Source organism: Chanodichthys erythropterus, chromosome 10, assembly GCF_024489055.1.
Source record: "Chanodichthys erythropterus isolate Z2021 chromosome 10, ASM2448905v1, whole genome shotgun sequence".
Classification (NCBI taxonomy): domain Eukaryota; kingdom Metazoa; phylum Chordata; class Actinopteri; order Cypriniformes; family Xenocyprididae; genus Chanodichthys; species Chanodichthys erythropterus.
The window spans coordinates 28,241,566-28,295,363 of NC_090230.1; the positions used below are offsets into that span (position 1 = coordinate 28,241,566).

The 53,798-nt window shown below is 40.6% G+C and overlaps 2 protein-coding genes and 2 long non-coding RNA genes across 8 annotated transcripts; 1 reads left to right on the forward strand and 3 right to left on the reverse strand.

Moving 5' to 3' along the window:
* Positions 1 to 9,665: 9,665 nt before the first annotated feature.
* Positions 9,666 to 11,792, reverse strand: LOC137028249 (titin-like). The gene is made up of 6 exons (XM_067397017.1): positions 11,783 to 11,792; positions 11,389 to 11,706; positions 10,865 to 11,167; positions 10,447 to 10,701; positions 9,881 to 10,220; positions 9,666 to 9,816 (listed from the first exon to the last, which is right to left on the reverse strand). Exons 1-6 carry the CDS (start codon positions 11,790 to 11,792, stop codon positions 9,666 to 9,668), a joined length of 1,377 nt encoding a protein of 458 aa, XP_067253118.1.
* Positions 11,793 to 12,591: 799 nt separating this feature from the next.
* On the forward strand, positions 12,592 to 16,215 carry LOC137029314 (uncharacterized). Of its 5 annotated transcripts, none has more exons than XR_010896280.1 (6): positions 12,592 to 12,637; positions 12,723 to 12,826; positions 13,199 to 13,326; positions 13,654 to 13,670; positions 13,902 to 14,027; positions 14,362 to 16,215. It is a non-coding gene; the product is annotated as an uncharacterized lncRNA (long non-coding RNA). The 5 variants fall into 5 exon arrangements; XR_010896278.1 differs by having other exon boundaries at positions 12,600 to 12,637; positions 13,196 to 13,326; XR_010896281.1 differs by lacking the exon at positions 12,592 to 12,637 and having other exon boundaries at positions 12,644 to 12,826; positions 13,196 to 13,326; positions 14,362 to 15,331; positions 15,408 to 16,215.
* A 20,350-nt stretch (positions 16,216 to 36,565) lies between these two features.
* LOC137028250 (SLAM family member 5-like) lies at positions 36,566 to 39,974 on the reverse strand. The gene is made up of 6 exons (XM_067397018.1): positions 39,893 to 39,974; positions 38,362 to 38,676; positions 37,871 to 38,164; positions 36,871 to 37,161; positions 36,663 to 36,800; positions 36,566 to 36,576 (listed from the first exon to the last, which is right to left on the reverse strand). The coding sequence occupies exons 1-6, from the start codon at positions 39,972 to 39,974 to the stop codon at positions 36,566 to 36,568; spliced, it is 1,131 nt and encodes a 376-aa protein (XP_067253119.1).
* A 9,811-nt stretch (positions 39,975 to 49,785) lies between these two features.
* LOC137029315 (uncharacterized) lies at positions 49,786 to 52,056 on the reverse strand. The gene is made up of 5 exons (XR_010896282.1): positions 51,900 to 52,056; positions 51,662 to 51,751; positions 50,345 to 50,433; positions 50,013 to 50,222; positions 49,786 to 49,859 (listed from the first exon to the last, which is right to left on the reverse strand). It is a non-coding gene; the product is annotated as an uncharacterized lncRNA (long non-coding RNA).
* Between the last annotated feature and the right edge of the window lie 1,742 nt (positions 52,057 to 53,798).

The following is a 53,798-nucleotide window of genomic DNA, read 5'->3' on the forward strand; positions in this document are numbered from 1 at the left end:
AACTCCAAAAAATCCAAGGTGTGGGATTCCAGGGAGCGGTCCCTCTGCTCCAGGCACAAAAGGGCAACAGCAGGGTCCATGGTGATGGGAAAAACAAGGGGAAAAAACAAACAAAAAGAAAATCGCCGCAAAAACTGTTTTGGTCCGGTATTCTGTTACGGTTGCTGGTATACAACGCATACAACGAGGAGATAGAATGAATATAAGTCTTTACTTGAGGAGAAACAGGAATCCAATGGAACATACACCAACATAATACAAACGATACCGGACAACACAAGACTAGAAACACAGGGTATATATACAAGGGACTAACAAAGGAACTAAACTAGGTAACAGGATAATAAACAAGGCACAGGTGAATCAAATGAACTAATTAACAGAACAGGGAAACTAGGTCACAAGGGCAGACAGAGACATGACATGTAACAATTAAAGCACCCTCACTACTTTCTGATAAATTTCTGGATTCTGGAACCGGGCTGGACTTCGTCTAAACATAAACCTTTTCTTTTAATCGATGAAACACTGACTATGCTTATTTGTCTTAGAAGGGTGTTTACAGTCTGCAGCGATACGTATTTTATACAGCAGCAAGCATTACTGCAACTAAGCATAGAGGACATGGTGAACGTATTGACATTCAACCGAGGGTCACTTTATTTGCTCAACTTCAACAACACTTCAGGGCTGATGTTTAATGTACCTACATGTTGTGATGTCCTTACATTATTGTACCACTAGATGGCACTCAAGTTTCCTGAGTTATATATATACATAGGAAGTAAGTGAGAAGAGTGAGAAAGTATGCTGAGCATGTGCATGCATGTTATCCTGCTGGTTCAAATTAGTTATTAAAGTTTCCTAAGAGGAATACACAGTTTTGTGCTTCTTGTCTACATGACAAACATAACAAATTTGGCGACGAGGACGTTTTCAAGATTTCCTGAAGATGGCATCAGTAAGTGCTCCATTTCCCAGTCCCTTTTTGCCTTGTCTCGGTGAGCCTGCTATACCACTAGTAACATGGCTGAAGATGTTTCAGAACTACATGCTCGTCATCAATGCTACTGGGGATTCCTGGCCAGAAGCCAGAAAACGGGCTTTGCTCCTTCACTGCCTCGGAACTGAAGGTCAGAGGCTGTTTTATACATTGCTCAATACCGGTGACGATCTGGCAGATGCTATTAAAGCTTTGGAAGAGCACTTCATTCCAAAAAGAAATGTGGTCGTGGAAAGACATGCCTTCAGGAAACAAGTGCAGAGGACAGATGAAATGGTAGTGCAATACATTGCTGCATTGAGAGATTTGGCAACTACTTGTGAATTTGCTGAAATTCCTGATGATATGCTGCGTGACCAGCTTGTAGAAAACATTGCTAACCCTCACAATCGTGAAAGATTATTAGTGGAATCTAAATTGACACTGGAGACTGCAATTACAATTGCCACACAGCTAGAGGCCGCTGATGCCCAGGCAAAATCAATGGCTACAAGCAACCCTGCTCCAGTACAAGCCACACATGCCACTCTTACTTCTGGACGACAGCGTCCTAAGACCAAATTCAAAGCACATACCTCATCAAAACTCTCTGCTCCGTCAGCTCGGACATGCTTCCACTGTGGCTCCGCTAGTCATCTTGCAAATGCACAGAACTGCCCTGCTGCATCTGCTAAATGTAAGAATTGCAATAAGACTGGACATTTCGCACGAGTCTGCCGTTCTGCTCCTACTCGTTCAGTGCATTCAGTTGAATTACCAGTGGTCTGTATTCTCTATCTATCTGCAGCAACTGACCGTTTGATGTATGATGTGACCTTAAATGCCACACCTGCTGCCACCAGTGGACTCTGGTTCATCAGTGTCCATCCTGCCAAAACAATTGTATGAGCAGTATTTTCACACTGTACCATTACAAGCTCCTACTGCCTACTCTGATGAAGCTCAACAAAGCTTGGCTGAGGTAAAAAAGTTACTGGTAAACAGTCCTGCTCTTGCACTATTTGACCCGGGGCTGCCAGTGGTCATTTCTACTGACGCGTCTGCTTACGGACTAGGTGCCGTCTTCGCAAAAATATGCACTGATGGTCAAGAACGTACTGTTGCTTTCGCATCCAGAACATTCACCCCAGCTGAACAGAAATACTCCATTGTTGAAAAGGAGGCTCTGGCATGTGTTTGGGCAGTGGAAAGGGGGAGGACATACTTGTGAGTGGATGGCCTCCATCTTCTGTTGCTCTGGATCCTGTTCTTCGCCCGTACTACAAACTCAGACATGAGTTCAGTGTGCAAGCTGATTTTGTGTTTACAGGGTCTCGACTGGTGGTACCCAGGGAACTGCGTGAGCCATTGGTCCGCATTGCACATGAGGGCCATCAGGGGATTGTGAAAACAAAGCAACGCCTGCGTGAAATGTATTGGTGGCCTAAAATTGACACACTTGTGGCAGAGAAAATTACTGCCTGTCAGTTATGCCTTTCTCTGGATAAAACTGCGAAAGCCTCTGCTGTTCCACTCCAGCCTGTTCCTTTACCTTCTGCACCTTGGGAAAAACTGCCAATAGACATTGTGGGCCCTTTCGAGACTGCTGTCTGGGCCTGTCGATATGCTCTGACACTCACTGACTATTATAGTAAATGACCCGAGGTAGCCTTTACTGCGTCTGTTGCAACAAAACGGGTGACTGCATTTCTTACCTCTTGCCTCAGTAGACACGGCAACCCGACCAGTCTGGTCAGTGATAATGGACCTCACTTCACTTCCCCAGAGTTCACTGCTTTCCTGAAAGAGAGAGACATTAAGCACATTCGCACATCAGAGTATCATCCTGCTGCAAATGGAGCTATTGAACGCTTCCACAGAGTTCTTAAAAGTACAATTCAATCAGTAATCCTACAATCAGCACCATGGAAAACAACAGTGACTGACTTCCTGCAGATCTATCATGCTACAGCTCATGCTGTGACAGGGGTTTCCCCCTTTGAATGACTTCATGGAAGGAAAATGCGTACAATGTCCTGACACTCTCACCTTCTGGTCATGAGCCTAAACAGCTGCAGAAGCGTGTATCTTCATGTCAGGATGTCATGAAATCTCGCTTTGGCCACAAGCATCGTGTGCACCATTTTTCTTTCCAAAAAGGGGAAAAAAATGCGCATTAAAAAGTCAGTACATGTACCAAAAGCCCATCCAAAATTCAAGTTGGCCCTTACACCTACCTCTTGGATGATGGAAAGAAGTTGCATGCATCGTGTCTTGCACCCGTGCCGACTAAAGTGCTGGATAATGGACTGACCATCAATGCTGAAAACTTGATTCCCGCTCATGTTCCATTGTCTGAAAATTCAGTGTCTTCTGATGCTGGTCCACGGGAGAGACATCAAAGACGTGAGCCAGGTTGGCTAAAGGACTATGCCCATTAGTCACAGAAACTGACATGGACTTTTGCAACATACATTACACATAATAACATGAAAATTCAAGTACTGAATAGTAGTTGAGTAGTTTTGTTCATACTTTTGTTCAGCACTCTTTTGCATTCATTTAATGTGTTGCTTAGTGTATAATTCATATACATGTGGAATTGTTGATACATTTCTGATTTTATGTTCTTTATTTCTATTTCATGCCAATCGGCTAAAGAAAGAATTCATTTAACTAAGAGGGGAATATGTGATGTCCTTACATTAATGCACCACTAGATGGCACTCGAGTTTCCTGAGTTATATATATATATATATATATATATATATATATATATATATATACATACATAGGAAGTAAGTGAGAAGAGTGAGAAAGTATGCTGAGCATGTGCATGCATGTTATCCTGCTGGTTCAAATTAGTTATTAAAGTTTCCTAAGAGAAATACACAGTTTTGTGCTTCTTGTCTACATGACAAACATAACAAATGTGTTTTGGTCAGCTGATGTATGTTAGAGTCTTGCTCATTAATTTTACGTTAATCTGAATGAGTTTACTTTTATAGGAGTATACAGGGTTTAAAATAAACATTATCAATCGATGCTACATCATTATACTATTATTTGCTCAGGTGGTCGTAGAGGGTTTCTTACCTCTGTTAGCCTGCAACATTTTACCATTTGTTTGTCACATTTCCACACATAATGCACATTCTAATTGATATGTTTGAGCCTTTTGGCTCAGACACACATAGACATAGGCCACTAGAGTTAAGCCATTCGGCGTGGTAGCCCAGGCACACATAGGCCCCATCCACACGGAGATGCGTTTTTGTGAATACGCACAAATTTTGTATCGGAGAGGCGTTTTGTCCACACGGATCTGGTGTTTTCGAAAGGTGATGTTACATGTAATTCATGAAAGTAAAGCTAGAAATTCCCCTTGTGTGGTTTTATCCTTAAATGCAGATAAAGCTTTTCATACATTTCATTGGGATTATTTATGGATGGTGTTAGATGAATTTGGTATTGATGAGAAATGTATTAATATGGTACAATCCATCAGAAATTATAGCAACAAACGGCTTACATTCCAAACCTTTTGATATCTTTAGAGGAACCAGGCAAGGATGCCCCTCTCACCAGTGTTATTTGCATTGTCTCTTGAACCTGTAGCACAAAAAATAAGACCAAATTTGTTCTCTCTACTCCAATATCTCTCTACGCAGATGATATTTTACTGTATTTTTCAGATTTCGGCACAATCCAAAACATACTAGAAACATTTAACTGTTTTGGGAACTGTTTTCTGGATTCAGGATCAATTGGTCCAAATAATCTCTTCTACTATTAAATAAAAAAGCTCAGAGTATCTAGATGCCATCAGTTATCCCAATCATGAATCTGATAACTTACCTAGGGATATTAATACAGCATAAATTATCATCAATTATGATAAAGTTTTTCAAAATCTTAAAGGTTCAGCAGCTGGATCCAAACCCAGGATGAGTATTAACTTTAGATAAATCATTAAAATGTTACTTTATGTTACAATGTAACATTTACACTTAAAAACAATACAATTGTCTGGATGTTAAATACTTTAAAACACCAAAAAAATTACAAACTTTTGTTCAGCTGAATCACAACAGAGGCAGGAGCACGGCGCAGTTTTATGACGTATAGATATAGATATAGTTCCCTTCCGATATTTCACTCGTACTGCGTATGGGGGAAAAGTCTCCCTTTTCCCCCGCTACTGAAGCCTTTTCAATAACGCAGTGTAACTGCACCGTCATTGGTTCACTCATAGACAAGTTGTTGAACCAATGGCGGCGCGGCTCAGCTGCGCGGCCTATGGGAAGAGAGCGCGCGCACATTCCTGCCAAAAGGGGCGGGGTAATGTGTTATATAAGCGAGCGAATCGCCATAGGTCATCAGTCCTTTCTCCTTCAGCGACGACTGAACTTCTCTTCGCTGATCCTTGCCGAAGCCTGCTCGCCAGGAAAGAAGCTCGCCGCCTGAGAAGACGCTCCGATCCTGTGGGATGGAAGACGAAGAGAGCTCTCCCGTCTAAGCCCTGCAGGACGACCTCCGCCCTGGCAGGAAGGGCCTACGCCTCAGCGGGCCAAGCCGCTTCAGCACTACACTCCATGGCCATCTTCCAAGTGTTTCAGGCCAAACTCCTCCGCTCATTGGACGAGTCCGGCATTGATGCGCCTGCTTTTCGGGACCTCCGCAGCGCCACGGATTTAGCCCTGCGGGCCACGAAGGCCACGGCCCAGGCCATTGGCAGATCCATGGCCAGCCTCGTTGTGCTGGAGCGCCACTTGTGGCTTAATCTGACGGAAATAAAAGATCAGGACAAGACGGCCTTCTTGGATGCCCCCGTCTCCCCGTCAGGACTCTTTGGGCCAGCAGTGGAGGGATTCACGGAGCGTTTCACGGCTGCACAGAAGTCATCTCAGGCCATTAGACACTTCCTACCCAAACGCTCAAGCTCTGCGTCTGCTTCTAGTTGCCCCAGGCCTGCGCCGGCTCAGCAGACGAAGCCTGCTCCCTCCGCTTCTCAAGCAGCGCCGCCCAAGGAGCACCGCTAGCGCTCGCGCCCTTCTAAGCGCTCATCCTTCCCGAGACACCAGGGACCCCGGCCCAGGATTGCGCTGGACCCGGCTACTCCGAAGTCATCCTGATCTGCTAAGGAAGAGGACTGGGGCATGTACCGCCGTGGCCGGACCACCCCAGAAGCTCCTTCGTGCAAATTCCCCTCCGCCTCGTTCATTTCTGGGCGCAGGAATAACACAACCTGCTGTCACAGGACCCACAAGTATTGCGCCCTCCCCAAACGCCGTTTTCACGGCGACCCTATTTTTAAATATTTCACAAAAGAGCTAATTTCCTCTTCCATCCCTTCCGGTGTCCGGCCCGCCCACACTCGGGCCGTCACCCGACGTAATCATCCCTCTTGCCACACGGGCCGAGGCTTGGAAAGCCATCCCTGGAGTGTCAAGGATTCTAAAAGTTGCAATCCAGGGCTACTAGCTCCAGTTCGCCAGAAGACCTCCACGATTTGGAGGGGTCATCCAGACCTTGGTGCAAGCGGACGACGTTCACATCCTCCGAGCCGAGGGCTATAGAAACAGTTCCCTTTCCAGAGAGCGAGTCGGGCTTTTACAGCCGCTACTTTCTGGTACCAAAGAAAGACGGCGGTCTCAGGCCCATTTTGGACCTCAGATTGTTGAACTTTTCCCTTATGAAGTGAAAGTTCAAAGTCCTGACGCTGAAACAGATCCTTGCGCAGATTTGCCACGAGGATTGGTTTTGCTCGCTGGATCTGAAAGACGCCTACTTTCACATCCAGATAGCCCCCCATCACAGGCGATTCTTGAGATTCACATTCGAGGGTGTGGCTTATCAGTACACGGTCCTTCCCTTCGGGCTCTCCCTGGCCCCCCGCACTTTCACGAAGTGCATGAATGCGGCTCTTTCCCTTCTGAGACAGATGGGAATACGAGTTTTGAATTAGCTCGATGACTGGCTCATCCTGGCCAGCTCGCGTTCGGAACTAGAACACCACAGATCCGTGCTCCTCAGCCACTTACAGTGCCTGGGTCTCAGGGTCAACCTAGCCAAGAGCTCAACGAATTTCGTTCCTGGGTGCAGTGTTCGACTCGGCCCACATGACGGCCGTAGTCTCACCAGAGCGCACTCTGGCCATTCAGCAGCTCACGGCTTCCATCAAGAACTCTTCCAGAGGTTGCTAGGGCTCATGGCTTCCGCCTCTCCAGTGCTCCAGCTTGGCCTGCTTCGCATGCGGCCCCTGCAGTTCTGGCTGAAAACCCGGGTCCCTCCTTATGCTTGGCGTCACGGGCGCCTTCGCCTCAAGGTCAATCAGGCCTGTTTAATGGCTCTGAAACCTTGGATGAACCCTACTTGGTTCGCTCTAGGAGTACCCCTACAGGCGGTAACACGAAGGACGGTTCTCTCGACAGACGCATCCAACTCAGGTTGGGGCGCCCTGTGTGAGGGCAGCCCGGCCTTCGGCGCGTGGACACACGAGGAAAGCCACCTTCACATCAACTGCCTCGAATTATTGGCAGTGATACGAGCCTTCCGAGCCTTCCATTCCCGTCTGACGGGTCGCCATGTCCTAGTCCAATCGGACAGTATGACAGTGGTCTCATATATAAATCGCCAGGGGGGTCTTTCGTCCAGCCGCTTATGCGCTCTGGCGAAACGCCTCCTGGAATGGGCTTCCCCAAGAGTTCGTTCCCTCAAAGCGACTCATATACCTGAGAAAAGCAATTTGGGAGCAGACATGCTGTCTCGGAACAACATCCCCTCGGACGGGTGGATGCTCCACCCCATGCCTGTTCAAACAATATGGGAGTTCTTCGGGAAAGCAGAGGTGGACCTCTTTGCCTCAGGAGACAACTCTCATTGCCCAACTTATTTTTCAAAGAAGAACGACGCATTGGCCCACATCTGGCCCAATACCCTTCTATATGCCATTCCTCCGATCGCCCTGATCCCTCAGGTCGTCAGACGGATCAGAGAGGATGGACACAAAGTTCTGTTGGTGGCCCCACTTTGGAGGAGCCAAATTTGGACCTCAGAGCTATTTCGGCTTTCCACGAAAGCCCCATGGCCAATCACCCTGAGACGGGACCTCCTCTCTCAGGCGAACAGAACAATCTGGCACCCACAACCAGAGCTTTGGGCTCTACATCTGACCTCCCCAGGAACATGCTAGATACCATTTCGCAGGCAAGAGCTCCGTCCACGAGACGTCTCTACGCCCAGAAGTGGTCGGTCTTTGTTAGCTGGTGTTCTACACGCAGCATAGACCCGGAAGAATGCGAAGTATCTTCCATACTAACCTTCCTCCAAGAGCGACTGGACTCGGGACGAGCCCCTTCCACGCTCAGGGTTTACGTAGCAGCCATTGCGGCATTTCACTCGCCCATTGCTGGACAATCAGTAGGGTGGAACGACTTGATTATTAAGTTTCTGAGGGGTTCTAGGCGATTGGGCCTGGTCCAGTGGAGTCTCTATCAAAGACATTTGTGAGGCGGCCGGCTGGTCCTCGCCGTCCACTTTTGTCAGATTCTACCAGTTGGACGTTCCGGCCTTACATGCTCGGGTCCTTTCAGTGTAAATTCGCGGCCCTTAATATTCCGCTTTTTTGCACATCACAAACTCAGGAGTTTTCTCCTCTGTAGTGTAACAGGGTACGACGGCTTTGGCCTTCACTTGTCCTCGGCCCCTTCTGGTGCCTGTTAAAGTTCTGTCGTTCCCCCATACGCAGTACGAGTGAAATATCGAAAGGGAACGTACTCGGTTACTAACGTAACCTCGGTTCCCTGAGATATGGAACGAGTACTGCGTTACTTGCCGTGCCACGAGGCTGCGGCTTAGGTCGTCGCTTCAGTCGATATGGCCTGATGGCCTATGGTGATTCGCTCGCTTATATAGCACATTACCCCGCCCCTTTTGGCGGGAATGTGCGCGCGCTCTCTTCCCATAGGCCGCGCAGCTGAGCCGCGCCGCCATTGGTTCAACAACTTGTCTATGAGTGAACCAATGACGGTGCAGTTACACTGTGTTATTGAAAAGGCTTCAGTAGCGGGGGAAAATGGAGACTTTTCCCCCATACGCAGTATGAGTGAAATATTGAAAAGGAACCGAGGTTACGTTAGTAACAGAGTATGATATCTCACAGATTCTTGAGATAAGAGACAAAAAAGTTAGTCATGTTTTAAAAGTTTTTATTATTGAATAAAACATTATTATAAACTGATATATTTGTAGACAAAGGTCTCAGCTAATGAACAGGTTTTTCTGCAAATGTTTTCTTCTAAAAATGTACATTTATTCACTTCAGAACTGAATTTGTGTCAACTCCGTCAGACACATTAAAAAGAAGCTATTTTAATTTGATCCTCAACAACAGTGTAAATACACATGACAAATATACAGCAGTAGTAGTAAAGTGAGATCTGTGTGTCTCTGAGAGAAATATGAACAATAAAGCCTTACAAATAAGAGTTTTACAAATCTGACACTGAAAGAGAAGCTCAAATAATCATCAGTATTTATTATGACAAAAACACACTTGAAGAATCTTTAAAGTTCAGCGTTCTGCTTCAGATTTAAGCACTTCCTGAAAAACATGAACATGTAAAGCCATAAATGAATCAATCTCACCAATATTAATATATGCTGAATCAGTCATCATCAATCATGTACCTGATGTGTGAATATGTGCTTGATCTCCTTCAGCTCTTCTGGATCTGATGTGATAAAGCACAAGAATGACAGTAGCCACGCCCACCAGAGCAGAGAGGACCAATCGGATCACAGCTTCAGTAGGACCACAACAGTGGACTGAGGAATAAAAACATCAAAGTGAGATCAGCTCAGTCAATAAACGCTAATATCATCAGCGCTGCCGTACCTGAACATGTGTGACAGAGTTGAGTGATGTTCAGATGTTGAGTCTGGTGGCTGATGGGATTGTTCAGCACACAGCTGTAGGTGTTTTTATCCTGATATTCCACCTCCAGAGGTAGAGAGAGACTGATGCTGAGATAAGACGCACTGATGCTGGACAATGAACTGCTTCCTTTGTACCAGGAGAGAGTCACATGACTCACATTCACCACTGAACACACCAATGAACATGATGATGATGATGATGAAGAACATTGAGAAGAGTTACTGCTGATGACAGGAACAGGCAGACGAGCTGAAAACATGAGAGAATAAAGAGAAATGAGGATGAATGAAGAGATTCAAGAAACATCCAGAGGAACCAAGATGATCAAAAGTAGAGCATTTAAAACTATTGAATAGAAAGTTCAATATAAACCTGCTGTTCATGTGAAAGTGAGAGAATTAGTCATTTGAACTCATTAGTCATGATAAGATACTTCTTTAGATCTAGCTGAAATAAATAAAACATGTGAAACTGATATTTAACTCACCGTAGACAATGAGAGGAATATAAGAAGTAGTCCTGATGAAAGTGTTGGTCCATAGTTCATAATCTCCAGCATGTTTCATTGTGGTGTTTGTGATGGTCAGAGATCCAGTTTGATTGTCCAGCTTCAGTCTGTCTCTGAATCTCCCATCAAGATCATCATCATGTACAGCGATTCTGTCGGCCCGTTTATTGATTTTAGCTATTAAAGTGTCTCCAAACCTCCACTGAATCACACCATCATCCTTCATTTCAGTAAGACCAGAGTTTAGAGTGACTGAATCTCCCTCAAACACTGACACTGAAACAGGGTTTGTCACAGATAAACAGATTATAATGGTTTATTAAATTAAATAATTTAAAATTTTAATTTGAAATAGACAATATCATAAAACAGCAAAAAGAAACAAAATGGGGTATGAAGTAATTTAAATTTTGTTATTAAAAACAAGTGAAACTGATATTTAACTCACCAATGACAGAAAGAAGGAAATAATCACTCATATAGTTGGTCTGTAGTTCATAACGTCCAGCGTGTTTCATTGTGATGTTTGTGATGGTCAGAGATCCAGTTTGATTGTCCAGCTTCAGTCTGTCTCTGAATCTCCCATCAAGAACATCATCATTTACAGTGAATCTGTTGACCGTTACATTGATTTCAGCTATTACAGTACTTCTAAACATCCACTTCATCCAATCATCATTCTTTATTTCAGTAAGAGTAGAGTCGAGAGTGACTGAATCTCCCTCCGTAACTGACACTGAATCAAACACACACATGGAGAACAAACAGAAACAGGTTCAACACAGATTAAGACACTCGTTTATGAAAGTAAATAGTTTGAAACTTAATTTTGAAATGAATATCATCATTAAACAGAAGCAAATTTGACTTTGGATTATTAATTGTATCTTTGTGATTATCAAAATATAAAAAAACGGACATTTAACTCACCAGTGACAATGAGAAAGAACATATCACTGAAATAGTTGTTATAGAAATCATCTCTCCTGATGTTGATCTCTAGTTCATAATCTCCAGCGTGTTTCATTGTGGTGTTTGTGATGGTCAGAGATCCAGTTTGATTGTCCAGCTTCAGTCTGTCTCTGAATCTCCCATCAAGAACATCATCATATACAGTGATTCTGTCGTCCGTCAGATTGATTTCAGCTATTAAAGTGTTTTTATATCCAAACCTCCACTGAATCACACCATCATCCTTCATTTCAGTAAGACGAGAGTCGAGAGTGACTGAATCTCCCTCCAACACTTTCTTCTCTTCATAAACACCAAACACTCCTGAAGAACAGAGTTTTTCACAGATTAAAGCTTTAAAATCACTTGATGTTGGTTTGATGAAGCTTCACTGAAATACTTTGAATCATTTAAATGTGACGTGAATAATATTCTGCAGCAGCACAAAGACAAAAGATGATGAATGAAAAGAGAAATAGATTTATATATGGATCAATACCCTAGTGAAAAAAGTATACTTTATTGTATTTTAAATATATTCCCTTTTTCTATAGTACACTGCAAATATACTAACAAAAATGTACTATCTTTAAATATATAAAAAGTATATTAGTATCATATTTTCACAATACAACTTTTAACACACTTTAAAATAATTGTACTTTAGTATATTTTCTAAAAAATATATTTTAGAAAAATATACTTGAAGTGTAAGTTCAGTTTATTTTTTAAGTGTATTTATTTGCACTTTATAAAAATATATTTGAGGTATATTTTAACAGTGTGCTGAAAATGATCATTGTAACAATGCACTGAAAGTATATTTAAAAAATACATTATTTAATATCCTGAAGTTGTAGTGTATCTAATGTTAAATTTGAGTACATTTTTTTAAGTTTACTTCTTCATCCTTGGAATTCATTATATTACTTGTGCTTATTTATTTCAGTATGAATGCATTACAAGCCCATTTAGTATATGCAGTGTAGTCTATACAATTTCCAAATATGTGTAAATGTTTATTAAGTTTACACTGGCAGAATCATTTTACAATCGTACACACAAATCTATATTAAACAACACACCAGCAGCACAAGTAATGCGAAAAAATATGTCGAGTGGTTAAACTTATCGGAAATCAAATGTCTCTTCAACTTGGTCTGTGACCAATCAGATTTTGTTGCTCACTGCCTTCAGCCAATCAGAGCTGCTGACGTCACGGTCGTCGTCTGAATCCCCTCACTCAGTCACTCAGGTGAAGTATAATGTCGCAATGTATAATTTATTTAATAAAACACTGAAAGCGCAATACATCGCTCAATCTTGGGGATTTTGACCAGTTCAATCAAGTGACATCGCAGCCTGACAGATGGCGACAACAACCGGCTAATCTAATGGCCTACGCGATCCTGAAAGAACCGGAGAAAAGTGCTGCTATTGGGAGGTGAGTTGTAGTCAGTTAACAAACTTTATTTTGTTTTCTTTAACAAACGGAGAGCGATATTTCGGCTTGATATCTCCTTTCTGAGTTTTTGTGTGGTGGTTTATGGCACATGTTTGTATGTAGCACCAAAACATTCATATGATTGGTCAAATCAGCCTGTATTCTGTACGATATTAATTCATAAAGTGTTTTATGCTTGACTATGTACCGAAAACAACATCGACATGCCATTCTGATACAGTTCCCTGCTGCTAATCCTCATTTACTGTTCAAAAATAGTATTGGTTCAATGTAGGATTTAGACAGACTATTGTAAACGTGAATAAAGAGTTGAACATGCTGTCTTATATCTTCGGTATATTCTGTCAGCAGATGCTGTTCTTCACGCCATCAGACACAATGAGAAGCTCATCAGAAAATGGATTATAATGTGTAATTTGTATTTGTGTATAGAGGCTCACCATGGTCCAATTTTTTTTTTTCTTTAATGAAAAAACATGGTAAGTTATGCTGAATCTAAGTTTAAATAAAAACTATTGGATTTGTCACTGAAATATGTCTCTTCATTAGTGATGTTCTTACATTTTATTTATTTTAATGGCCTTGAAAACAAATGCATTCAACTTTGGGAAAATGTGTTAAACTGTATTTAAATAGTAGCACTACTGTATTGTGTGAGATTATGTAAATTCAGAGTACAGTAGTCAACATTTGAAGTGGATCAAAAAAGTTAGGACAACTTTGATTAAAGGTTCATCCATACAGAGCAATATTTACCCCAATATTAATTCTTGTTTCTTTTTCTCCTTTTCATTGTGTGTAATCAGATCATTGGTTCTGCTCTGTAAGTATTCGACTCACTGTCTGACACATTCTCAGTTTTTGTATTGTTGATTGCACCATATGTACTTTCATAAACATTCTGCTTGTTATCTGTTAATCTTTTGGGTATCACTGTATCTGACAGTACAGTGGTACCATGTGTCACATTCTCAGATGTCATTGTACATATTCATGAATAAAAGATTTAAACTGGCTTCATACCATTGAAATGTTGTTTGTCCTCTCTTTTCAGTATTCTTTGCCATCTAGTCCTGATTCCTGACTTACAGGTCTTCAGGATAACCAGGAATTACAGGATGGTTTGAGCTACACTCTGCAGGACGTTGGTCCTCCATGACTAGGACTGGACACCACTGTCGTAAGTGATCGATCTAGCAGTCATTCTGGATCTCTGAATTGTCATGTTCAGAACATATTGCAGATGATATCAGCTCTGGCCCTCGAGGACCAACCCTGGTCCAACACACCTGAACAAGCCAATCGAGCTCTTTTGGTTTACAGACTAGAAAGTCACATGTGGTGAGATTGTTCAGGTGTGGACATAAACTGTGCAAGACCAGAGCTAAGAACTCCTGACATGATGATTAGTCAGTAATCACTGATGAAAAATGAATACAGTACATTTTAATTTGTATAGATTTATTCAATATTTCTTTCTCTCTTTTTCTCCTTTGTGATTTTGTTAACCACAGCTAAATAAACCTAAGGAGAGCCGCTCAGGCACAGGTCACTGCATCTTTTGCTGTGTAAGTACATTTTTGACTGTCAGACACATTCTCAGTATTTGCATTTATTTGAATAAAAATTACATATTCATGCTGAAAGTTAAAGTCATCAATGATTTCTTACATTAAAGGTATAGTTCTTCATGTTGTTCCAAACTTGTATTACTGTGTGTTCACACCGCCGGCGGCGAGAGTGTCAAAGTGACAGGAAGTCATTAATTTTCAATGAGAGCTGGCGGCAAGAGCGTCGAGGAGAGTTGAAATCAAGTCAACTTTATGGTAATGAGCTATGACGCGGTTCGGCGGCAACCAATCGGAATGTAGAAGTCCTCGCTTGAGAGGATTCCAATTGGTTGCCGCAACTTGTCGTTTACTTTGACCCTCCCGTCGGCGGCGGTTTGAACGAACAGTACAGCGTTGTTGGCAGGGCGGCCGAGGCGAATGTTGACGCTCTTGCCAGCGGCGGTGTGAACGCACGGTTACTTACTTTTTTCTGTCGAATGCAAAAGTAGATATTTTGAAGAATGTTTCATCTGTTTTGTCCATACAATGTAAACTGCACTGGATCCCATTGACTTTTTATTGTACTGACAAAAACACGGTCAGTTTTCAAAGTATCATCTTCCACAGAAGAAATCATGCAGGTTTGGAATGACACAAGGGTGAGTAGCAAACTATTTTTTTTCTTTACATCGTGTTGAAAATTTTAGTAAATTGTTCTCATGCTCTGTTCATCATGCCCTCAATTTATTCACTCTCTGTATCTTTCTCTCTCAACAACAGTCTAAAATTGTTTTTAACATTAATAAACAACACCTGGAACTATTTTTCAGGAACTCAAATTATTCTCAGGATTCTCCAGTCAAAGTGCATTTAGATGTTCTCAAAAGATTGTTCCCTGGGTTGGAAATGTCCTAACCCTTGAGAAAACACAAATGTAATGTATACAAAACTCGTGTTTTGTTTTTCGTTTTTAATTTAATGTTTCAATTGTTGTGTTTTTCTCACTTTAGATAAAAAAGCGCACAAAAAGCAGAAGTGAAAGAAGTGGAAACTCCTGTTAAATCATGGCTCCATAATGCAAGAGATGGTGGAAGGAGCAGAAGAACCAGAAGACTGGAGATCAGGCAAAGATCTACTGGTACCCGAGGGGATTGATCACTCATCTCCATCCACAAATGAATGATTTCTGAATGATCATGTGACACTGACAACTAGATGCAGGCTGCTGAATATTAAGTTTTAACATCACAGGAAAATTTGACTTTGTAAAATATATTAAAACAGTTCAGGGCTCGACATTAACCCTTTTCCTGTGACGAGTAAATCGGTCATTCACAAACTTTGTTGTAAATACAGTTTATTCTGCAGCATCAGTGTTAAGGCCGGCTGTGAAATGTATTAATCTGCATATTTATGATATTTTTACCTTTATAAAGGGCATTTTCCCCATTATTGAATAAATGCTTCATCTTTCATTTTAAATTCTTAAATCTGATCAATAAATTAAATAATTGTAATAAGACACTGTAACTAGTCAAATTAAATAATTTACACTGAAAAATTGCAACTGCATTTAAAAATGTTGTGAGATTAGATAATAAAAAAATGTCAGAAAGAATGATACTTTTAAACATGAAACTAAACTGCCAGTAGGTGGCGGCAGGTAACTCTTAATGAGTGAGTCATTGAGTCATTCATTCAAACAATGACATGAAATCAGTGTCACATTTTCAATTGTGATGGAATTCAGCACTCTTGGTCGTGTTAGTTCACCCAAAAATGAAAATTCTGTCATTACTTACTCACCCTCATGTCGTTCCACACACGCAAGATCTTCGTTCATCTTCAGAACACAAGATATTTTTGATAAAATCCAATGGCTCGTGAGGCCTGCATTGAGAGCAAGTTAATTTAAACCTTCAAATGCCCAGAAAGGTAACTGTTACTAAAAACATGTTTAAAACAGTTCATGTGACTAAAATGGTTCAACCTTAATGTTATGAAGCGAAGAGAATACTTGTGCGCCAAAAAAACAATATAACGACTTTATACAACAATATCTAGCACTCGTCACTGAACTAAACACTGCTTCATGAAGCTTTGAAGCTTTATGCATCTTTTGTTTCAAATCAGTCGTTCAGACAGAGCGTGTATCAACCTGCCAAAGTCACTTGTACCATTGAAATCTTGAAACACTTATGATGCAATGAAGCCTTGTTTACTGAAATCATGTGACTTTGGCAGTTTGAGATCATATGATACATGCTTGTTATTTAGTCTTTTTGGTGCACAAAAAGTTTTCTTGTCACTTCATAACATTAAGGTTGAACCATTGTAGTCACATGAACTGTTTTAAATATGTTTTTAGTAACAGTTACCTTTCTGGGCATTTGAAAGTCTGTTAACTTGATCTCAGTGCAGGCCTCGCAAGCCATTGGATTTTATCAAAAATATCTTAACTTGTGTTCCGAAGATGAACAAAGGTCTTATGGGTGTTGAATGACATGAGGGTGATTAATTAATGACAGAATTTTAATTTTGGTGTGAACTAACCCTAAAACTGAGTTTCTTTGAGTGAGCTGGGCACATTTGTTGCGATTTTTCCTCGAGAGGCTGTGCGAGTCTTAACAGCACAACCTTGTTACCGTCAGTACATTATATATTATATTATTTTTTACTATCAGTCACCTTTTACACTAAATTAATTCAGAACAATTCTCATGTTTTTGGTGATTCCCTAGTTATTTTTTGTTATTGGCGTTTTTATCAGGCTGCTTGTCCAGTCGGGCAAGTACAATTCTCTTTCACTTTCCGCTTCAAAAAATCCACTTGTCCTGGACAAGCATTAATGTCGAGCCCTGCAGTTATTTTAAGTTAATATTATTTCAGAATATTACTCTTTTTTTTTTTTTTTTATCATCAAATAAATGCAGCCTTGATGAGCAGAAAGAACTTCTTTCAAAAGCATTTTAAAAATATTAGTGAACTTTTGAATGGTAATGTATTGTGTGTGTGTGTGTGTGTGTGTATGTATATATATATATATATATATATATATAACAAAAATTATGCATTGTTCACAGTATGCCCACTCTTTTCCCAGTGTACCCACAGTATAGCCACACTTTGCCCACACTAAGCAGAGTGTGCAACAGGGGCACACTCTGCTTAGTGTGGGCCAGCCCATAGTCAGCCCACACTTTGGGCTGCCCACAATGGCCCCACACTGTGCCCCAAAGAAGCATGTTTGCTGGGTTAGCAACATGCTAATGAAACATTTAGAAAGACAATTTACAAATATCACTAAAAATATCATGTTATCATGGATCATGTCAGTTATTATTGCTCCATCTGCCATTTTTCGCTGTTGTTCTTGCTTGCTTACCTAGTCTGATGATTCAGCTGTGCACAGATCCAGACATTAATACTGGCTGCCCTTGTCTAATGCCTTTTATAATGTTGGAAACGTGGGCTGGCATATGCAAATATTGGGGGCGTACACAGAGACAAACAGTTGTTCATGCTATAAATTAAACGCTACCTTTACAAAAATGCAACTACTCAGTCATGTATTTGGCTAAAGTAAAGTTTTAATCAGGATAAAACTGTATATTGAAAGCTAATAAACAGCAGTGACAGCATATCTAAACACTCTGACACAAATACAAAATGAAATACCATTCATAAACGTCCTTTAAAAGCCGCGATTGACCCTCTTCATCTGGGTCTAATTTGGGCTCAATTTGATACAGCAAAATAGACACCATTATTTATATTTCCACTGAAGCACTAGTAATAGGTTGTTTGCACATGACGTCACAGCAGCAGCGCGAATGAGTCTGGAGGGCAGGGAGTGATGTTTCTATATAGGAATCTTATCAAAAACTCAAAATTTGCATGTTTTGCGTCATTTATGGTTGCTCAAATCGATAAAATCGAGAACCCAGAAGGTGTTTATATCGTTTACATAACTCATACCGTTTTTTATAACTTATTTCATTTTTTAACTTCAAAAGTTGTCGCCTTTTATAGCGCTTTGCGTCTGTTGATACTTAAATGAATATGGATAGCTACTTACCTTTTTGACTTGGTTAAATATTCACATTCTTCATGCTATCGTTTGCAGGGAGGAAAAAGATATTTTATCCTATTTAATTATAATTTGGTGTTTTCACTTCAGTTTTGTAGTATTGTGTTCACAATGTTGATCTGGTTACAATGAGAACAGTGTCATGCGCTGCTGCTTCAGTCATCGTATGGTAGAAAATTTCCAAATAAATAAATGTGTTCAACAAGCTGACAGAAGTCGATCCATTTATTTGTTGGAAGCGTGTAAATGAAACTAGTTTTAATGTTGTCTTTGTAAATATTCACTTTCCCGTATGACCACGGAGGAGAATCGGTCACGTTCAGGACACAGACACGCTGTATTTTTGTTATTTCAACAAATGACAACCAAAATCAAACCCATAGAAGCTCGTGAACAGTTTTGAAGTGACTGTGTGCAAGTTATAATCATTCACAAGCGAGTGATCATACTCTAAAACATAATGTTAATTATTACACAAAAACCAAATACAAAACTCAGCAAAGTATGTGATTATTTTGAGTGAAAGGCAGTGGGTTTATTTAGTGACATTATTACATTTGCTAGTCGTCTTCCCTCACCTTCTCAACCACGGCGAAAATTGTATTACCGTCCATTTTTTTTCCACGAACGATATTGTGAGTTCCTATTACAATTCTCGATTCAGCATAAATGACCTACAATGGCGACATTTTCCACAATCACGACAGAAAATCAAAATACTGCTCTAACTTCACTAGTAGAAAGGCAGCGCGATATAAACAAACCCAGACTGGAACTGAACAAGGCGCAACGACAGCTTCACATCCTCTATATCTGCCTCCTCGATGGCAGGAAAGTCTTTTAATTCAGCGGAAAAGTCGCTCCTCTTCATAACATAAGGATCGCGTCCAACATATGTTGTGATTTTCTGTTTATACCTTTCTAAACCAGCAAAGAAAGGACTTTTCCCCATCTCTTCCATTCTAATTTTCACTGCTTGCCCTCCACCGGAATTTCGGGCATCACCAGAACCACGTGATTGCAAACAACCTATAATGAATGGTAAGGGGTGTGGCGTTTCTGGACGCTTCAGTGAATCACAGTACACTGGGCCAGCTAACCAATCTGAGCACATTGCATATTTTGGAGGGAGTGGCTTCATAGAAGCAGGAAGTCAAATGAGCCGTTCGAATGACATTGAAAACAGGTGTGGAATAAAGGTAAAATATATGAAAAATACAGCTTTTTAAAAAAAACGAAGCATTAAGACATGTTAAACTGCACCCCAAAAACACAATCAAGCCTAGAAAAAAACAACACTGAACCACCCCTTTAAAGGGGACCTTTAATTCCCCTTTGTAAAATAATGTAAAATAAAGCTCTGATGTTCCCAGAGTGTGTATGTGAAGATTTAGCTTTAGCCTTTCCAGAAGTGTCAGAGCTTCAAGAGCTGATGTTGATGGATGGAGAGACTCAAGAAGAAGTGACAACATGTTGAATGCAACAGGACGTTTTCTCTCTGTTTCCATTTGCCTGTGTTCTCTATCATTAGTTCATTAATCCCAGACCTGTTTCTGTTCTTCCAATGAGCTCCCTGTTATTTAAAGCCTGAGTTGTGTTCAGTTCATCGTCCGGTATCATCTACGTTACGTGGTTGTGTTTCTCCTCATGATTCTCCTGTGTATTGTGAGGATTATTAGATTAAAGTTATTCCCTGAGTCGTGCGCTTCACTACAGCCACCGTCACTGACACTAACAGTGAATGTTAATCTTCTCTAACTAATTTAACTAGTAATTTATCACATGGTACCAGAACAGACACAACTGAAGCCATAAAAACACATTTCAAACTCACCATCCAGACGCCACAAACAGAGCAAAACTAACTTGAGGAACATTTTCTTCATCGGTTCACTGAAAAGCCCACGATAGTGACTCTTAAAATGTCTGAAAACCCTCAGATTGACCTGAAACACACTGAACTGTGATATTTATCTGGTTGTGTATGAATCCTCCCATCCTCAGTTAGTTTCCGTTCACACATCCGTCTGCTTTAGCATCACGAAAATCAACAAGTTTTTGCTGATCTTACATTTTCAAATGAATTCTGGGCCTGAATGAAAACTAACAGCAGAAGAGTGAAATATTGGACTAGATATCTGAATCTACTGGTGTGTTATTAGTGTGAGCTGTCAATCATATTTGACCTCTGACCTGTGACTCTTATTTGACTGTTGATGGATTCACTTTATTTCAGTGTAAAGATGTTTACTGTGGAGTGGAAGATTGTGATCTTCTTATTATCAGGAGAGAAAATGAAGAAACACTTCAGCCTCAAACTGCTGACACACACAGAGACGACAAACATCCAGCAGAAGCTGTTTATCCACCGACAGATCAAACCAGACACACTGATGCTTGAGCAGATAAAATAAAAGAGAAAATTATCACATGGTTCATTTGACTCAAAAGCCAGTAATTCACATGTGTAATGTTTGCCTGTTTTGAGTTCTTACTAGATCCAGGAAGCGTGACGTGTGTGTTATATTTCTTTTTGGAACAGATCGATCGTAGGCCTTATTTATCCGAGCTTATGATTTATAAATCAAGGGAACTAAATAGTAAATTGTGCGCATAATTTGATTTTTTTCTTGCATGTCATGTGCGGGGCTCCGTATGTTCATAGGGCATGGAGCTGGTGACGGACAGGAGCCTGGAGGAGTTGCATTTTGTACTTATTAGGGCCCAAGCGAAAATTCGCGCAGGGCCCTCTTGTTCTTCTAAGGATTATTAGGGCCCAAGCGAAAATTCGCGCAGGGCCCTCTTGTTCTTCTAAGGATTATTAGGGCCCAAGCGAAAATTCGCGCAGGGCCCTCTTGTTCTTCTAAGGATTATTATTATTTTTTTTTTTTTTTTTTTTTTTTTTTTCCGTCTTCCGGGGCTTTTTGGGGGCCTTAACATGCTCAAAAACTCTTGAAAATTGGCACACACATTGGAATCCGCGGCCATTAGGACGCCGGAGAGGCTGGTACCCGGGCGTGGCAGGGGGGCTCGACAGCGCCCCCTTGAAAAAAGTCTGAAAATTTGGTCCATATATTAAACATGCTTGCACGTATTAGTATGAAACTCGGTACACATATAGACCTCATCGGGCCGAACAACTTTCGCGCTCTAAGTTAATCGCCACGCCAACAGGAAGTCAGCTATTAAGGGTTGTTTGAAAAACGCATGCTCTGGAATTTGATATACTCCTCCTAGACGATTAATCCGATCGCCACCAAACTCGGTCAGCATGAAGTCAAGACACTGATGATTAAAAATTGCCAGGGGATTTTTGATATCTCGAACGGTTTGGCCGTGGCGAGGCAACGAATTTATGGCGAGAAAAAGGAAACAGGAAATGTGTTATAACGTCTTAATACATATATTGATCTTTATGAAACTTCACGAGTGCGTTCGTTATAGGAGTCTGATCACATGGATGTGACTATTGTGAGTCAAAGTTATAGCGCCACCAACTGGCAGCAGGAAGTGTATCACTTTTTGAAATGTTTTGAGATCACCCTCTTATTTTTACCTGATTTGCTTCAAACTTCATCAGTGTAATGTCAATACACAGCAGATGTAGACCTATGACAGGATTTTTGATATTTGAAATATTGTTGCCATGGCAACAGGTCAAACTGTAATAATATTCTTGAGTGTTTTTGAGGCTCTTAACATGCTTCAAATTGCATGAAACTCGACACACACATCAATATTGTCAACCAGTAGACATGGACAAAGCCATAGAAATGGGCGTGGTGGAGGGGCTCAGTAGCGCCACCTTTTGACAAAAGTGGGGGGGTTAGTTTTTCCTACAGTCACCAAACTCGGTACACATATTATTCTCATCAAGCCGGACAATTTTCTAATTTACATTCAGTAGCTCCGACCAACAGGAAGTCAGCTATTTTGGTTTGAATGTTAATTTTTTGAAAAAACAGGCTATGAATTTTATACTACTACTCCTACAGGGTTTATCCAATTTACACCAAGCTTTTTTTAACTTGTTGCGAACACATTGAAGTTGTTTAATTGCAAACGGATTTTGGATATCTCAAACGGTTTGGCCGTGGCGAGGCAACGAATTTATGGCGAGAAAAGGGAAACAGGAAATGTGTTATAACTTCTGCATACATTGATTGATGTTTATGAAACTTCAGGAGTGTGTTGGTTGTAGTAGTCTGATCACATGGATTTAACTATTGTGAGTCAAAGTTATAGCGCCACCAAATGGCAGCAAGAAGTGTATCACTTTTAAAATGCTTTGAGATCACCCTCTTATTTTTACCTGATTTGCTTCAAACTTCATCAGTGTAATGTCAATACACAGCAGATGTAGACCTATGACAGGATTTTTGATATTTGAAATATTGTTGCCATGGCAACAGGTCAAACTGTAATAATATTCTTGAGTGTTTTTGAGGCTCTTAACATGCTTCAAATTGCATGAAACTCGACACACACATCAATATTGTCAACCAGTAGACATGGACAAAGCCATAGAAATGGGCGTGGTGGAGGGGCTCAGTAGCGCCACCTTTTGACAAAAGTGGGGGGGTTAGTTTTTCCTACAGTCACCAAACTCGGTACACATATTATTCTCATCAAGCCGGACAATTTTCTAATTTACATTCATTAGCTCCGACCAACAGGAAGTCAGCTATTTTGGTTTGAATGTTAATTTTTTGAAAAAACAGGCTATGAATTTTATACTACTACTCCTACAGGGTTTATCCAATTTACACCAAGCTTTTTTTAACTTGTTGCTAACACATTGAAGTTGTTTAATTGCAAACGGATTTTGGATATCTCAAACGGTTTGGCCGTGGCGAGGCAACGAATTTATGGCAAGAAAAGGGAAACAAAGTGTTATAACTTCTGCATACATTAATTGATTTTGATGAAACTTTGGCTTAGTCTTCGTTGTACAAGGCTGATCACATGGATTTGACTATTGTGATTCAAAGTCATAGCGCCACCAACTGGAAGCAGAAAATGTGTCACTTTCAGCATACATTGAGATCACCCTCTTATTTTTACCTGATTTGCTTCAAAATTCATCAGAATAATGTTAAAACTTGGCACATGTAATCCTTTGAAAATGGGCAGGGAGGAGGGGCTCTATAGCGGCACCTTGTAGTGCAGTAAATGTGGAGTGAATTTGACATAGTCCTTTGATGTTTAACCGTTTTAAGTGCCTATTGCCCGCTGTGCACAGTTGCCCTGAAGCCACCGGGGTGGCGGTGCCACCGGGCTTGGGCCCGCCATCGCTGCTCGCAGCTATATTTATTATTATTATTTTTTTTTTTTTTTTCCGTCTTCCGGGGCTTTTTGGGGGCCTTAACATGCTCAAAAACTCTTGAAAATTGGCACACACATTGGAATCCGCGGCCATTAGGACGCCGGAGAGGCTGGTACCCGGGCGTGGCAGGGGGGCTCGACAGCGCCCCCTTGAAAAAAGTCTGAAAATTTGGTCCATATATTAAACATGCTTGCACGTATTAGTATGAAACTCGGTACACATATAGACCTCATCGGGCCGAACAACTTTCGCGCTCTAAGTTAATCGCCACGCCAACAGGAAGTCAGCTATTAAGGGTTGTTTGAAAAACGCATGCTCTGGAATTTGATATACTCCTCCTAGACGATTAATCCGATCGCCACCAAACTCGGTCAGCATGAAGTCAAGACACTGATGATTAAAAATTGCCAGGGGATTTTTGATATCTCGAACGGTTTGGCCGTGGCGAGGCAACGAATTTATGGCGAGAAAAAGGAAACAGGAAATGTGTTATAACGTCTTAATACATATATTGATCTTTATGAAACTTCACGAGTGTGTTCGTTATAGGAGTCTGATCACATGGATGTGACTATTGTGAGTCAAAGTTATAGCGACACCAACTGGCAGCAGGAAGTGTATCACTTTTTGAAATGTTTTGAGATCACCCTCTTATTTTTACCTGATTTGCTTCAAACTTCATCAGTGTAATGTCAATACACAGCAGATGTAGACCTATGACAGGATTTTTGATATTTGAAATATTGTTGCCATGGCGACAGGTCAAACTGTAATAATATTCTTGAGTGTTTTTGAGGCTCTTAACATGCTTCAAATTGCATGAAACTCGACACACACATCAATATTGTCAACCAGTAGACATGGACAAAGCCATAGAAATGGGCGTGGTGGAGGGGCTCAGTAGCGCCACCTTTTGACAAAAGTGGGGGGGTTAGTTTTTCCTACAGTCACCAAACTCGGTACACATATTATTCTCATCAAGCCGGACAATTTTCTAATTTACATTCATTAGCTCCGACCAACAGGAAGTCAGCTATTTTGGTTTGAATGTTAATTTTTTGAAAAAACAGGCTATGAATTTTATACTACTACTCCTACAGGGTTTATCCAATTTACACCAAGCTTTTTTTAACTTGTTGCGAACACATTGAAGTTGTTTAATTGCAAACGGATTTTGGATATCTCAAACGGTTTGGCCGTGGCGAGGCAACGAATTTATGGCGAGAAAAGGGAAACAGGAAATGTGTTATAACTTCTGCATACATTGATTGATGTTTATGAAACTTCAGGAGTGTGTTGGTTGTAGTAGTCTGATCACATGGATGTGACTATTGTGAGTCAAAGTTATAGCGCCACCAAATGGCAGCAAGAAGTGTATCACTTTTAAAATGCTTTGAGATCACCCTCTTATTTTTACCTGATTTGCTTCAAACTTCATCAGTGTAATGTCAATACACAGCAGATGTAGACCTATGACAGGATTTTTGATATTTGAAATATTGTTGCCATGGCAACAGGTCAAACTGTAATAATATTCTTGAGTGTTTTTGAGGCTCTTAACATGCTTCAAATTGCATGAAACTCGACACACACATCAATATTGTCAACCAGTAGACATGGACAAAGCCATAGAAATGGGCGTGGTGGAGGGGCTCAGTAGCGCCACCTTTTGACAAAAGTGGGGGTTAGTTTTTCCTACAGTCACCAAACTCGGTACACATATTATTCTCATCAAGCCGGACAATTTTCTAATTTACATTCATTAGCTCCGACCAACAGGAAGTCAGCTATTTTGGTTTGAATGTTAATTTTTTGAAAAAACAGGCTATGAATTTTATACTACTACTCCTACAGGGTTTATCCAATTTACACCAAGCTTTTTTTAACTTGTTGCTAACACATTGAAGTTGTTTAATTGCAAACGGATTTTGGATATCTCAAACGGTTTGGCCGTGGCGAGGCAACGAATTTATGGCAAGAAAAGGGAAACAAAGTGTTATAACTTCTGCATACATTAATTGATTTTGATGAAACTTTGGCTTAGTCTTCGTTGTACAAGGCTGATCACATGGATTTGAGTATTGTGATTCAAAGTCATAGCGCCACCAACTGGAAGCAGAAAATGTGTCACTTTCAGCATACATTGAGATCACCCTCTTATTTTTACCTGATTTGCTTCAAAATTCATCAGAATAATGTTAAAACTTGGCACATGTAATCCTTTGAAAATGGGCAGGGAGGAGGGGCTCTATAACGGCACCTTGTAGTGCAGTAAATGTGGAGTGAATTTGACATAGTCCTTTGATGTTTAACCGTTTTAAGTGCCTATTGCCCGCTGTGCACAGTTGCCCTGAAGCCACCGGGGTGGCGGTGCCACCGGGCTTGGGCCCGCCATCGCTGCTCGCAGCTATATTTAGGGCCCAAGCGAAAATTCGCGCAGGGCCCTCTTGTTCTTCTAAGGATTATTATTATTATTTTATTTTTTTTTTTTTATTTTTTTTCCGTCTTCCGGGGCTTTTTGGGGGCCTTAACATGCTCAAAAACTCTTGAAAATTGGCACACACATTGGAATCCGCGGCCATTAGGACGCCGGAGAGGCTGGTACCCGGGCGTGGCAGGGGGGCTCGACAGCGCCCCCTTGAAAAAAGTCTGAAAATTTGGTCCATATATTAAAATTGCTTGCACGTATTAGTATGAAACTCGGTACACATATAGACCTCATCGGGCCGAACAACTTTCGCGCTCTAAGTTAATCGCCACGCCAACAGGAAGTCAGCTATTAAGGGTTGTTTGAAAAACGCATGCTCTGGAATTTGATATACTCCTCCTAGACGATTAATCCGATCGCCACCAAACTCGGTCAGCATGAAGTCAAGACACTGATGATTAAAAATTGCCAGGGGATTTTTGATATCTCGAACGGTTTGGCCGTGGCGAGGCAACGAATTTATGGCGAGAAAAAGGAAACAGGAAATGTGTTATAACGTCTTAATACATATATTGATCTTTATGAAACTTCACGAGTGTGTTCGTTATAGGAGTCTGATCACATGGATGTGACTATTGTGAGTCAAAGTTATAGCGCCACCAACTGGCAGCAGGAAGTGTATCACTTTTTGAAATGTTTTGAGATCACCCTCTTATTTTTACCTGATTTGCTTCAAACTTCATCAGTGTAATGTCAATACACAGCAGATGTAGACCTATGACAGGATTTTTGATATTTGAAATATTGTTGCCATGGCAACAGGTCAAACTGTAATAATATTCTTGAGTGTTTTTGAGGCTCTTAACATGCTTCAAATTGCATGAAACTCGACACACACATCAATATTGTCAACCAGTAGACATGGACAAAGCCATAGAAATGGGCGTGGTGGAGGGGCTCAGTAGCGCCACCTTTTGACAAAAGTGGGGGTTAGTTTTTCCTACAGTCACCAAACTCGGTACACATATTATTCTCATCAAGCCGGACAATTTTCTAATTTACATTCATTAGCTCCGACCAACAGGAAGTCAGCTATTTTGGTTTGAATGTTAATTTTTTGAAAAAACAGGCTATGAATTTTATACTACTACTCCTAGAGGGTTTATCCAATTTACACCAAGCTTTTTTAACTTGTTGCGAACACATTGAAGTTGTTTAATTGCAAACGGATTTTGGATATCTCAAACGGTTTGGCCGTGGCGAGGCAACAAATTTATGGCGAGAAAAGGGAAACAGGAAATGTGTTATAACTTCTGCATACATTGATTGATGTTTATGAAACTTCAGGAGTGTGTTGGTTGTAGTAGTCTGATCACATGGATGTAACTATTGTGAGTCAAAGTTATAGCGCCACCAAATGGCAGCAAGAAGTGTATCACTTTTAAAATGCTTTGAGATCACCCTCTTATTTTTACCTGATTTGCTTCAAACTTCATCAGTGTAATGTCAATACACAGCAGATGTAGACCTATGACAGGATTTTTGATATTTGAAATATTGTTGCCATGGCAACAGGTCAAACTGTAATAATATTCTTGAGTGTTTTTGAGGCTCTTAACATGCTTCAAATTGCATGAAACTCGACACACACATCAATATTGTCAACCAGTAGACATGGACAAAGCCATAGAAATGGGCGTGGTGGAGGGGCTCAGTAGCGCCACCTTTTGACAAAAGTGGGGGTTAGTTTTTCCTACAGTCACCAAACTCGGTACACATATTATTCTCATCAAGCCGGACAATTTTCTAATTTACATTCATTAGCTCCGACCAACAGGAAGTCAGCTATTTTGGTTTGAATGTTAATTTTTTGAAAAAACAGGCTATGAATTTTATACTACTACTCCTACAGGGTTTATCCAATTTACACCAAGCTTTTTTTAACTTGTTGCTAACACATTGAAGTTGTTTAATTGCAAACGGATTTTGGATATCTCAAACGGTTTGGCCGTGGCGAGGCAACGAATTTATGGCAAGAAAAGGGAAACAAAGTGTTATAACTTCTGCATACATTAATTGATTTTGATGAAACTTTGGCTTAGTCTTCGTTGTACAAGGCTGATCACATGGATTTGAGTATTGTGATTCAAAGTCATAGCGCCACCAACTGGAAGCAGAAAATGTGTCACTTTCAGCATACATTGAGATCACCCTCTTATTTTTACCTGATTTGCTTCAAAATTCATCAGAATAATGTTAAAACTTGGCACATGTAATCCTTTGAAAATGGGCAGGGAGGAGGGGCTCTATATCGGCACCTTGTAGTGCAGTAAATGTGGAGTGAATTTGACATAGTCCTTTGATGTTTAACCGTTTTAAGTGCCTATTGCCCGCTGTGCACAGTTGCCCTGAAGCCACCGGGGTGGCGGTGCCACCGGGCTTGGGCCCGCCATCGCTGCTCGCAGCTATATTTATTATTATTTTTTTTATTTTTTTATTTTTATTTATTTATTTTTTTTTTCCGTCTTCCGGGGCTTTTTGGGGGCCTTAACATGCTCAAAAACTCTTGAAAATTGGCACACACATTGGAATCCGCGGCCATTAGGACGCCGGAGAGGCTGGTACCCGGGCGTGGCAGGGGGGCTCGACAGCGCCCCCTTGAAAAAAGTCTGAAAATTTGGTCCATATATTAAACATGCTTGCACGTATTAGTATGAAACTCGGTACACATATAGACCTCATCGGGCCGAACAACTTTCGCGCTCTAAGTTAATCGCCACGCCAACAGGAAGTCAGCTATTAAGGGTTGTTTGAAAAACGCATGCTCTGGAATTTGATATACTCCTCCTAGACGATTAATCCGATCGCCACCAAACTCGGTCAGCATGAAGTCAAGACACTGATGATTAAAAATTGCCAGGGGATTTTTGATATCTCGAACGGTTTGGCCGTGGCGAGGCAACGAATTTATGGCGAGAAAAAGGAAACAGGAAATGTGTTATAACGTCTTAATACATATATTGATCTTTATGAAACTTCACGAGTGTGTTCGTTATAGGAGTCTGATCACATGGATGTGACTATTGTGAGTCAAAGTTATAGCGCCACCAACTGGCAGCAGGAAGTGTATCACTTTTTGAAATGTTTTGAGATCACCCTCTTATTTTTACCTGATTTGCTTCAAACTTCATCAGTGTAATGTCAATACACAGCAGATGTAGACCTATGACAGGATTTTTGATATTTGAAATATTGTTGCCATGGCAACAGGTCAAACTGTAATAATATTCTTGAGTGTTTTTGAGGCTCTTAACATGCTTCAAATTGCATGAAACACGACACACACATCAATATTGTCAACCAGTAGACATGGACAAAGCCATAGAAATGGGCGTGGTGGAGGGGCTCAGTAGCGCCACCTTTTGACAAAAGTTGGGGTTAGTTTTTCCTACAGTCACCAAACTCGGTACACATATTATTCTCATCAAGCCGGACAATTTTCTAATTTACATTCATTAGCTCCGACCAACAGGAAGTCAGCTATTTTGGTTTGAATGTTAATTTTTTGAAAAAACAGGCTATGAATTTTATACTACTACTCCTACAGGGTTTATCCAATTTACACCAAGCTTTTTTTAACTTGTTGCGAACACATTGAAGTTGTTTAATTGCAAACGGATTTTGGATATCTCAAACGGTTTGGCCGTGGCGAGGCAACGAATTTATGGCGAGAAAAGGGAAACAGGAAATGTGTTATAACTTCTGCATACATTGATTGATGTTTATGAAACTTCAGGAGTGTGTTGGTTGTAGTAGTCTGATCACATGGATGTAACTATTGTGAGTCAAAGTTATAGCGCCACCAAATGGCAGCAAGAAGTGTATCACTTTTAAAATGCTTTGAGATCACCCTCTTATTTTTACCTGATTTGCTTCAAACTTCATCAGTGTAATGTCAATACACAGCAGATGTAGACCTATGACAGGATTTTTGATATTTGAAATATTGTTGCCATGGCAACAGGTCAAACTGTAATAATATTCTTGAGTGTTTTTGAGGCTCTTAACATGCTTCAAATTGCATGAAACTCGACACACACATCAATATTGTCAACCAGTAGACATGGACAAAGCCATAGAAATGGGCGTGGTGGAGGGGCTCAGTAGCGCCACCTTTTGACAAAAGTGGGGGGGTTAGTTTTTCCTACAGTCACCAAACTCGGTACACATATTATTCTCATCAAGCCGGACAATTTTCTAATTTACATTCATTAGCTCCGACCAACAGGAAGTCAGCTATTTTGGTTTGAATGTTAATTTTTTGAAAAAACAGGCTATGAATTTTATACTACTACTCCTACAGGGTTTATCCAATTTACACCAAGCTTTTTTTAACTTGTTGCTAACACATTGAAGTTGTTTAATTGCAAACGGATTTTGGATATCTCAAACGGTTTGGCCGTGGCGAGGCAACAAATTTATGGCAAGAAAAGGGAAACAAAGTGTTATAACTTCTGCATACATTAATTGATTTTGATGAAACTTTGGCTTAGCCTTCGTTGTACAAGGCTGATCACATGGATTTGACTATTGTGATTCAAAGTCATAGCGCCACCAACTGGAAGCAGAAAATGTGTCACTTTCAGCATACATTGAGATCACCCTCTTATTTTTACCTGATTTGCTTCAAAATTCATCAGAATAATGTTAAAACTTGGCACATGTAATCCTTTGAAAATGGGCAGGGAGGAGGGGCTCTATAACGGCACCTTGTAGTGCAGTAAATGTGGAGTGAATTTGACATAGTCCTTTGATGTTTAACCGTTTTAAGTGCCTATTGCCCGCTGTGCACAGTTGCCCTGAAGCCACCGGGGTGGCGGTGCCACCGGGCTTGGGCCCGCCATCGCTGCTCGCAGCTATATTTATTTATTTATTTATTTATTTATTTATTTTTTTTTTTTCGTCTTCCGGGGCTTTTTGGGGGCCTTAACATGCTCAAAAACTCTTGAAAATTGGCACACACATTGGAATCCGCGGCCATTAGGACGCCGGAGAGGCTGGTACCCGGGCGTGGCAGGGGGGCTCGACAGCGCCCCCTTGAAAAAAGTCTGAAAATTTGGTCCATATATTAAACATGCTTGCACGTATTAGTATGAAACTCGGTACACATATAGACCTCATCGGGCCGAACAACTTTCGCGCTCTAAGTTAATCGCCACGCCAACAGGAAGTCAGCTATTAAGGGTTGTTTGAAAAACGCATGCTCTGGAATTTGATATACTCCTCCTAGACGATTAATCCGATCGCCACCAAACTCGGTCAGCATGAAGTCAAGACACTGATGATTAAAAATTGCCAGGGGATTTTTGATATCTCGAACGGTTTGGCCGTGGCGAGGCAACGAATTTATGGCGAGAAAAAGGAAACAGGAAATGTGTTATAACGTCTTAATACATATATTGATCTTTATGAAACTTCACGAGTGTGTTCGTTATAGGAGTCTGATCACATGGATGTGACTATTGTGAGTCAAAGTTATAGCGCCACCAACTGGCAGCAGGAAGTGTATCACTTTTTGAAATGTTTTGAGATCACCCTCTTATTTTTACCTGATTTGCTTCAAACTTCATCAGTGTAATGTCAATACACAGCAGATGTAGACCTATGACAGGATTTTTGATATTTGAAATATTGTTGCCATGGCAACAGGTCAAACTGTAATAATATTCTTGAGTGTTTTTGAGGCTCTTAACATGCTTCAAATTGCATGAAACTCGACACACACATCAATATTGTCAACCAGTAGACATGGACAAAGCCATAGAAATGGGCGTGGTGGAGGGGCTCAGTAGCGCCACCTTTTGACAAAAGTGGGGGGGTTAGTTTTTCCTACAGTCACCAAACTCGGTACACATATTATTCTCATCAAGCCGGACAATTTTCTAATTTACATTCATTAGCTCCGACCAACATAAGTCAGCTATTTTGGTTTGAATGTTAATTTTTTGAAAAAACAGGCTATGAATTTTATACTACTACTCCTACAGGGTTTATCCAATTTACACCAAGCTTTTTTTAACTTGTTGCGAACACATTGAAGTTGTTTAATTGCAAACGGATTTTGGATATCTCAAACGGTTTGGCCGTGGCGAGGCAACGAATTTATGGCGAGAAAAGGGAAACAGGAAATGTGTTATAACTTCCGCATACATTGATTGATGTTTATGAAACTTCAGGAGTGTGTTGGTTGTAGTAGTCTGATCACATGGATGTAACTATTGTGAGTCAAAGTTATAGCGCCACCAAATGGCAGCAAGAAGTGTATCACTTTTAAAATGCTTTGAGATCACCCTCTTATTTTTACCTGATTTGCTTCAAACTTCATCAGTGTAATGTCAATACACAGCAGATGTAGACCTATGACAGGATTTTTGATATTTGAAATATTGTTGCCATGGCAACAGGTCAAACTGTAATAATATTCTTGAGTGTTTTTGAGGCTCTTAACATGCTTCAAATTGCATGAAACTCGACACACACATCAATATTGTCAACCAGTAGACATGGACAAAGCCATAGAAATGGGCGTGGTGGAGGGGCTCAGTAGCGCCACCTTTTGACAAAAGTGGGGGGCTTAGTTTTTCCTACAGTCACCAAACTCGGTACACATATTATTCTCATCAAGCCGGACAATTTTCTAATTTACATTCATTAGCTCCGACCAACAGGAAGTCAGCTATTTTGGTTTGAATGTTAATTTTTTGAAAAAACAGGCTATGAATTTTATACTACTACTCCTACAGGGTTTATCCAATTTACACCAAGCTTTTTTTAACTTGTTGCTAACACATTGAAGTTGTTTAATTGCAAACGGATTTTGGATATCTCAAACGGTTTGGCCGTGGCGAGGCAACGAATTTATGGCAAGAAAAGGGAAACAAAGTGTTATAACTTCTGCATACATTAATTGATTTTGATGAAACTTTGGCTTAGTCTTCGTTGTACAAGGCTGATCACATGGATTTGAGTATTGTGATTCAAAGTCATAGCGCCACCAACTGGCAGCAGGAAGTGTATCACTTTTAAAATGCTTTGAGATCACCCTCTTATTTTTACCTGATTTGCTTCAAACTTCATCAGTGTAATGTCAATACACAGCAGATGTAGACCTATGACAGGATTTTTGATATTTGAAATATTGTTGCCATGGCAACAGGTCAAACTGTAATAATATTCTTGAGTGTTTTTGAGGCTCTTAACATGCTTCAAATTGCATGAAACTCGACACACACATCAATATTGTCAACCAGTAGACATGGACAAAGCCATAGAAATGGGCGTGGTGGAGGGGCTCAGTAGCGCCACCTTTTGACAAAAGTGGGGGGGTTAGTTTTTCCTACAGTCACCAAACTCGGTACACATATTATTCTCATCAAGCCGGACAATTTTCTAATTTACATTCATTAGCTCCGACCAACAGGAAGTCAGCTATTTTGGTTTGAATGTTAATTTTTTGAAAAAACAGGCTATGAATTTTATACTACTACTCCTACAGGGTTTATCCAATTTACACCAAGCTTTTTTTAACTTGTTGCTAACACATTGAAGTTGTTTAATTGCAAACGGATTTTGGATATCTCAAACGGTTTGGCCGTGGCGAGGCAACGAATTTATGGCAAGAAAAGGGAAACAAAGTGTTATAACTTCTGCATACATTAATTGATTTTGATGAAACTTTGGCTTAGTCTTCGTTGTACAAGGCTGATCACATGGATTTGAGTATTGTGATTCAAAGTCATAGCGCCACCAACTGGAAGCAGAAAATGTGTCACTTTCAGCATACATTGAGATCACCCTCTTATTTTTACCTGATTTGCTTCAAAATTCATCAGAATAATGTTAAAACTTGGCACATGTAATCCTTTGAAAATGGGCAGGGAGGAGGGGCTCTATAGCGGCACCTTGTAGTGCAGTAAATGTGGAGTGAATTTGACATAGTCCTTTGATGTTTAACCGTTTTAAGTGCCTATTGCCCGCTGTGCACAGTTGCCCTGAAGCCACCGGGGTGGCGGTGCCACCGGGCTTGGGCCCGCCATCGCTGCTCGCAGCTATATTTGTAGCTTGTTTATTGAGGACGCAGGACAACCAGCTGATAATGCATTACAGTAATCTAGTCGAGACTTCAGCAATGTTTCTGAGGTGAAGAAGGCTGTCTTTCAACATATGAAATATGATTTTCTAAAGGACAAGTTGCAGTCTAATATAACACCCGGGTCTTTAACTGTCGAGGATGGAGTAACAGTACATCCTTCTAAATGCAGATTGTAGTCTGAGAGATTCTGTGTACAGGTTTTTGGCCCAATAAGTAAGATCCTTCACAGATGCTTGAGGAACTCCATAATTTACTGATGTTATCTTAGATTTTTCCCCATTTAAATAGACAAAATTGTGACCGTCTGAGAGATACGATCTAACCCACCTTAATGCCCGTCCCTGAACACCAGTGTAATTTTGGGTAACACTTTAGAATACTGATGCTTCATTAATGAATAAGTACACAGGAACAAACGAGTAATGCATTATTAACACTCTAGTAACTACTATTAACTAACAAGAAACTCTGATTACTGAATTAGTAAGCAATAGTGCTCAGTTGAAGGTGGTAGTTCACTATTAACTAATCAGTAACTACTGTTTTTTCATTCCTCACAGAGAACTACTAAGAACTACTATATACAGGTTCATAATTAATGTGAATAATTCATAATGTATAATTAATACTAAAGTGAAGGTCATGGTAAACCACTAGTAATGACTGAAGTATTACCAAATACTTAAGAAAGAATTACTAATTATTTGGATCAGTATTCTAAAGTGAAAAACATGATAACTCTTTAGTAACTACTGGAGTCACTGTAAACTTTTGAGGTTTACTGTAAACACTGTAAACATTTTGAGGTTCACATCCCACAATATGATTCGTGATTTGGGAGAGAATGTGTTTCTTGGTTTTTCAGTATAGTATTTAAAAATGACTCTGCCCTAATTCAGTAACCTGAACGAAGCACTGATGGGCGGCTCTTGCTCTCGCATTGGCTGATGTGTGCGCGTTCTCTTCCGGGAGAAGTGCCCATATAAGGAATTCCGCCCTTTATGATGTCATACAGAGCCATACTCGAAAAACTTTCCCAACATTATATGAACCATGAAGGAGTGTATTTGGTATTTTTTTTAAACTTTTGCCTAACTCTGAAAAATAAATGTATGAACTGGCGTGTAGCCTCTTTATTTCTTAAGCTCTCTAATTTAACATGAGCTTAGCTTCTCTAATACTCTTTTATTCTACCCCTGTAACCTTGGATATCCTCCACTTGAATATTGGGTACTACTGCCATCTAGAGGACAATAACAGGAACAACAACTAATGTCTTCACTCTCCTCTATAATAAATGTGCCAATAAATCCCACAACAAAACATCTCAGTTTCTCACCAGACATTGTTGTCTACAGCTGCTGGAGCGCGGAGAAAATGGCGGACAGCTCGCTGAGGGTGGAAACTATGGTAACACAGGTCTGTCAATCAGGGGCCATGGGCGGGGCCTGTGGTTAAAGTGACGTCACATTGATCAGAGAATTAAAACGGCTTGTCTAATGACACTGCTTTGGTTTAATGGGGATTAAAAAAAGGAACGGGTGGATTTTTATCATTGTAGGGTGATTGTGTTCACACACATTATGTCCAAACACCTTGTATAAGTGGATTTTGCATAATATGTGCGCTTTAAATACTTTAAAATACCTAAAATTACAAACTTTTGTTCAGTCAAATCACAACAGAGGCAGGAGCGGCACAGTCTTATGACGTATAGATATAGATATCTCACTGATTCTTGAGAGAAGAGACCAAACATGTTTGAGATGTTAGTTTTTATTATTGAATAACACATTATTATAAACTGATATATTTGTAGACAAAGGTCTCAGCTAATGAACATGTAAGGGAACAGGTTTTTCTGAAAATGTTTTCTTCTAAAAATGTACATTTATTCACTTCAGAACTGAATTTGTGTCAACTCCGTCAGACACATTAAAAAGAAGCTATTTTAATTTGATCCTCAACAACAGTGTAAATACACATGACAAATATACAGCAGTAGTAGTAAAGTGAGATCTGTGTGTCTCTGAGAGAAATATGAACAATAAAGCCTTACAAATAAGAGTTTTACAAATCTGACACTGAAAGAGAAGCTCAAATAATCATCAGTATTTATTATGACAAAAACACACTTGAAGAATCTTTAAAGTTCAGCGTTCTGCTTCAGATTTAAGCACTTCCTGAAAAAGATGAACATGTAAAGCCATAAATGAATCAATCTCACCAATATTAATATATGCTGAATCAGTCATCATCAATCATGTACCTGATGTGTGAATATGTGCTTGATCTCCTTCAGCTCTTCTGGATCTGATGTGATAAAGCACAAGAATGACAGTAGCCACGCCCACCAGAGCAGAGAGGACCAATCGGATCACAGCTTCAGTAGGACCACAACAGTGGACTGAGGAATAAAAACATCAAAGTGAGATCAGCTCAGTCAATAAACGCTAATATCATCAACGCTGCCGTACCTGAACATGTGTGACAGAGTTGAGTGATGTTCAGATGTTGAGTCTGGTGGCTGATGGGATTGTTCAGCACACAGCTGTAGGTGTTTTTATCCTGATATTCCACCTCCAGAGGTACAGAGAGACTGATGCTGAGATCAGACACACTGATGCTGGACAATGAACTGTTTCCTTTGTACCAGGAGAGAGTCACATGACTCACATTCACCACTGAACACACCAATGAACATGATGATGAAGATGATGAAGAACATTGAGAAGAGTTACTGCTGATGACAGGAACAGGCAGACGAGCTGAAAACATGAGAGAATAAAGAGAAATGAGGATGAATGAAGAGATTCAAGAAACATCCAGAGGAACCAAGATGATCAAAAGTAGAGCATTTAAAACTATTGAATAGAAAGTTCAATATAAACCTGCTGTTCATGTGAAAGTGAGAGAATTAGTCATTTGAACTCATTAGTCATGATAAGATACTTCTTTAGATCTAGCTGTAATAAATAAAACATGTGAAACTGATATTTAACTCACCGTAGACAATGAGATGAATATAAGAAGGCCTGCTGAGAGTGTTGATCTCTAGTTCATAATCTCCAGCGTGTTTCATTGTGATGTTTGTGATGGTCAGAGATCCAGTTTGATTGTTCAGTTTCAGTCTGTCTCTGAATCTCCCATCAAGAACATCATCATTTACAGTGAATCTGTCGTTCTGTTTATTGATTTCAGCTATTAAAGTGTCTCCAAACCTCCAGTGAATCACACCATCATCCTTCATTTCAGTAAGACCAGATTCGAGAGTGACTGAATCTCCCTCCGTCACTGACACTGAAACAGTTTGTCACAGATAAACTGATTATAATGGTTTATTAAAATAAATAGTTTAAGTTTGAAAAAAAAAAAAAAATTGAAATAACATCATAAAACAGCAAACGAAACAAAATGATGTATGAATTCATTTCAACTTTGTCATTAAAAAACAGGTGAAAAAGTTTTTGAACTCACCAATGACAGCGAGATGGAAATTATCACTCTTATAGTTGGTCTGTAGTTGATAAACTCCAGCATGTTTCATTGTGATGTTTGTGATGGTCAGAGATCCAGTTTGATTGTCCAGCTTCAGTCTGTCTCTGAATCTCCCATCAAGAACATCATCATTTACAGTGATTCTGTCGACCCGTTTATTGATTTTAGCTATTAAAGTCTTTTCAAACCACCACTGAATCACATCATCATCCTTCATTTCAGTAAGACCAGAGTTTAGAGTGACTGAATCTCCCTCCTTCACTGACACAGAATCTTTAAACACACACATGGAGAACAAACAGAAACAGGTTCAACACAGATTAACTTCATTTACAAAAGTACATGGATTGAAACTTAAATTTGAAATGAATATCATCATTAAACAACAGAAGTAATATTGAGTTTGGATTATTAATTGAATCTTTGTGATGATTAAAATATAAAACATGTAAAACTGATATTTAACTCACAATAGACAGAGAGATAGAAATTAACAGTCTCATATTTGGTCCATAGGTTAAAATGTCCAGCATGTTCAGTTGTTGTGTTTGTGATGGTCAGAGATCCAGTTTGATTGTCCAGTTTCAGTCTGTCTCTGAATCTCCCCTCAAAAACATCATCATATACAGTGAATCTGTCGACCTGTTTATTGATTTCAGCTATTACAGTACTTCTAAACATCCACTTCATCCAATCATTATTCTTCATTTCAGTAAGACCAGAGTCGAGAGTGACTGAATCTCCCTCCGTAACTGATACTGTCTTCATTTTAACATGAATCCCACCTGAAGAACAGAGTTTTTCACAGATTAAAGCTTTAAAATCACTTGATGTTGGTTTGATGAAGCTTCACTGAAATACTTTGAATCATTTAAATGTGACGTGAATAATATTCTGCAGCAGCACAAAGACAAAAGATGATGAATGAAAAGAGAAATAGACTTATATATGTGTTAAAAGATGTTTTAATAATATTAGTTAAATTCACGCATAAATTGGGAAAACTTGTTGCGTTTGTGCACATGATATTGTGGGGCGGAGCTATGTCATCAGCACTAGAGTCTAATATCACTTCCTGCTGGTAAGTCGCATCAATGATTGTTCTGTCTTAATAACTAAGTTTGGATTGTTTTCAAGCCCAAGTTTAAACTTTAAACTACACACAAGTTTACTTATTTTGTCTGTCAGTTCCTAGTTGTCTTAGTGGAGTCAAATATGTGTTATTTGTGACGATAAGATGAACAATGTTTAATGGCCTGCTTGTGAACTCCGAACTTCTGTTTATTTCATTTAAGTCTTCTCATGCAACATCGACGCACTGCATTCTGATCAGCCTTTTGGTGCTGTTTGTCCCAGGTATGTGTTTTATTCGGTTTTGTCATGTTCTGTGTAGAAATAATATTAGCCCTAGTTGAGTGTTAGCTATTCGCACACGTGCTGAAGTGTGTAACTGCGCCATTTTAGGGCTGCGTTCTTCTCTCTCCTTATTTCATTTATACAAAATATGTAAAATATTGGTTACTTAAGTTCATAGATTCTCTGTATTTATGTGAATTGCTGAGAAATGAAAACAGAGAAAGTGTTTTATATTTTATTTTCTTTAATGTATGTTTTATTTAGAATTTTGTCCACTATGTCACATGCACTTCTGAGAAAATGTACTGATTTCTCATGCAACATCGATGCACTGTATTTTAACCAGCCTTTTGGTCTTGTTTGTCCCAGGCCCAGTAAAGCTACCATGAGTGACGATCCACTTGATCTCTGTGAATTAATCCATCCAACACATACTGCTTCATTAAACAAAAAAAACTCTTTCACTATCTTTCATTTAAACACGTCACAGCCTGTGGTATAAAGGATTTTCCACCCTGATTTTGAGAAACACTGGCATCCTAAATCTTGGACCTGAAGGCACCATAGCAATGAAACCCGCTTAAAACCGATCCACCTTCATGAGCCCGAAAAACCAGAGTTTGCTCAAACTAATCTTGAACTTACCTGGGTAGAAATTGAAACCGGCTTTGTGCAACAGGCCACTGGTCATACTTCCTGGTTCTAGTAAGAACACTAGCTGCTGCATTTTGTACGAGCTGTAGTTTATTTATCAAGCGGGAGGAACAACCACCCAGTAGAGCGTTACAGTAATCTAGCCATGAGGTCATGAACACATGAACTAACTGTTCTGCATTCTTCATTGAGAGCATATGTCGTAGTTTATATATATTTTTAAGATGGAAGAATGCGGTTTTACAGATGCTAGTAACATGGCCTTCAAATGAAAGATTGGTATCAAAGAGCACACCCAGGTTCCTAACTGACGACGGAGACTTAACAGAGCAGCCATCAAGTGTTAGACAGTATTCTAGATTATTACGTGAAGTTCTTGGGCCAACAATTAGAATCTCTGTTTTTTCTGAATTTAGTAGTAGGAATCCAGTTTTTGTATATCAGCTATGCATTAATTTTGTGAATTGGTAAGTTTCATCAGGGTGCAAAGAAATATAGAGCTGAATATCATCAGTGTAACAGTGAAAACTAGGGATGCACCGATACCATTTTTAAGGACTGAGTGTGAGTACCAATTTTTTTTCTGGCACTCACCAATACCGATGTTACATACAGAAGGGGACGGAGACACAGATATAGTTAATATACAGTTTACTGAACAACCAGAGATCGATGGCAGAGTGCAGGTGAGTGGAAGCAGGTTAAGTTTGTGACGGAAGATGATACTGGATCTGATACTTGTCTTTATCTTTCCCAGGGATCGTGGAAGCAGGCAGGCATGGAGCAGATGAGACACGAAGACACTCACAGGAGATGAGGAGACACTAGGAGTCACATGGAACGCTGGATACAGGTAAGCAGAAGTTAGCAGAGTCCCTGAGGTAAGCATCACAGGTAGGTATGCGTTAACGAGACCGGAAAGTGACTGAGCGCTCTGGAGTGTCTTTTATGCTGCTGTGGTGATGAGTGCTGATGCGTGTCAGGTGTGGCTAGTTACTCAGGAGAAGGAGTGCGTTGTGATTGGGTGAATGTAGAGCCTGGCGTGTCTGTGACATTACCCCCCCTCCACGGTCCGCTCCTGAGGACCGTGGACCCCGACGTTGTGGTGGTCGACCCCTGCCATGTGGAGCTGGTCGGTTAGGATGTCTGGCATGGAACTCATCGAGGAGACTTGGATCTAGAACATCATTCCTGGGAACCCATGACCGCTCTTCGGGACCATATCCCTCTCAGTCGACTAGGTACTCCAGGTGACCACCACGGCGCCGGGAGTCCAAGATGTCTTTCATGATGTAGGCCGCTCCATCTTCCACGATCAGTGGAAGGGGGGGTTCTTTGGCTTCACCAGGCTCTGTGGAGGGAAGAACAGAGGGATGGTGAGGCTTTCATAGTGACACATGGAAGACTGGGTGGATTTTATACTCAGGAGGGAGTTGCAGGTGATAGGTGACGGAGTTTATCTGCCGGGTGATGGTGAAGGGGCCAATGAATCTGGGACTCAGCTTCCTACACGGCAGGCACATCCTGATGTCCCCGGTCGACAGCCAAACCTTCTCGCCTGGCTGGAAGTTGGGTGCTTGGGAGCGCCGAAGGTCAGCTCTTGTCCTGCGCCTGTGTAGAGCTCACTGGAGTTGCAGATGAGGCGAGTCCCAGACCCTCTCGCTCTCCCGGAACCAGTAATCCACTGCAGGGACGTCCGATGGTTCCCCATCCCAGGGGAACAGTGGGGGTTGGTAGCCGAGTACGCATTGGAAGGGAGTGAGACCGGTGGTGGACTGACGGAGAGAGTTCTGGGCGTACTCAGCCCAACCCAGAAACTGGTTCCAGGAGTCCTGGTGGCCGTGACAGAAGGTACGTAAGAAACGGCCGATCTCCTGAATCTTCCTCTCCGTCTGCCCGTTCGTCTGGGGATGGTATCCAGAAGAGAGACTGATGGTCACACCTAGAAGCTTGAAGAAGGATCGCCATACTCTGGAGGTGAATTGTGATCCACGATCAGACACGGTATCCTCAGGCAGTCCATAGTATCGGAATACATAGTTAAACATGAGTTCTGCGGTCTCCATTGCCATTGGTAGCTCAGGTAAGGGAATTAATCGACAAGACTTGGAGAATCGGTCCACTACCACCAGAACACAGGTACAACCATTGGAGACTGGGAGTGACCAGGGGCGGTTGGAACGGGCAGAGGTTGGAGTTTCCCAGAGGGAAGATGGCGTGGACTCTTGGAGACGGCACATTCCTGGCACCCCTGTACGTACCTCTTGACGTTGGATGCCATGTTGGGCCACCAGAAGCCCTGTTTCAACAGCGAGAGGGTCTCATTGACCCCTGGATGGCCAGTGCCCAGTGAAGAGTGCGCGGAATGAATTAGTGGAGTGCGCCGTGTCCGTGGAACCCTGCTGCTGGGATAACACCGCTCCCACTCCTGTGGTTGAGGCGTCGACTTCGACGACGAAAGGGAGATCCGGATCTGGGTGGACCAGGAGGGGAGCGGTTGTAAACGCGGTTTTCAGGGTGTTAAAGGCTTGTGAGTGGGCTGGTGATGGAGCTGTAACCTTGGATGAATCTGTAGTAGAAATTTGCAAAACCTAGGAACCATTGTAACTCTTTCACGGATGTGGGAACGGGCCAGTCTTGGACAGCAGTTACCTTCCTCTCGTCCATGCGGATGCCACTGTGGTCGATGTTATATCCTAAGAACTGCACTGAGGGCTGATGGAAACTGCATTTCTCGGCTTTGAGGTAGAGTTGAAAGTCCCTCAGGCATTGGAGGACCTCCGCAACGTGGTGGCGATGGTCGGCCATGCTCCAGGAGTAATTCAAAATATCATCTATGTAGACCAGGACTGATTTGTGCAGGAACTCCCGGAGCACCTCATGCATGAAGTCCTGGAATACAGAGGGGGCGTTGACAAGTCCATACGGCATTACTTGGTACTCATAGTGGCCGGTAGGGGTCACAAAGTCTGTCTTCCACTCGCCCCCCTCACGTATCCGGATGAGGTTATACGCGCTGCGGAGGTCCAACTTGGTGAACACAGTGGCGCCGTGTAGATGTTCCAGCGCTGATGGGACAAGAGGAAGTGGATAGCAGAATTTAATGGTGATCTTGTTCAAAGCTCTGTAGTAAATGCAGGGCCACAAGCCTCCGTCCTTCTTCGCCACGAAGAAAAAGCTTGAAGCAGCAGGGGAAGTAGACAGGCGTATGTAGCCCTGTGACAGAGCTTTGTTTATGTACTCCTCCATGGCCTTCTCCTCCAGGAGGATAAGGGAGTAGATTTTCCCTCTGGGCACTGGCTCACCGGGGATGAGGTCGATTGCGCAGTCCCATGGCTGATGGGGAGGCAGCTTGGAGGCTTCTTTTGGACAGAAGACATCGCTGAAGTGGGAGTAACATGCAGGGATGTCCGTAGAACGTTTCTCGAGTGGACTTTACCCAGAAGTAGCATAGACTTGGATTTTCTCAGAGCTTAGAAGACTTGACACAGGAAACTCGGAAGCAGAGACTTGAATTTCTTTGGAACTTGGACGACTTGGAGCAGGAAGCTCAGGAACAGAAACTCGGGGCTTCCTGGAACTTGGACGAGTTGGAGCAGGAAACTCAGGAGCAGAGACTTGGATTTCTTTGGAACTTGGACAACTTGGAATCGGGAAATCAGGGAAACAGTCAGGAAAGCAATGGTTACCCCACTTCAGGATCTCTCCTGTCCTCCAGGAGATGATGGGATTATGCTGCTCAAGCCAGGGGAGCCCTAGAATCACGTCAGCCATTGATTCCTCCAGAACCAGCAGATGAATCTCTTCCGTGTGGAGGATACCGATTTGGAGGTGAAGAGGTCCAACACAGTGACAAACTTGACGGAGTGGTTTTCCAGTTACCGAGTGGATCTGGTAAACATTCGGCGTAGCAGTAGTTTTGAGCTGGAGCTGGCGACAGAGGGCACCGGAGATGAAGTTTCCAGCTGACCCAGAATTGAGGAGGGCATTGACTGGAAGGCAGAAATCAGCAGCAGTAAGGGTTACAATAATAGTGAGTGGTTTCATCTTATTCAACGTAGGCATGATAACACTCACCATGGGTCGTATTGGACAAGTGGGGCATTCAGAGATGTAATGCCCAGCACGGCCACAGTAAAGACAGAGATTCTGGGTCAGCCTCCTCGGTCGCTCAGCAGATGAAAGACGTGAGTGTTCTATTTGCATGGGTTCGGTGGCTGGTTCTGGATGGCTGACGGATTCTGGCTGGCGGAGGATGGATGGAAATAATGGCTGGCCCTGGTGCTCTTCGAGACACAGCTGCATACGAGTGGCGAATCTGATGGATAGCTGGATGAATTTCTCGAGCCCGATGGAGTCCTCGTATGCAACGAAATGCAACCACACACGTGGATCAAGGCCTTGACGATAGGTGGTGATAAGGGCTTGTTCATTCCAACCACTTGCTGCAGCCAGGGTACAGAACTGAATGGCATAATCAGACACAGACATGAGACCTTGTTTCAATTTGCATAATCTCTCACCGATGGATGAATCCCAGGCTGGTTTCCCAAAAACTTCCTTGAAGTGGGAAATGAAACTTGATAGCGATTTAATGACCAGATTTTTCTGTGTCCACAGTGGTTTAGCCCAGCAGAGAGCTCTTCCTTTCAGTTGAGAGATGATGAAAGCCACCTTTGCGCTGTCGTCGGGATACAAATGCGGTTGCATCTCCAGGACCAGTGAACACTGCAGGATGAATCCATTGCAGTCCTCCGCCAGGCCAGTGAAGGGTGCCAGTTTGGCCATGGGACTGGCGATCGCCGTTGGCGAAGGAGATGCAGCGGTGAATGCGGAAGTGGTCGCTGAAGGTGCTAGAGGTGCTGGCGTGGAAGTGCTGGTGAGCGTGCGGCGAAGCGCATCAACAAGGTCTTGAAATGGATCTGGATGACTCATGGTTGTTCTGACGGTATGGGTCCGGTCTTCTGTTACGTACAGAAGGGGACGGAGACACAGGTATAGTTAATATACAGTTTATTGAACAACCATAGATCGATGGCAGAGTGCAGGTGAGTGGAAGCAGGTTAAGTTTGTGACGGAAGATGATACTGGATCTGATACTTGTCTTTATATTTCCCAGGGATCGTGGAAGCAGGCAGGCATGGAGCAGATGAGACACGAAGACACTCACAGGAGACGAGGAGACACTAGGAGTCACATGGAACGCTGGATACAGGTAAGCAGAAGTTAGCAGAGTCCCTGAGGTAAGCATCACAGGTAGGTATGCGTTAACGAGACCGGACAGTGACTGAGCGCTCTGGAGTGTCTTTTATGCTGCTGTGGTGATGAGTGTTGATGCGTGTCAGGTGTGGCTAGTTACTCAGGAGAAGAAGTGCGTTGTGATTGGGTGAATGTAGAGCCTGGCGTGTCTGTGACAACCGATGCCTATACATTTATTAGTATCTTTTTTTTTTTTTTTTAGTGATGTGGCAGTTTTCCAAGAACAACACAGTGAGACTAAAGAATACAGGACAGCTTCTTTACTTGTCACAAACTTAAAGCACAAATTTCAGTGTCCAATAACCTTCAAAGGGCATAATTACCAAAGTCATAATAAAAAACAAAATAAAAATAAACATCTATAAGTCTTTTTTAACCTGCCTTGTGTGTATGTATATATATATATATATATATATATATATATATATATATATATATATATATACATTCAACATCTTTTGTTGTTTTACTAACATTAATGACAGTCAAATATTTAACTGGGTTACTGTCATTTTAAGACCGAATCCATGGATGTAATATACTGACACATTTCCTGTTTTCACCCACCTGTTTATGTCCACTTAAGCCATAACCAACTGTATTTACGTGAGATACTCCATACAATGGACATTTTGACAACTATTTGTGCAATAGACCATTTAGGCGCAAGGAGAACTGATCACGTGCTGTCTGAGAGAACTGTGAGAGAGAGCGAGAGAGAGCATGCTTTGCATCTTTCAACGTGATTTGCATGCAGTTCGCAATGTGTGGGTTGTCATCATCGGGTTGTCTCTGTGCATGGAAAATTCTGTCAATTACGTCACGTGCGGTATCGGTCTTTGGTATCGGGTGTATTTTTTTTTATGAGTACAAGTACATGAGCTTGGTATCGTTATCGGTGCATCCCTAGTGAAAACTAACGCCTTGCTTCCTAATGATATCTCTCAAGGGTAGCATGTACAGAGTGAAAAGCAACAGTTCTAGTACTGTGCCTTGCGGTACTCCATATTGAACTTGTGATCGATATGACATCTCTTTGTTTACTACTACAAACTGATAACGGCAGATAAGTATGATTTTAACCATGCCAATGCAATTCCACTAATGCCAACATAATTGTTGAGTGTATTTAAAAGAATCTTGTGATCGATAGTGTCGAATGCAGCACTAAGATCCAGTAACACTAATAGAGAGATACAACCACGATCTGATGATACGAGCAAATCATTAGTAACTCTAATGAGAGCAGTCTCAGTACTATGGTACGGTCTAAATCCTGACTGGAAATCCTAACAGATACCATTTCTTTCTAAAAAAAAAGAACATAGTTCCAATGATACTGCCTTTTCTAGTATTTTTGACAGAAAAGTGAGATTCGAGATCGGCCTGCAACTGACTAATTCTCTAGGATCAAGTTGTGTTTTTTTAATAAGAGGTTTAATAATAGCCAGCTTAAAAGTTTTTGGTACGTATCCTAGTGATAAAGATGAATTAACAATATTAAGAAGAGGATCTATGATCTCTGGAAGCATCTCTTTCAATAGTGTAGTCGGTATAGGGTCTAACATACATGTTGTTGATTTTGATGTTTTAACAAGTTTAGACACTTATTCCTCTCCTAAAGCAGTAAATGAATTGAATTTTTCCTCAGGGACACTACAATGCACTGTCTGATGCGATACTGTAGTAGACGGTTGCATGGTTATCATTTTCTCTCTAATATTGTCAATCTTGCAAGTAAAGAAGTTCATAAAGTTGCTGCTGTGCTGTTTGGAAACATCAGAAGCTGATGCTTTATTTCTCGCTAATTTAGCCACTGTATCAAATAAATACCTAGGGTTGTGCTTGTTTGAAAGGGTTGTTTGAATCAGTAGATCTAGCAGTTTTTAAGGCCTTTCTGTACATAACAATGTGTTCTTTCCAAAACCTCTAGTTTTGTTTTCTTCCAGCTGCGCTCCATTTTTCTGGCTGCTCTCTTAAGAGCGCAAAATACGCAGGGCTGGGGGTACTCCAGGACAGGTTTGGGAACCACTGTGCTAAGGCGATGAAACTGATCAGGAAGATTATTTATAAAGCAATCTTTAGTTGTAGAAGTGATGGTTCTACCATATTTGTGGCAGGGTGGCGGTTTTGCAGCCTTAGCTAAATGTAGTATTCCCGAGACTAGATAATGATCTGAGATGTTGTGACTCTGCTGCAGAATTTCAACGGCGTCAATATCAATTCCATGTGACAATATTAGATCTAAAACATGATTACGACAATGAGTGTGTCCTGACACGTGTTGTCTAACTCCAATAGAGTTTAAAATGTCTGTAAATGCCAATCCCAATGCATCTTTTTCATTATATACATGGATATCAAAAGCAATAAGGACTTTATCCGCAGCTAGTACTAACTCTGTATGGTGGCCTGGTGGCCTGTATATAGTAGCCAGCACAAATGTGCTTAACGTTACATAACGTTACATAACCCGAAAGCATGACCATATCACTCCTATTTTATTTTCCCTTAAATGGTTGCCGGTCAATTTTCGAATTGAATATAAACTTTTGTTTGTTTTTAAATCTCTGAATGGGCTGGCACCAAAGTATCTGGAGACCGTAGTGAACCGTTATTCTTCTGTCAGGCCTCTGAGATCTTCTGACCAGCTTCTTTTAGTGGTCCCCAGATCTATACTAAAACTACGAGGAGATCGGGCGTTCTCAGTAGCTGCTCCGAAGTTATGGAACTCACTGCCCCTCTCTATTAGATCTGCTCAGACAATTTCTAGTTTTAAAAATTTGCTGAAAGCTCATCTACTTAATATGGCTTTTAAATCTTCCCGTGATTGATCCCTAGATGTGTATGTGTTTTATGTTTTGTATGCTTTATATAAATTGTGCCTTGTATTTTCCCCATTTTAATGTACAGCACTTTGGACAACTTCAGTTGTATTGAAATGTGCTTTATAAATAATAAATACAAATACAAATACATAAAGCACCATCACTTCGAAGGAATCATATTTGAAAGACTTTTGACTAATACTGTAATTATTACTATAAATTACAGCAACACCTCCCCCTTTGCCCTTCCGATGCAGTTTGTGTCGATAATAGTAACCTTGAGGGCTAGACTCATTTAAAGTAATGTAATCGTCCGGTTTTAGCCAGGTTTCTGTCAAACACAGCACATCTAGATTATTGTCTGTGATAATATCTGTTACGGTGTGTTGCTGTAGAGACGAGGCGAATACGGAAATCCACAATATACAGGCTTTTATTCACAAGAAGGAGAGTTATAACAACACAACACATCTAAACAAACAATAGAACTGACAAAGGAGTGCAGGGAATGAGTCCAACTTAAAGGAAGTGCTGATGAAGACAACAGGTGCAGGGAATCCAGGCAGGAATGGCAGGAAGGCTGATGAGGGAAGTGAGTTCAGGAGTGCAGACAAAGAGGATCGTGGGAACTGGAGTCCGGGAAGGTGTGGTTGTAACAATATCATTTACAATAAGTCCTTTTGAAGAAAGGGATCTAATATTCAGTATTATTTCTGTTTTTTATTTGTTGAACGTCAATTAAATCTTTACTCTTAAATGGGTTTGGGAGTTTTTTGCATTTACTAATTCGGAGTACAGACACAGTCTCTATGTGATAATATCTAGGTGTAAGAGTTTCTATGTGTTGGGAATTATCTGACTTCTGTAACGTGAGGCAGCTAGCAGACGGTCGGTTTAGCCAGTCTGTCTGCTTCCTGTCCTGGGCCCCAGTTTGTCATGTTTCAGCTCTAAGACTATGTGCCATATTACTAGAGAGAAGAGCAGCACCATCCCGGGACGGATGAATACCATCTCTTTTCAACAGATCAGGTCTGCCCCAAAAACTTTTCCAATTGTCTATGAAACCTATATTATTCTGCGGACACCACTTAGACAGCCAGCCATTGATTGATTGATCTGCTAACTATCTCATCACTCCGACGAACAGGAAGAGGGCCAGAACAAATTACTTCTCCTGACATTGAATTTGCGAGTTCACACACCTCTTTAATGTTAATTTTAGTGATCTCCGACTGGCGAAGTCGAACATCATTACACTCAAAAAAATGATCCTTTAAACCTACTTAATTTTATTATGGACAGTGGTTCCACACAAGCAAATTGTTTTTTATTAACATTAATAGAATTTTTTTAATCTATGTAAAATTCTTGTGTTGTGACAACACAACTGAATGAGGACAAATCTATTTAAAATAGTAATGTCAAATCAAATCAATGCAATTGCTTCCCTGTAACTTAAACTTGTTAAGTTTAGTGGACATGCTTTAGTTTATTTAAAACCAGCCAAATATGTTTCATTCAACCAACAAAAGGAGGTTTGTTTCAAATAACTCAATTAAATTATGGACAGTGGTTCCATCCAATTAGGTTTTGTTACTTTAACTCAGAGATTTCTATTTAAAGTAACTCCCTTCAAAGCAGCATTTATTTGTGTGTGATAACCTTGTAGAGACAAAAAAAACACAAGATATGTAACAAGTTATCAAACTGTATTTGTCAGTTGCAATAAACTGTTTTAAACAGCCTATTCAGTCATTACATTCAAGAATCTTTAAACTTGTGCAAATGCTTTTAACAGTCTGATGTAAAAGTAATTTTAGATAATGTTAGAATCAAAAGACTTCTGCAAACTCAAGAAAGTGAAAATTAACCTAGAAAAACAAAAACAAACAAAGGATAAATATAATTTTTTTTTTTTTTATACAAATTTACAAAATAAAAGTGTCCAGATGGTAGTGTGCTCTTCAATGCACTTTATTGGATAACTTGTTGCCATCAACTTTTGCAGTGCTTTGAAAGTATACCTGAATCCAGGAGGGTAGCTCAAATTCAGTCCATATTTTAGTCTCATCAACATGGCTGTATATGGCATATGGGACACTGCTAAGGTCTGAAGAACCTTTTGCCCCTCTAACACCACTCCAACATCTGCTAGGCTCTCTTCTATATCTGCACCTTCCAGTCTTATGAAATAAATCCCCATCAAAGTCTTCTGAATCGCCTCCTGTCCTGTCCTAGTGTGGATATTAAAAACAAACAAACAAAAACAGTACTCTTAAATTCCTGTGTATTAACTTTAACAAAGCATTTAGCATCCTTGAAAATAAACAACATTTTAAAATGCACATATACTCACCATATACAGATCAGACTGCTAGGGCCTTCTTTCATGTAGACACAGAGAGATTTGATTGTGCACTCTCTCTTCAGTTCACTGTCACCATTCTAAAGATGCAAACAACAACAACATTACCCAAATATAGCCTTTAAATATAATAATTCACCTTTCCATAGGATTACCCTGCCATTGCTCCCATCATACTCAACCACTTTCAGTTATCCATCCTCCTCATGCTTTACATCAGGGGTGTGAAAGCTTGCTCTTAGAGGGACTGTTCTGCAGAGTTTAACTCAACCCAAATTAAATGCACCTGAACCATCAATGTTTTTTTGAATTTTCAAATAAGAACAAAGTGTTAAACTTTCAGCTTGCGCTGGGGTAAGTTAGAGCTAAACTCTGCAGAACATTGTCCATTAACAATAGTGTTATACATGTAACATCTGTCAGTTACTTTGCATTTATTGTATTTATCATGGTAATAAACAATCTTATATCTGTTTTTTTTATGCATGCTCATGACCATAACCCCAGTGAGAAAATATTGTTTTAAAGGGTTAGTTTACCCTAAAATTAAATTTCTGTCATTTATTACTCACCCTCATGTCGTACCACACCAGTAAGATCTTCGTTCATCTTCTGAACACAAATTAAGATATTTTTGCTGATATCCCAGGGTATCTGATCTACTCAAAGGCAGCAACGTCATTGCACCTTTTGACGTCCAAAAAGTTAGTTAAAAATATGGTTAAAGTAGTCCATGTGACTGCAGTGGTTCAACTTTAATGTTATGAAGCGATAAGAATACTTTTTGTGGTCAAAAACAAAACAAACATTATGACTTTATTCAACAATTTGAACTGTCATCCTTGTTTACATCCGAATGCCAACTTAGTATAGGCTGAAGCTGAACACGTGCATTTGATGCTGACACAGGAGTCAGCCAATAATGAGCTGTTATTCGGACGTAAACAAACAGAGTTCACTACGTATGACAACAGTTTAAATTGTTGAATAAAGTCATTATTTTTGTTTTTGTGCAAAAATAGTATTCCCGTCACTTCATACCATTAAGGTTAAACCACTGCAGTCACGTTGACTATTTTAACCATGTTTTTAACTACATTTCTGAACGTCAAAAGGTGTAATGACGTTGCTGCCTATGAGTAGATCAGATACCCTCAGATTTCATCAAAAATATCCTAATTTGTGTTCTGAAGATGAATGAAGGTCTTACCGGTGTGGAACGACATGAGGGAGAGTAATGACAGAAATTTAATTTTTGCGTAAACTAACGCTTTAATTCAAGGTTTTTTTGAGTGTAGTTTTTCATACCTGTGTAGTGGGCACCAAGAGATGTTTAATTTTTTGTCCAAGGACGACTCCTCAATTTGCAAACATCAGTTTTCCAGAGTATCCATCCAGCTTGACAACGAATGTTGACACCAATGGGATAAATTTAAAACAAAGACGTTATGAAGAGCAGGTTTAGCAGTTTTATTGTGCCAAGCCATGGGTTCTAACTAACTACTTTTATTAAAACCTAAAAAGACAAATACAGTGCTTCACTTACCTTAGCCAAAACACCATTTTCTCCTTCAATAAATCTCCTTCCTTTATTTCACCAAAGACAGTGACGAACTCCAAAAACCATGATGAAAAACTGTCATAAAAAAGTAATATCAGATAAAATGTCAAAATGTATGCATCTGCAAGGTGAACGTGGCATTATTTGTACAATTTTACTGGGACTTGCATAGCTTAGAAACTACACTGGGAGGTTTTAGGAGCTAAAACGCTTTACCCCATTTTCACAGACTAAAATGCATATTTTAGCTGTTTTGACTGAATACATTATACATGATAAATCTTAAAATATGTGGATGTCATTGTTTTATCTAAAGATGCACACCAGTAATGTTTTTTTCTAGTTTACGTTTATAAAAGCTACAATGCCCTAATTGAAATAATGCCTAATCCTGGTTTAGCCTAAGCCCTGTCTGTGAAACCAGGCCTTAATATACCAAGACTGTGATAATCAAAGACCAAACTCTGAAACACAATTCCAATAAAAGCAGATGAGCCCAAAATATCAACGCAATGCGTTTAGTTACACGATAAGCGTTTTCCTCCCATGTTTTACACGCTTAACATAGCTATTAATACCGAAACAGCAATCTAAAAATATCAAATTCTGATGATGATGATAGCCTAAACCACATGCTATTCGTGCAGATTAACCTAAAATATGAACGACGTTTACGTTAACTAAACGCGTTGCATTCATATGCTGGATTCGTCTGCATTTAACGTTAGTTTATTAATAAGGTGCGTACTGAGTTTTAACTTTTAATATCACTGTCTTAGTGCATGAAGCCACGTAAAACTTTTTCAAGTTAAGTTAAGCGTTTTACACAACAGATTAGTGTAACAAGTACAAGTACTTATGTTACAAATAAACACGCATCTTTTAATCGCATGGAATCATCCATTAATGGCACAATAAACGTTAAACAATAAAGTTTAACACAATATTCAATATCAATATATTAAAAACATCCCAGCGCAGACTTTGCGAAACACTAACAGAAATTAAAGCCTTTAGATTAACTTTTTATTTTCTTACCTCAATGACTGACGTCTGACGCCATTCACCTTGCCACCTCCTTCGCGCCGTCTTCATCAAATACGTTGGAAGTCGTCACATCCGGTTTTTTGAATCGCTAACTTAAACACTTTACATTAGTTTAACGACTGATAATTAAGTATAGTGGAAATTGGCACAGTTTCAGTTAATGAAACGCAATACAATAGTGTTTTGGTGGGAAAAGAAATGTATGTGTGTTATTTTAACAAAACAGATTAGGGTAAAACCAACAGTGCTGCAAAACCATTTTTTTGAGTGTAGTGCCGACGTGAATAATAATTTTAGAACATTTACGATTAGCATTAGCCAGCACTTTTAAATTTGCTTTGATGTCAGGTGCTCTGGCTCCCGGCAAACATGTGACTATGGTGGCTGGTGTCTCTATTTTCACGTTCCGTGTAATAGAATCGCCAATAAGTAGGGCACTTTCAACAGGATTCTAAGTGGGTGCGTCACTGAGTGGGAAAAACCTGTTTGATGTTCTAATCGGAACAGAAGAGCCGTGTTTTGTCCCACAACTAGGCCGTCTCACATCCACCCATCTACAGCCTGAACTGAACAATGTACAGAGTTCACTAAGCTAGTCGCATCCAAAACTGTATCTAAAGCCCTTACATTCTTACTATCCTCGATTAAAGTTTGGATGCGTGTCTCTAATTCTGAGATTCTCTCTGTCAGCCTGACTATTTCCCTACATTTATCACATGTGAATCTCTCGTTGTTGATAGAGCAAGCTATACTATACATGTAACAGGCAGTGCAAGAAACAACAAAAGGAGAGGATGACATGACTCTGTTTGTAGACTGATCTGACTCACCAATTGT

What these genes read in the sequence shown, in the direction of transcription:
- LOC137028249 (XM_067397017.1), bottom strand. An exon ending in ACTATGGACCAACACTTTCA is followed by an intron (nt 10,221 to 10,446) that starts TCAGGACTACTT and finishes TGGATGTTTCTT; the next exon opens with GAATCTCTTCATTCATCCTC. An exon ending in CTCTGTCACACATGTTCAGG is followed by an intron (nt 9,817 to 9,880) that starts TACGGCAGCGCT and finishes ATGTTTTTATTC; the next exon opens with CTCAGTCCACTGTTGTGGTC.
- LOC137028250 (XM_067397018.1), bottom strand. Translation starts at nt 39,974, where the DNA reads ATGCAGCAGCTAGTGTTCTTACTAGAACCAGGAAGTATGACCAGTGGC. An exon ending in CGGTTTCAATTTCTACCCAG is followed by an intron (nt 38,677 to 39,892) that starts GTAAGTTCAAGA and finishes TCTGTTCTTCAG; the next exon opens with GTGGGATTCATGTTAAAATG. An exon ending in ACTCTGTCACACATGTTCAG is followed by an intron (nt 36,801 to 36,870) that starts GTACGGCAGCGT and finishes TTTATTCCTCAG; the next exon opens with TCCACTGTTGTGGTCCTACT.